Source organism: Miscanthus floridulus, chromosome 9, assembly GCF_019320115.1.
Source record: "Miscanthus floridulus cultivar M001 chromosome 9, ASM1932011v1, whole genome shotgun sequence".
Taxonomy (NCBI): Eukaryota; Viridiplantae; Streptophyta; class Magnoliopsida; order Poales; family Poaceae; genus Miscanthus; species Miscanthus floridulus.
Window position 1 is genome coordinate 65,897,004 of NC_089588.1, and position 72,089 is coordinate 65,969,092.

Consider the following 72,089-nt stretch of genomic DNA (forward strand, 5'->3'; position numbering starts at 1 on the left):
ACGTCTGCGCCATCTCCGCTTTGACTGTCGAGTCAATTGAGCTGTGGTCAGCCTCGCCAAGCTCTCCCAAACCCTATTTAGGCTAGTTGGTCGCTGGAGACGACGAGCTCGCCTTTGCTGTCTCCACCGTGCCGCCATGGCCGTGAGCGTGTTTGCTCCGCACTCTAACCCTGCTCAACCATCGCCCTAGATTGATGCGCTAGTTGACCACGAGCACGTAGGTGTCGGCCTCGTCGCCGACAACCTCGCCGCTGGCGAGCTAGGGCCGGTGTAATGAGCGAAGGACCGGAAAGTGTAAATAGAGAGAAGGGTGGGGTGCTAAGTCAGAAGGAGCGGAGGGAAACAAATAGTTGTCTTGGCCTAATTGTGATTTTGTATCTTTTTGCAAAACCACCAGGACGCGCCCGCTCACACTGCTGGGCCGCGCCTGCTCGCGCCGATGGGCCGAGCTGGGCCACTTCAAGCCCGAGTTCCTTTTTCCTTTTTCAATGTTTTATAAATTTCTATAAATGTGCTGATTCTTGTGAAATGCATAACTAAATGTAGAAAAATCATAAAATAGAAAATGAAGATGTTCTGTAATCCTCATGACTAGATCTATGCAGCGGATGTATAATCTTGCATGTGTTAGTAGGAGAATCTTGCTCTAGATTTTTGCCTATGCTTTTTAGGGAGAAATTCATATCTGCTGTTGTATTGCTCCAATTGATGTGAATTTTTATGGTAGGCTTCCCATGTTATGCTTAGTGTGTAGTAAAACTTTCAACTTTATTGGGGTATGTATGAGTGAGGTTTTGATTTAGCTAAGTCAATGCTTGTTTTATGTGCAGTTTGTATTGAGGAACTGTTTTCATAGTGAAAATTATCTTTTTTGTGTTTGTGGTCTATACAAAAGTTGTAGGTAACTTACTGATATTGCCTGTCCTAAAAGTTCATGATTTTAGACCAACAGATTTGGTAGTTATGAATTTTACAATTTCCCTGTCAGGTTTTACTTGTATGCTGGATAGATTTGAAATGTTGTGCTTTTTAGCTTAGTTAACTATTTAATCATCTCAAGATGATAATAAGAAAGTTGTAGGGAATTTCATAAGCTTTCCACAAAGTCTTGGAACACTTTTGTTAGATTCATACAACTCCAGTTATGATCAAAACAAGTAGGTGCTATGCTGCATTCCAGAAAAATGACTTTTGCTAAGTTTGATTGCTTTAACTTGATATGTGTAATATGTTTGTTAGTGTTAACTCATGACTTAGTTAAGGTTGTTTTCATCTACCTAAAACAGCTGGTCACTTTGTGGTTTAATGATGATCAACTAATTAAGCTAATAGATGGTCTTGTATGCAGGTTGTTAGAAATAATGTTTGTATCCGACTTGCTAGAACCTTCATCATATTTGTTTGTGAGTTATATGCATGTGAGTAGTCTAAACTAAAATAATAGTGTGCAACCACCTGAAACCTATTATTCATATCTTGAACTAGTGTAAGGGAAATGCATCCTATATCATTCTCTTGCTCATATAATGTTCATGCATGCTCTGTATATGGGTGATCATGTTTTGTGGCCTACTTTGTATTGTGTATCACCTTTATGAACCTTGGTTAGGTTAATGACTATGTCAAGTGTGAACCCAACAGCCCCTTTACCCTGGTAATGCATGCTAGCTAAATTTTGATAGATGAATGCCTTGTAGTAATTTAACAAAAGTAACTTATGATCGAATGATTTGGATTGTAACTTGCTATCTCACTATGGTAAACTGTGTGATGTTTAGTTAACCTTCATTCATGTAAGTGCTTGTACCCAGTCTAGTGTAATCTTGTGCTTGTCTTGTTGACTAATTGTAATGCATCACGTATCACTCTTTCTTCATATTCATGTATTGCATCTTTGCATAATATACCATTTAGGCACGTTAGATGAATGACGCAAAGAAGTGAAGGGTGATGTTGGAGCCGAGCCGGAAGACGGTGTACTGGTAGATGGGTCCGAAGATGGAAGGACTAACCAAAGTACCTCGAAATGAAGATGCTCACCAAGCAGGCATCATCTAACAAACACTGACATTGTGTTAAACCTAGGCAAGCCTTAGAGCATTCTAAGCCTCCTACCTCTCTTTTAAAATACACTTGAGTTTATATATTTGTATTGTGCATTAAGTATAGGAGTTGAATTGAAACCCGTTGCTGCATGTCTTACCTTGTCTACAATGTATATACATATATCCTTACTATGCTTAGCTATACTTAGACCGGTAGAAGTCGGGTGATTCCTATCGCCTGCGAGACATAGGTGGCTACTCTGACATGGTTGGTTATATTTGCTATCGTGGAAAAGAATCAGGTGATAATGGATAACTGGAGATTGGACAGGATCCGATGCTATTATGGTAGTTGTTGTTGCTGGCTAGGCATGTATTCTTTGATTTCGTTTGTGTCATTTAAGGACCACTTCGTTGTTGGACCTTAGTTGAAGGTACCAAACACATAACAGGGGCCTAAGTTATAGTCGACTGTGAAGCCGATTAGCTCATTCAGGCTAAGTATATTGGACCATTTGCATTGCTAGGATGACAGCCTAAAGGAAGGGGACTGGTCCAAGACCATGTTTGCTATGGGCTTTGGGTTTTGGGCAATTCATGTGAGAAAGCAGGATCATGAGTTTTGCAAAATGGTCTAGACTCACCACCGAATGGAATGAACGGTGACCCACGCGAGCTAAGGTGGGCTTGTATGGGTGTGTGTTTGGGATTACCCAGCTGGATGTAATTGATTTGAATCGCCATCTCTCCTGAATAGTGAGAAACTCGTACCTTGCTCCGGCAGTCGTAGTAACTGATGAAACATGATGGTTCTTTTGATCATGATAATTGAATATGGTTACTACTGTGATACTTATTAATCAAATGATTGTTACAGGATTGATGCAAACTTAGATATAATTGACTTCACTAAACTTGATGCTACAATATTGAAAGTAAGGACTTACATAGTAAGCTCCTTTGCAAAAGATTTGCTATCCAACTAGCTCCACCAAATAAACCATGCATACCCATGGAGTCTTTATTTTTCTCCTATCGGGTAAGTCTTGCTGAGTACAATTGAGTACTCAGGGTTTTATCCCACCCTGTTGTAGGTGAAATGCTATGTCTGGTGACGATGGTGACTAAGTGTCGGTGGGCTCAGCTATTCTGTATTTGCTTCTCATCTATGCTTTTGTTGGAGGGTGTCATTAGAGCTAGCAATATGATTCAAAATTATGATTTGGTAATCATTTCAAAGTTATGTTGTTTTAACCTAGTGGATTTGAAACTGAACTTGTATTAACTACTTGTGATCCTATTGTAATATTATTTCTGCTGTAAACTCTGTGTATGTTATATGTATTTGCTTAATCAAGTACGGTCTTTGTTGTGAAGTTGATTTATTGAGGCCTTCGTGGTACTCGACGGACTACCAGGTTTACATAAGTGATGGTATTCGCGTGTCAACATGTTTAACAGGGCAGTCATACTTAATCTTGTATAAATTAGGTGGTTCTGTCATAGCTGCCATCAGAGCAAGATTAAGTGTAATACTATCATGTACATAGTTTGAAAACAAAGTCTTGGTTTTGAAAAGCCTATTTTGACAAGAAACTTAGCTATATGCAACTTGTTTCATACCAGGTTTTCAAAACTATGCTAGCGACAACCTCCATTTAGCCCTACTTAAGGATTACCAGGTGGCTAAGTAAACTGATACTAACTATGGGGGGTTTACTTTATTGCAATTTTTATTTCATCGTACATACGACGTGCTATTGTATGGATGCCATTCACTTGAATGGTAATGTATGGATCAATATATACCCCTATGATTAGGTAAGCAGGTAAGAATGACCGCTTTTGCTACCCAATGGTCAAATGGTGGAGGAAAAATTTTATGTATTTACATTCTAGTGTAGCTAAGATTTTTAGTGTAATTAGTTTGAGAGCTAGCTAGTTTGTCAAGTAGTTTGGTTAGTAAGGCTCTTTAGTTTAGTCTCTGAGAGCTCACTAACTTAGTAATTAGTGACTTAGTCATTGCTTGATATAGAGATCATAGATAACTTTACTTTCAATATATTATATATGTATGTGGGGTTGGGCTGAAATGAAATCTTCTGTAGGTACACTGACCACGAATGCGTAGATTGAATGTAGCTGACGACGAGCTATATATATCGAGAGAGTACGTGTTATGCCACCGAAATAGAACGTGATTGCCCTTATTAGAATGACAACATTGTGAGGATGAATAGGACGAGCATGCATCATGATTGTTATCTTGTGCATTATACATGCCTTCATCTCCTCTGTTCTAGTAATAAGTTGCTACAATTAATAATCAGTGTAATGTTGCTATCTTCTTTATGTAAAGCTAAGCAAAATGCCTTGTTCCATGCTGCTTGAATAGCCGTGTTTGAAGATAGTGTGTGATTAGTTTTGTCTTGTATGTTTGCTATCAAAGAAAATAGATGACAAGTTAGTAGTTAACAAAAACTTCAATCTTTTGAAACTAAAGCTTGTAGTTGTATCTTGCTAGTGGCCTGCACATGCATTTTTTAATATAATGTCAGGTTCTTCCTTTCAAGTTAACTACACATGAGTTCTTTATGTATGTGATTGTCTTGTTATCTAGATGGTACCATAGTTTGTCCAACCTTTTGTACTCGGTAAGCATATGAGTTCTTATCAAGCCTTATCGTTGTGCTGATCTCGTGGTTGCCTTTAAGTAGACCTTCTTGCTTAAAGATCTGAGCCTATGCATGTGGTTGCTAACCTTAGATACTTTTTCTTAAAATTATGTACCTATGTATGCCTTGAGTTTTGTTTAATTAGTTAGTCAGAATTAAGTTTTCCCAAATGCTAACTTAACACCATTGAGTTTTTGCAAAAAATGCTAACTCTTGCCTATGGTATGTCCATGTGCTTGTTTGTGAAGCCATGCCCAAAATCCTTTTGGGACCTCTTTTGCTGCCTATCCTAACAACCATCTTTCTCCAAAAAACTTGATCATATCCACATGTTTGTTCAACTAAAATTTAATAGGATCATGTTAAAGGTAGCACATTCCACATTATGATCTTTAAACTAAGAACCAATGTGTTACACCTTCGTCGACATGTCATATCAAGAATCATGCATCACGACTGTAGTCACTCTTAAGCATTGCAACGTGTCACATTGGTATTACATCGCATCATGATTCCATCATCTTTTTAACCACTTGCACAAATCTACATGATTGAAAGGGATATGCTTATAGTTAGTGGGACGTAGCATGTTTGAACACGAAGTTTCTTGATTTAGTGTTTGTTGGTCATTCTTCTTCCTCACTTTTGGTATTGTTCCTTGGTTTTTGGTGTCTTGATTAGTGGTGGTATTACCATGTCCGACCAACTATGGTGCTGCGATGGGATTAGTGGCCCTATATGTGCATGCCATATAGTTGTGCCGTTGGTTTCGTAGTGGTACCTAGGAGGCTAGAAGTAACCTGCTACTGATGCGAGCACAAATTTGGATTTTTGTTAGGTTTTCTGATAAATCTTCCTTTTTGTGTTGACGTGACCGAACGAATCGGAAGGAAACACGAAATTATGGGACGCTTTTGTACATGGCAGTACAACATCATATCTTTTGCACTAATTCATGATCATGCTACATATGCATCATATCATAATCTAAGTTCTATGCATCACCAAGTTGCACTACGTATATCATCATGTCGGATGCACCATATCATAACCATTTCATTCATATATGGTGTCATCCCATATAGGCATTGCACCCTTCGTGATGGCATTGCACCAAGGGTTGCATCATCATTCCCTTAACCTAGTGTTATGCATGTGAGATGCATCATGATGATGTTCATATTGGCATCTTACATGTAGGAGTCATGTAATTAAATAATAAACCCCCCTTAGGATCTTGTTAGACCCATCTCAGTTTTTCATTTACATTAGCTCTAGAGACCTCAAGATAACACCAAGTGATTTGTAGTTGGCAGTGCTGATTTAGTTCCAATGTCTATAAAATAGTGGTTAGAAAAGATGCAGACACTACTTATCAGCAAGCTTTGGATACCCTGGAAGACATACCTAATTATTCCAATCTGTTTATATCTTTGGACCTTGTTCCTTGATTTTTCAATCCCATGAGATAAATTATTGTTGCCTTACTCCACCCACATATTCATTGTCCATATATGACCCAATTCATGCCATGTGGGATTTCTCGTTGGTTATGTGTTCAGTAACGACTAACGATGCTACAACAAAACCGAGGACATCCTATGGACTGTAGCCACATGGTTGTGCTGCTCAACAAATGCTGGTATCATAGTTTCTAATCATGATCCATTGTAGAGCTACACCGATGTGTTATCTCCTTGTGATCTTCTCTTGATCTATACCTCAATGTTCAGTAAGAAGATATATATATCAAACCAAATGCAATCGGACTTCCTCCTAAAGTTGCAAAGAGGATAACCTCTGAAGAACAGATCACCGACATAAACATTAACAGACTGCAAGAGATGGTAGACAAATGACTCTGCTTGACTATCTCTGTAAGTAATGATAACCATCAATCAAGCCACATATGCCATTACTGTTGGATCAAAAGGACACACAACACTTAAAGTTAGACAAGTTATCAGTCGTGCAAGAATTGATGGAGATGTTATGTTCCTTAATAGGTCACCTTATGTTCATGATCTTTCTATGCAAGATCTCAATCTTTATGAGCATGGTGATCATAAAGTCAAAATCAATTTTCTCTAATGCGACCCCCTTTTCTAATGACTTCGATGGCAATTGTCTGTATGCCTCAACTAGGATTATCGCTACCAAGAACAAAAGCTTGGAACTTTTAGTGTTGAGAGACAACTGATTAGTTGCCACAGTGGGAAGGTTAACCTCCAGCTAGGTAACTACTCTCTGGTAGCTACGAAGGCTATGTCTCATAGAACAATGTTAAGCAAAAGAACTAGCAGACTAGTCAGCAATGCTTGTACCAATTTCATTTCTAGACCCTGAGGAAATCAAGTCAATTCCACCTTGGACAATCACTTAGATAGTACAAGATGTATTATCAACTAAGTGGATGGCCAAGGAGAATACATCCTTCGTTAAGGCCAGCACTGCAACACATGTGGATACTGACAAAGAATTGGTTCAAGACTCATTCTTGGAATTGTTGTCCTCCAACCTTCATGAGAAGTGTCTAAGTGAAGCTCTGAAAATTTTGGATATACTAGATCCGCTATGGATGAAGCTATATATATTCTGTGATAATTAGAGAAATAACCTACAAGAATTACAAGGTTTCCCAAACTCTTATTGGATGAAGCGCAGAAGGACCTTCCGAAACAGTCCCTTATTCTTGAGCAGTCAAGGTGTTCTAAGTAATTAACTCATAGCAGTGCCAATTGAAGTTAAGTTGAAAAGTGTCACACAATAGATTCTAGATTGTGTTGTGAAATCCTCTGACTTTGAGCTGCTGATTGACCTTGAGAAGATTTGCTCAATGCCAAAGTAGTTCAACAAGTATGTTTTAATTGACTTGTAACTGTACTATAAGGGAAATTAGAACTCAAGCCGTTTGATAGAGGACTATTTTTCAAACTTGGTGAATAAACACTCAGCCATTGAAGATAAGTATTTTCCAGAAGCCTAAGCATGTATCAGCTTCTCATAATGAAAAGTTCATCTCCTCATGGTCTCAAACAATATGAAAAATTATATATGCTATATTCGCTATAAAAATAGATGATCTGAGTTACTAGCTTTTACTTGAGACTGAATTCTTGTCAATACACTAAAGGCAAAGTACTTTAGAGAATGCTATCTTTGATTCCTCCCAAAGTAACAATGTTGTCTTGGATCTTCCTAGAGTATACAATACCTCATGGGAGCCAACAAAGGAACTTCTCTAGATAAAGTCAGCCACAAAATGATGTGAAAGTTTAGAAAGTTGTCCTGATCTAATAATCTTGTGTGCTCCTGCCATTTACATTTTATTTGGAACCAAGTAACAACTTACATCTGGCATTCTTGTGGAGTTGTAAGAAGCTAAGTGTTATCTTGAATGTTGGAAAAGAGTTGACATGCCTTTCTCCAATTGAAAAGTCTTTCGCCCTGAATCTCAGGATGAGATTCTGTTAAGGGCGGAGGGTTGTGACACCCTAGGTGTCAGTTTTAAGTTAAGTAGTGGATTAAGTCTAATCCAGGCAAGTTAGAGGATGATTGTGAGCTTTAGTTTAACACTTTGCAAGTGATGACAATGGTGGAGTCAAACTCTTTCAAATGAAGACCTAACTTGATTTTTTCAAAAGGCAGAAGCAAACCTCTTTTGAACTTGAAATCCTTTTCAAAGTATGCAAGGTTGGTGTTAATCATGTCTTTTCTTTTGAGTTAATAAAACCTTGATCATGATCATCATCAAGTATAATCATCAAGCCTTGTGCCATAAATGCATTGCATATTTCAAATATAGCATGTATGTGTTGCCAATGCTATGTTTATATGTTACATGAAATGTTGCTTATAGCATTAGTTAAGGTTCTTTGAGATTTTATGGAATGAAAATTTCTTAAACAAATAAAACTTTGCTAAAATAAACTTTGAGGTACAAAGTTGTAGCACCCGGTTTTAAGAACAAAACCAGATACACACCATATGTGAGCCCAGGAAGTCAAATCTCACATATAGCTACAAATAAGGGTAATATCAAAAGACAATGCTTAAATACATAGCGTATTAGTATAAAGATTATAACCTCAAATAGCAAATAGCAGAAAGACAACTTCGATCTTCAGGCGAAGACTCTAATCCACAAGGACAACTGACTGGTTGATCACAAGCCTAATTCGTCCATACTATAGCAATCTGGTACAAATTTAGGATTTTTATCCAAATATTTGAAAATAAAGCAAGCGTAAGTACATGTCATACTCAATAAATATAACATGGGGTTCATGAGGATCAAAAGGCGAACACTGGTTTACTGCGATTAGCTTTTAATTGTCATGATTTTAGCAATTGAGTAGCAACCAGTTTATCCACAAGCCCATGTAAACATATGATCAGGTAAACATGAACAATGAATTGCATAAACAGTAATTATTAGTGAGCATCTTTATCATCAGTATCCTTTAGTGTTCATCTTCTATTCCGTAAGGGTTCTAAGGCCGCTCGTGATCGTGAGCACGATTGATATACCAGTTTTACACTCTGTAGAGGTTGTACACTTTCACTGTGAGTCGTGATTTACCCTTTCGCCCGAGGTGATCAGCCTCTTGACCCACTACCAAGGAAGGTCGGTAGGGTTCACTATAAAGCCTTTCAAAGGTTCGTCTAACAAGTTAGGGCCATTAGATTCACTCGGCAAATAGATGTAGAGCCCCCCTTCCCGATGGCACAATGACACGCAACCTATACACAAGGGGATAGTGGCCTAGCTCGGGCGCAAAAGATATATATATAACAAAATAGAATCATGATTGTGCTATGTTTTCAAGCTTAACATGTTAAAATTGGTGCTCAAAAATTGAATTCAGTATTAATTTCAGCACAACCATTTTTGGTTGGCCCTGAAAATAGAATTAAAGTTCAATGTTTGGTGAATTATAAAACGATTTTTCATAAATAAAAGTTGTTAAACTTGGGTACCATTTCATGATATGAAGTTCGTACTATGATAATGTGCCTTTGATTGTGATGTTTAAAACTTGAGCGAAGGACCGAAAAGTGTAAATAGAGAGAAGGGTGGGGTGTTAAGTGAGAAGGAGCATAGGGAAACAAATAGTTGTTTTGGCTTAATTTGATTTTGTAAAAAAACAAGGGACTTTTTGCAAAACCACCAGGCCACACCTGCTCGCGCTGTTGGGCTGAGCTAGGCCACTTCGAGCCCAAGTTCCTTTTTCCTTTTTTAGTGTTTTATAAATTTCTATAAATGTGCTGATTCTTGTGAAATGCATAACTAAATGTAGAAAAATTATAAAATAGAAAATGAAGATGTTCTGTAATCCTCATGACTAGATCTTTGCAGTGGATGTATAATCTTGCATGTGTTAGTAGGAAAATATTGCTCTAGATTTTTGCCTATGCTTTTTAGGGAGAAATTCATATCTGCTGTTGTATTGCTCCAACTGATGTGAAATTTTTATGGTAGGCTTCCCATGTTATTCTTAGTGTGTAGTAAAACTTTTAGCTTTATTGGAGTATGTATGAGTGAGGTTTTGATTTACCTAACTCAATGCTTGTTTTATGTGCAGTTTCTATTGAGGAACTGTTTTCATAGTGAAAATTATGTTTTCTGTGTTTGTGGTCTATACAAAAGTTGTATGTAACTAACTGATATTGCCTGTCCTAAAAGTTCATGATTTAAGACAAATAAATTTGGGAGTTATGAATTTTACAATTTCCCTATTAGGTTTTACTTGTATGCAGCATAGATTTGAAATGTTGTGCTTTCTAGCTTAGTTAACTATTTAATCATCTCAATATGATAATAAGAAAGTTGTGGGGAATTTCATAAGCTTTCCATAAAGTCTTGGAACACTTTTGTTAGATTTTTACAACTCCAGTTATGATCAAAACAATTAGCTGCTATGCTATAGTCCAGAAAAATGACTTTTGCTAAGTTTGATTGCTTTAACTTGATATGTGTAATATGTTTGTTAGTGTTAACTCATGACTTAGTTAAGGTTGTTTTCATCTACCTAAAACAGCTGGTCACTTTGTGGTTTAATGATGATCAACTAATTAAGCTAATGGATGGTCTTGTATGCAGGTTGTTAGAAATAATATTTGTATCCAACTTGCTAGAACCTTCATCATATTTGTTTGTGAGTTATATGCATGTGAGTAGTCTAAACTAAAATAATAGTGTGCAACCACCTGAAACCTATTATTCATATCTTGAACTAGTGTAAGGGAAATGCATCCTATATCATTCTCTTGCTCATTAATGTTCATGCATGCTCTATATATGGGTGTTCATGTTTTGTGGCCTACTTTGTATTGTGTATCACCTTTATGAACCTTGGTTAGGTTAATGACTATGTCAAGTGTGAACCCAACAGCCCCTTTACCCTGGTAATGCATGCTAGCTAAATTTTGATAGATGGATACCTTGTAGTAATTTAACAAAAGTAACTTATGATCGAATGATTTGGATTGTAACTTGCTATCTCACTATGGTAAACTATGTGATGTTTAGTTAACCTTCATTCATGTAAGGGCTTAATTGTGATTTTGTATCTTTTTGCAAAACCACCAGGATGCGCCCGCTCGCGCTGATGGGCCGTGCCTGCTCGCGCTGTTGGGCCGAGCTAGGCCACTTCACGCCCGAGTTCCTTTTCCATTTTCAGTGTTTTATAAATTTCTATAAATGTGCTGATTCTTGTCAAATGCATAACTAAATGTAGCAAAATCATAAAATAGAAAATAAAGATGTTCTATAATCCTCATGACTAGATCTATGTAGTGGATGTATAATCTTGCATGTGTTAGTCAAAAATCTTGCTCTAGATTTTTGCCTATGCTTTTTGGGTGAAATTCATATCTGCTTTTGTATTACTCTAATTGATGTGAAATTTTTATGGTAGGATTCTCATGTTATGCTTAATGTTTAGTAAAACTTTCAGATTTATTGGAGTATGTATGAGTGAGGTTTTGATTTACCTAATTCAATGCTTGATTGATGTGCAGTCTCTATTGAGGAACTGTTTTAATAGTGAAAATTCACTTTTCTGTATTTATGATCTATACAAAAGTTGTAGGTAACTTACTGATATTGTCCGTCCTAAAATTTCATGATTTTAGACCAACAGATTTGGGAGTTATGAATTTTAGAAATTCCCTGTCAGGTTTTACTTGTATTCTAGATAGATTTGAAATGTTGTGCTTTTTAGATTAGTTAACTATTTAATCATCTCAAGATGATAATAAGAAAGTTGTAGGAAATTTCATAAGCTTTCCAAAAAGTCTGGGAACATTTTTGTTAGATTTCTACAACTCCAGTTATGATCAAAACAAGTAGCTGCTATGCTGTAGTCTAGAAAAATGACTTTTGCTAAGTTTGATTGCTTTAACTTGATATGAGTAATATGTTTGTTAGTGTTAACTCATGACTTAGTTAAGGTTGTTTTCATCTACCTAAAATAGCTGGTCACTTTGGGGTTTAATGATGATCAACTAATTAAACTAATAGATGGTCTTGTATGCAGGTTGTTAGAAATAATGTTTGTATCCGACTTGCTAGAATCTTCATCATATTTGTTTGTGAGTTATATGCATGTGAGTAGTCTAAACTAAAATAATAGGGTGCATCCACCTTAAATCTATTATTCATATGTTGAACTGGTGTAAGGGAAATGCATCCTATATCATTCTCTTGCTCATATGATGTTCATGCGTGCTCTCTATTTGGGTGATCATGTTTTGTGGCCTACTTTGTATTGTGTATCACCTTTATGAACCTTGGTTAGGTTAATGACTAGGTCAAGTGTGAACCCAATAGCAAAGTTGGAGCCAAGCCGAAAGACGGTGTACTGGTAGACGGGTCTAGAAGATGGAAGTACTAACCAAAGTACCTGGGAATGGAGATGCTCACCAAGCAGGCATCATGCATCTAACAAACATTGACATTGTGTTAAGCCTAGGCAAGCCCCGGAGCGTTCTAAGCCTCCTACCTCTTTGAGTTTATATTTTGTTTTGTGCTTTAAGTGTAGGAGTTTAATTGAAACCCATTGTTGCATGTCTTACCTTGTCTACAATATATATACATGTATCCTTACTAGCGTGTATAGGTCGCTTTGTGCTTAACTATGTAATCGATTCGAATTGCCGTCTCTCCTGGATAGTGAGAAACTCATACCTTGCTCCGGCAGTTGTAGTAACTAATGAAACATGGTGGTTCTATTGATCATGATAATTGAATATGGTTACTACTGTGATACTTATTAATCAAATGATTCTTATAGGATAGATGCAAACTTAGCTATAATGGACTTTACTAAACTTTATGCTACAATATTGAAAGTAAGGACTTACATAGTATGCTCTTTTGGAAAAGATTTTGCTATCCAACTAGCTCCACCAAATAAACCATGCATACCCTTGGAGTCTTCATTTTTCTCCAGTTAGGTAAGCCTTGCTGAGTACAATTGAGTACTTAGGGTTTTATCCCACCCTATTGCAGGTGAAATGCTATGTCTGCTAATGGTGGTGACTATATGCCAGTGGGCTCGGCTATTCTATATTTGCTTATCATCTATGCTTTTGTTGGAGGGTGTCATCAAAGCTAGCAATATGATTCAAAATTATGATTTGGTAGTCATTTCAAAGTTATGTTGTTTTAACCTAATGGATTTGAAACTAAACTTGTATTAATTACTTCTGACCCTATTGTAATATTATTTCCACTGCAAACTCTGCGTATGTGATATGTATTTGTTTAATCAAGTATGATCTTGGTTGTGAAGTTGATTTATCGAGGCCTTTGTGGTACTTGATGGACTTCTGGGTTTATATAAGTGATGGTATGCTTTGTCAACGTGTTTAATGGGGATAGTCATACTTAATCTTGTATAAATGGGGTGGTTCTATCACATCATCCATCTTGCACAAGGCTATGATCCATTGCCAATATATGCTATTTCTTCTCCAATTTCTTTTTCTATTCTGATGTCTTCTTTTTGCTAATTTTGTTGCTTTTTTTCTCCGATTCCAAACCTGTTGAACTAAATATCTATACCTACCTTTATCCATATCTATATCTATATCTATACCGAATACTCAAGAAGCAAAATTTCTTGATGTTGGTATATTTAACGCACACAGATAAATCCACAAGCGCACGGATACCACTGTAGCTTTCACGTGGAGGTATTCCAAATATCGTATCCATAGGGAAACGTGTGAGACTAACTATGGTATAACTTAACTAAGGGTAGCAACAAGGTTAGGATAAATTGGAGCATAGAGAGGATAACCAAAGTTCTCTAGTTCTAACTTGGGTAAGCTTATGTCTTCTACTATTCAACTAGGGACATGACTAGGGAAAGACGCTAGCAGAGGATGCTTTCCTTTGCAACCACTTCCTACGTGCTCCTACAGACAGGAGGTGGACTACAAAGGATCAACGAAGCTATATAGTACAGGCTATATAGAACTTATGTCACTCACATGATCTATCACCTTCCAAAATGTAGGGTGCATCCACGATTAACCTAAGTCTAAGCACCACGCTTACACTTACGATTAATACTCTACTCCCTCTAGGAAGAGAATAAAGTACTTAAAAGGGAGATGTGAACCTGAAGAACAATATAAACAAGATGCTTACTTGAATCAGAAGTTGATTACCATAGAAATCTCAGACGCAAGCTTAGATAGAACTTGAATCCGCCAAGGTACAAGCCATAGAGAGAGCATCGATAGGCCGGCACCTCCTCCAAACTCTTCCCTCACTCTCTATATTACTATTATTTATAAGACTAGATCCTATGAAGGACTAATCTTCTCTTGATAGCTGGCTCTGATCCTCATGATATGAATTAGGGTTTTAGGATGGCTATAGGGAGGATGGCAGGGGTTGGTATATATAGGCTAAAGCATCCAACATGAGCCCTTGGATCAAACCGACTTAAAGGATGGCATAGATACAACCTAGGAGTCAGTGGAGAACTAACATAACAACGGGAAGCTGACATGGGGGGCCCATAGGTCGGGTGGCCTCTAGATGGGGCTGGCTGGCCCCACATGTTAGACACACAGGCTCCACTTCGGTGATTCACCTTCTGGAGTCTTCTAGAGTCTTCCCACATCGATTATGTGGCGAAATTCTATAATTTCCTTTTACAAATAGGTCCCCCTTGACGATTTTCTAGATAAACCCTGCTGAAAACATAGATTCACCAAAACTAATAGAATTTATTTGTTTAAACCCCTATGCCTATGTTTGGTGATGGAATTAAGTATAAATACATGTTATGTTGATGGTTTATAATTGATGTTAGTGACCGTCAACAATTTCCCCTAAGCTTAACCTTTGCCAGTCCCTAAGCAAAGCTTAACTCAGCAATGAATCAGGAGTTGCTACAATGTTATCACTCCTTAAAAATACACATGCGTTCAATAAAAAATTCTCCTCCGGATTAGAATAAACTGATCTGACTTTCAAACTAACCCATATTACCTTCAACCATGGGGCTTCTTAACCTTCACTTGGGTATTTAGCAATTGAAAGATAGAACGATCAAGTCAAGCACTATGTCTCAAGTTCTTTGTTCTACCATTGTTCCAGAGATTTTATAAGTTTTCAAAATAAAACTCAGAGATTCCATTGTATGACACTCTCAAGTCTCTCAATATATATGGTATTTATGGATCCTCACCAAAGGCAATAAAGATGTTATGCCTTTTTTCTCTTTGTACAACTAAAGCTTATGTGAAGTTCATAGGTAGGGAGAAAGCTAGAGCATACTTGCAATGCATATATTGTAAAGTCAAACAACAGATCCAAAGAGAGTTGAGTCATACAATCAAATTAAGATGTGCATGTGTGGATAAATGGTGGTTATATATGGTGCCTAACCTAATTCTACTTTACTCCTTGAAAACATATCTCTTCTTTGAAACTTAGAAACATTTGCTAGAGAGCAGGAGCTATCTTATTCATCTCACTTTCTCTTCTCTTCTTTTTTTAGACGGGCATCTAAGTACCCATTGTTTTAAATATCTCGGACACTTGTCCATTTTTCCCATCTCTTTTTTCCTTTTTATGAATAACTTTTGCATAGCCCCATATCTCTTTTCTGCAATATAACTTTTGAGAGATAGCAACAAGAACTTGGAGTATTTATTTGGTGGATGGGAAACCTAATAAGCATGTTTTTGGTGTTCACTCCTAGTGTAAGAGTAGAACATTTTTGGGTGGATCTAAATAGAAAGCATGTTCTTGCGCCTACCTCTAGTGTAGGAGTAGTGCATATTTAGGGTGGTGTGTACATGATCTTAATTTTAAGAGCATGATAAACCTCTCATAAGGGTCAACAAAGCTTGACAAAACTCAATGCAAAAGCAAGCAAGCATATATGTGGAAGTTTTCCTAGCCTAAATAACATGTATGGCTCTAGTATGAATTCAAGCATTGTCATACATGAACTCATCATGTAGTATTTTTATGTTTTTCAAAAGATAAATCTCCAGAACTTTAGTGTCACTTGGAACAAGATAAACAGCAGCTTAGACCTTCTCATATCATATCCATTAATTACCTAGACTTAGATCAAGCATTCGCTACCGATGAGTTTCAAGTTTAGAGTAAATCTTTATATCAAATCAGTCGTATCCAAAACTCAGAAGAATTCGAGGCTGAAAACTAGGTACTTGAAAGGAATTACAACAAAGCAACTATTCATCATTTCCATTTAAGAGATTATTCTAAGTCCTCTTTATTTATTCAACTCTTAAAAATAAACTAAAGCAAACTAGACACACCTTTTTATTTTGTTTTCAATTTTACCATTTTCTTAAATATTTAAAAGAAACTAAAACTAGAACAAAGGGAAAGCATACTTACCTGAATACACATGAGTGCTTCTCCCCCAAGCTAGCTTTTTCGGTGAGGGTTTCGTGTTTTAAGTCCTTCGAACCAGACTTCTCCTTGTGAAGTTTATTGACCAAATACCTTGGTTTGCTCTAAAGAGGAGGATTCTTGTGGTGGTGCCTCTAATGGTGATGTCACCTCCTTCCACCAAACCTGTCTTGGTTTTGAGTTTGGACTTTGGTTTGACATGTTTTGAACAATTGTAGAAATTGGGGAGTCGACTGTCTTCCCCCACACTTTGCTTGAAGTGTGTCCTGCTCATAAAGACAAGGTAGAGATCAAGTGAATGGGCTCTATTGGTGGGAAAACACCAACAGAACCAAAATTTTATTTATTTTTCTCTAACCTTAGGCATATTGAACAAGATGAAGTTGATGTTGTGTGTTTTGTTCAATATGTCATGGGTGATAAGACCAAAAGATTATTTAAGTTTATTTGGTAGAAAAGAGTTGAGTTTCTTAACCCTTGAAAGGATTGTCCATAAGGTATTAATCTTTACATGATTATGACTATCATGTTCTAGAGATAAGGTGTGCAACCTTTTAGCCTATTTGGTTAAAATTATGAGATTAAGAAAGTGGTGCTAGAAACAAGCTTAAAGAACAAGACATGTTGAGCTAATCAAGTTTGATCAGGTAAATTATAACTCAAACATATTTTGTTTCTTATTTATATGCATACTAGAATCAAGGAAAAGCTTTTTAAAATAATGACCATTTACCTTAGGATGTTACCTTTGTCATTGGAGCGTAATGTCACCATATGGAGAAGGGTAGATGACTTGTCATGGTCTTTCCCTTTTGCTTGAAGTTTTCCTTATTCAGCTAGTCTCGAAGTATGAGTTGTTTATGAGCTTCTTGTCTCTTAAATTGCACCCTTTCTTTCTCATCCCTTTGTCATGTCATCTTTGTGCTCTTCAATCTTTTGACACCTTGTTAGACTTTCTACCTCACTCATTGTTGTATGCCTGCAAAGGATTAGTGGACAACAAATACCTAAGGAATATACAATTTTGAAACATGGGTTGTTTGTCTAAAATTTTGTAATTTCCCTCTATGCTAATGAAAAGATGGTTTTGGGATTAATTTAGTATAGAGATCATGTTTTATACAAGCATGGCTCAAGGTAAAGGTAACTTGCAGCAACTAGACAAAGTGAATGAACTTTGGTACTTACTGTTCTTTTCATCCATGTTGAATGAGGTGTGGTTCTTACATCTATGATGAATGAGTTGTGTCTTGCTTTATCTCCGATTTGAATTCATCTCGTGACTTAACAATATTGAATTAAAAGTTTTTCTACATAGGGTTAGTCCAACAAAATGACCAGTATCTACTATAGCATATTCTTGGTTCAAAAATCAACCTAGACACCACGTCTAATTGGACTCAGGAAGGCATTTTAACCTAAGCACTATTTATTTCATTGATCCTTATACTTTAGGCCTATAAACTAAATGAAATTGTGGGGACACCCAACAAGATCATTGCAATCATTACAAAAATCCAAAACAATCATAAGCATAATGACAGTTCAACAAAGCAATAAAGGTGTACACTCAATCATTGACTCAACTTGCGATACTATCATCCTCATTATACTAAGGGTAACAATCCTAAGGCTCATCCTCAGATTTCGCAAGAAGGTGATGAGGAACAGTTCTAAAAGCATATCAAATCAAGGAGTGGAGATGAGAACAAAGACTTTAAAATAAGCACCAAGGTAGAGATGAATAGCAAGGGTAGATATATAGTAGAGAAGAAAATACCAAGATTTATAGAACAAGGATTTTATAGCAATTTCGAAACCTTAAGATGGCCAATTTCTAACTAGGCTTGCGTCCTACAGTCAGCATTACTTTGATACCACTTTGTAGCACCTGGTTTTAAGAACAAAACCAGATACACACCATATATGAGCCCAGGAAGTCAAATCTCACATATAGCTACAAATAAGGGTAATATCAAAAGACAATGCTTAAATACATAGCGTATTAGTGTTAAGATTATAACCTCAAATAGCAAACAGCGGAAAGACAACTTCAATCTTTCAGGCGAAGACTCCAATCCATAGGGACAACTGACTGGTTGATCACAAGCCTAATTCCTCCATACTCTAGCAATCTGGTACTCATCCGGGATTTTTATCCAAATATTTGAAAATAAAGCAAGCGTAAGTACATGTTGTACTCAACAAATATAATATGGAGTTCATGAGGCTCAAAAGGCGAACACTGGTTTACTGCGATTAGCTTTTAATTAGTCATGATTTTAGCAATTGAGTAGCTAACCAGTTTATCCACAAGCCCATGTAAACACATGATTAGGTAAACATGAATAATGAATAGCATAAACAGTAATTATTAGTGAGCATCTTTATCATCAGTATCCTTTAGTGTTCATCATCTATTCTATAAGGGTTCTAAGGCCGCTCGTGACCGTGAGCATGGCTGATATACCAGTTTTACACTCTGCAGAGGTTGTACACTTTCACTATGAGTCGTGATTTACCCTTTTGCCCGAGGTGATCAGCCTCTTGACCCACTACCAAGGAAGGTCGGCAGGATTCACTATGAAGCCTTTCAAAGGTTCATCTAACATGTTAGGGCCATTAGATTCACTCAGCAAATAGATGTAGAGCCCCCCTTCCTGATGGCACAATGACACACAGCCTATACACAAGGGGATAGTGGCCTAGCTCGGGCTGCAAAAGATATATTTATAACAAAATAGAATCATGACTATGTTATGTTTTCAAGATTAGCATGTTAAAATTGGAGCTCAAAAATTGAATTCAGTATTAATTTCAGCACAACCATATTTGGTTGGCCCTGAAAATAGAATTAAAGTTCAATGTTTGGTGAATTATAAAATGATTTTTCATAAATAAAGGTTCTTAAACTTGGGTACCATTTCATGATATGAAGTTCGTACTATGATAATGTGCCTTTGATTGTGATGTTTAAAACTTGAGCGAAGGACCGGAAAGTGTAAATAGAGAGAAGGGTGGGGTGTTAAGTGAGAAGGAGCAGAGGGAAACAAATAGTTGTTTTGGCTTAATTTGATTTTGTAAAAAAACAAGGGACTTTTTGCAAAACCACCAGGCCACACCTGCTCGCGCCATTGGGCCGAGCTAGGCCACTTCGAGCCCAAGTTCCTTTTTCCTTTTTCAGTGTTTTATAAATTTCTATAAATGTGCTGATTCTTGTGAAATGCATAAATAAATGTAGAAAAATCATAAAATAGAAAATAAAGATGTTCTGTAATCCTCATGACTAGATCTATGCAGTGGATGTATAATCTTGCATGTGTTAGTAGGAAAATCTTACTCTAGATTTTTGCCTATGCTTTTTAGGGAGAAATTCATATCTGCGGTTGTATTGCTCCAATTGATGTGAAATTTTTATGGTAGGCTTCCCATGTTATTCTTAGTGTGTAGTAAAACTTTTAGCTTTATTGGAGTATGTATGAGTAAGGTTTTGATTTACCTAAGTCAATGCTTGTTTTATGTGTACTTTCTATTGAGGAACTGTTTTCATAGTGAAAATTATCTTTTCTGTGTTTGTGGTCTATACAAAAGTTGTAGGTAACTTACTGATATTACCTGTCCTAAAAGTTCATGATTTTAGACAAACAAATTTGGGAGTTATGAATTTTACAATTTCCCTGTTAGGTTTTACTTGTATGCTGCATAGATTTGAAATGTTGTGCTTTTTAGCTTAGTTAACTATTTAATCATCTCAAGATGATAATAAGAAAGTTGTAGTGAATTTCATAAGCTTTTCATAAAGTCTTGGAACACTTTTGTTAGATTTGTACAACTCCAGTTATGATCAAAACAAGTAGCTGCTATGCTGTAGTCCAGAAAAATGACTTTTGCTAAGTTTGATTGCTTTAACTTGATATGTGTAATATGTTTGTTAGTGTTAACTCATGACTTAGTTAAGGTTGTTTTCATCTACCTAAAATAGCTGGTCACTTTGTGGTTTAATGATGATCAACTAATTAAGCTAATAGATGGTCTTGTATGTAGGTTGTTAGAAATAATGTTTGTATCCGACTTGCTAGAACCTTCATCATATTTGTTTGTGAGTTATATGCATGTGAGTAGTCTAAACTAAAATAATAGTGTGCAACCACCTGAAACCTATTATTCATATCTTGAACTAGTGTAAGGGAAATGCATCCTATATCATTCTCTTGCTCATTAATGCTCATGCATGCTCTGTATATGGGTGATCATGTTTTGTGGCCTACTTTGTATTGTGTATCGCCTTTATGAATCTTGGTTAGGTTAATGACTATGCCAAGTGTGAACCCAACAGCCCCTTTACCCTGGTAATGCATGCTAGCTAAATTTTGATAGATGAATGCCTTGTAGTAATTTAACAAAAGTAACTGATGATCGAATGATTTGGATTGTAGCTTGCTATCTCACTATGGTAAATTGTGTGATGTTTAGTTAACCTTCATTCATGTAAGTGCTTAATTGTGATTTTGTATCTTTTTGCAAAACCACCAGGACGCGCCCGCTCGCGCTGCTGGGCCACGCCTGCTCGCGCCGTTGGGCCGAGCTAGGCCACTTCATGCCCAAGTTCCTTTTTCCTTTTTCAGTGTTTTATAAATTTCTATAAATGTACTGATTCTTGTGAAATGCATAACTAAATGTAGAAAAATCATAAAATAGAAAATGAAGATGTTCTGTAATCCTCATGACTAGATCTATGCAGTGGATGTATAATCTTGCATGTGTTAGTCAAAAATCTTGCTCTAGATTTTTGCCTATGCTTTTTTGGGAGAAATTCATATCTGCTGTTGTGTTACTCCAATTGATGTGAAATTTTTATGGTAGGATTCTCATGTTATGCTTAATGTGTAGTAAAACTTTTAGATTTATTGGACTTTGTATGAGTGAGGTTTTGATTTACCTAATTCAATGCTTATTTTATGTGCAGTCACTATTGAGGAACTGTTTTAATAGTGAAAATTAACTTTTCTATATTTGTGATCTATACAAAAGTTGTAGGTAACTTACTGATATTGTCCATCCTAAAATTTCATGATTTTAGACCAATAGATTTGGGAGTTATGAATTTTAGAAATTCCCTGTCAGGTTTTACTTGTATTCTAGATAGATTTGAAATGTTGTGTTTTTTGGATTAGTTAACTATTTAATCATCTCAAGATGACAATAAGAAAGTTGTAGGAAATTTCGTAAGCTTTCCAAAAAGTCTGGGAACACTTTTGTTAGATTCCTACAACTCCAGTTATGATCAAAACAAGTAGCTGCTATGCTGTAGTCCAGAAAAATGACTTTTGCTAAGTTTGATTGCTTTAACTTGATATGTGTAATATGTTTGTTAGTGTTAACTCATGACTTAGTTAAGGTTGTTTTCATCTACCTAAAATAGCTGGTCACTTTGTGGTTTAATGATGATCAACTAATTAAGCTAATAGATGGTCTTGTATGTAGGTTGTTAGAAATAATGTTTGTATCCGACTTGCTAGAACCTTCATCATATTTGTTTGTGAGTTATATGCATGTGAGTAGTCTAAACTAAAATAATAGTGTGCAACCACCTGAAACCTATTATTCATATCTTGAACTAGTGTAAGGGAAATGCATCCTATATCATTCTCTTGCTCATTAATGCTCATGCATGCTCTGTATATGGGTGATCATGTTTTGTGGCCTACTTAGTATTGTGTATCGCCTTTATGAATCTTGGTTAGGTTAATGACTATGTCAAGTGTGAACCCAACAGCCCCTTTACCCTGGTAATGCATGCTAGCTAAATTTTGATAGATGAATGCCTTGTAGTAATTTAACAAAAGTAACGATGATCGAATGATTTGGATTGTAGCTTGCTATCTCACTATGGTAAATTGTGTGATGTTTAGTTAACCTTCATTCATGTAAGTGCTTAATTGTGATTTTGTATCTTTTTGCAAAACCACCAGGACGCGCCCGCTCGCGTTGCTGGGCCACGCCTGCTCACGCCGTTGGGCCGAGCTAGGCCACTTCATGCCCGGGTTCCTTTTTCCTTTTTCAGTGTTTTATAAATTTCTATAAATGTACTGATTCTTGTGAAATGCATAACTAAATGTAGAAAAATCATAAAATAGAAAATGAAGATGTTCTGTAATCCTCATGACTAGATCTATGCAGTGGATGTATAATCTTGCATGTGTTAGTCAAAAATCTTGCTCTAGATTTTTGCCTATGCTTTTTTGGGAGAAATTCATATCTGCTGTTGTGTTACTCCAATTGATGTGAAATTTTTATGGTAGGAATCTCATGTTATGCTTAATGTGTAGTAAAACTTTTAGATTTATTGGACTTTGTATGAGTGAGGTTTTGATTTACCTAATTCAATGCTTATTTTATGTGCAGTCACTATTGAGGAACTGTTTTAATAGTGAAAATTAACTTTTCTGTATTTGTGATCTATACAAAAGTTGTAGGTAACTTACTGATATTGTCCATCCTAAAATTTCATGATTTTAGACCAACAGATTTGGGAGTTATGAATTTTAGAAATTCCCTGTCAGGTTTTACTTGTATTCTAGATAGATTTGAAATGTTGTGTTTTTTGGATTAGTTAACTATTTAATCATCTCAAGATGACAATAAGAAAGTTGTAGGAAATTTCGTAAGCTTTCCAGAAAGTCTGGGAACACTTTTGTTAGATTCCTACAACTCCAGTTATGTTCAAAACAAGTAGCTACTATGCTGTAGTCCAGAAAAATGACTTTTGCTAAGTTTGATTGCTTTAACTTGATATGTGTAATATGTTTGTTAGTGTTAACTCATGACTTAGTTAAGGTTGTTTTCATCTACCTAAAATAGCTGGTCACTTTGTGGTTTAATGATGATCAACTAATTAAGCTAATAGATGGTCTTGTATGTAGGTTGTTAGAAATAATGTTTGTATCCGACTTGCTAGAACCTTCATCATATTTGTTTGTGAGTTATATGCATGTGAGTAGTCTAAACTAAAATAATAGTGTGCAACCACCTGAAACCTATTATTCATATCTTGAACTAGTGTAAGGGAAATGCATCCTATATCATTCTCTTGCTCATTAATGCTCATGCATGCTTTGTATATGGGTGATCATGTTTTGTGGCCTACTTTGTATTGTGTATCGCCTTTATGAATCTTGGTTTGGTTAATGACTAGGTCAAGTGTGAACCCAACAGCAAAGTTGGAGCCAAGCCGGAAGACGATGTACTAGTAGACGGGTCCAGAAGATGGAAGTACTAACCAAAGTACCTGGGAATGGAGATGCTCACCAAGCAGGCATCATCTAAGAAACATTGACATTGTGTTAAGCCTAGGCAAGCCCCGGAGCATTCTAAGCCTCCTACCTCTCTTTTTGAGTTTATATTTTGTTTTGTGCTTTAAGTATAGGAGTTGAATTGAAACCCATTGTTGCATGTCTTACCTTGTCTACAATATATATACATGTATCCTTACTAGCGTGTATAGGTCGCTCTGTGCTTAACTATGTAATCGATTCGAATCATCGTCTCTCATGGATAGTGAGAAACTCATACCTTGCTCCGGCTATCGTAGTAACTAATGAAACATGGTGGTTCTGTTGATCATGATAATTGAATATGGTTACTACTATGATACTTATTAATCAAATGATTGTTACAGGATAGATGCAAACTTAGCTATAATGGACTTCACTGAACTTAATGCTACAATATTGAAAGTAAGGACTTACATAGTATGCTCTTTTGCAAGATTTTGCTATCAACTAGCTCCACCAAATAAACCATGCATACCCTTGGAGTCTTCATTTTTCTCCAGTCGGGTAAGTCTTGCTGAGTACAATTGAGTACTCAGGGTTTTATCCCACCCTATTGCAGGTGAAATGCTATGTCTGCTAACGGTGGTGACTATGTACCAGTGGGCTCGGCTATTCTGTATTTGCTTATCATCTATGCTTTTGTTGGAGGGTGTCATCAAAGCTAGCAATATGATTCAAAATTATGATTTGGTAGTCATTTCAAAGTTATGTTGTTTTAACCTAATGGATTTGAAACTAAACTTGTATTAATTACTTCTGACCCTATTATAATATTATTTCCACTGCAAACTCTGTGTATGTGATATGTATTTGCTTAATCAAGTACGATCTTGGTTGTGAAGTTGATTTATCGAGGCCTTCATGGTACTCGACAGACTTCTGGGTTTATATAAGTGATGGTATGCTTTGTCAACGTGTTTAATGGGGATAGTCATACTTAATCTTGTATAAATAGGGTGGTTCTGTCACATCATCCATCTTGCACAAGGCTATGATCCATTGCCAATATATGCTATTTCTTCTCCAATTTCTTTTTCTATTCCGATGTCTTCTTTTTGCTAATTTTGTTGCTTTTTTTTCTCCGATTCCAAATCTATTGAACTAAATATCTATACCTACCTTTATCCATATCCATATCTATATCTGTATCTATACCGAATACTCAAGAAGCAAAATTTCTTGATGTTGGTATATTTAACACACACAAATAAATCCGCAAGCGCACGGATACCGCTGTAGCTTTCACGCGGAGGTATTCCAAGTATCGTATCCACAGGGAAATGTGTGAGACTAACTATGGTCTAACTTAACTAAGGATAGCAACAAGGTTAGGATAAATTAGAGCATAGAGAGGATAACCAAAGATTCTCTAGTTCTGACTTGGGTAAGCTTATGTCTTCTACTATTCAACTAGGGACATGACTAGGGAAAGACGCTAGCAGAGGATGCTTTCCTTTGCAACCGCTTCCTACGTGCTCCTACAGACAGGAGGTGGACTACAAAGGATCAACGAAGCTATATAGTACAGGCTATATAGAACTTATGTCACTCACACGATCTACCACCTTCCAAAATATAGGGTGCATCCACGATTGAACCTAGGTCTAAGCACCATGCTTACACTTACGATTAATACTCTACTCCCCCTAGGAAGAGAATAAAGCACTCAAAAAAGAGTCATGAACCTGAAGAAAAATATAAAAAAGATGCTTACTTAATAAGAAGTTGATTACTAGAGAAATCTCAGACGCAAGCTTAGATAGAACGTGAATCCGCTAATGTACAATCTGTAGAGAGAGCACTGACTAGGCTGGCACCTCTTTCAAACTCTTCCCTCACTCTCTATCTCACTATTATTTATAAGACTAGATCCTATAAAGGACTAATCTTCCCTTAATAGCCGGCTCTAATCCTCATGATATGAATTAGGGTTTTAGGACGGCTCTAGGGTGGGTGGCAAGGGCTGGTATATATAGGATAGAGCGTCCAACGTGAGCCCTTGGATCAAACCAACATAAAGGACGGCGTAGATACAACATAGGAGGCGGTGGAGAATCGACATATACAACGGGAGGCTGACATGGGGGCCCACAGGACGGGTGGCCTCTAGGTGGGGCCGGCCGGCCCCATATGTCAGAGACACGGGCTCCACTTCGATGATTCGCCTTCTGAAGTCTTCTAGAGTCTTCCCATGTCGATTACGCGGTGGAATTTCGTAATTTTCTTTGACGAAAAGGTCCCCCTTAACGGTTTTCTGGATAACCCTGTTGAAAACACAAATTCACCGAAACTCGTAAAATTTATTAGTTTAAACCCATATACATATGTTTGGTGATGGAATTAAATATAAATACATGTTATGTTGATGATTAATAATTGATGTTAGTGATCATCAACACTTGCCACACTAATTTTTCGTCCAACTTTACCCTATTAATAATTTCTGTTCACAGCTAATAGCCCAAGTCCAAATCCGATGTGAATCCATATTGGATCTATCACCTCCAAGGCAGAGGCACGACGCACATCCACCTCCAATAGCAAATCCACGAGACACTCAATCTTTTTCCATTTCCGTTTCTTTATTACCTTTTTGTTCAGCTTGCTGATTGGCTCGGCTTCAATTTGCGTTTCCTTTTTTGTTTACGTTTTTTCCTAGTCCTGTCAGTGATTCGCTCAGTTTCTATTTTCAGATCTTAGGTTTTCCTGTTTTCAAGCTTTTTTGTTGTTCTTGATTTTTGAGTCTGATTTTTTACTCATTCTTTCGCTACAATGTTTTTTCTCGTATAAACATAAAAAACAAATAATAGATATAATGTTATGGACTTTTGAAACCATTGATCTTTGACTATTCCTATCTCTAAGAAACAAAAAAAAATCATTATTAAGTCAATGATGTAGTTTTGATTTGACACGAAACTTATATTCTTATTAAAATCTAGATTAGTTAATGGTCCAACTAATTAAACTAGTGAATTGAAATCTTAAACCGTTTATTGTCTAATTCAGTTTAAATAAATATACCTCTGCAATGTCTGATAAGAGCTGACATATGAAAATTCGAGAGACGTCTCCCGTTATAGTCATGGGAGAACATACCGATGCTTGACATGTCCGTAACTATCTCCTTCCGACTTTAATCGAATATGATAACTTATATATTTCTATCGGTGCTCAAAGAAAGTCACAGACCTCAATATATAAGTCACAAAAAAGGCTCAATATATAAGTGTAACACCATATGAATAGTATGAAAATTAAAGTTATAATATATTTACGTTTAAATATTCTTGTGCTTGCAACGGTAGAAAAAATATCTATCAAGAATTTTTTGGTTGGATACCGGCTTAATAGAATATTGTCATATTATTACCAACATTAACTTATATTATGGATGTCATGATGATCATGAAATAAATTAGATTTAAAATTTTATAAGGATAAAATGTAGTCATATCGCATGAACGATCGATTGTTTTGCTTTTCTCTCAGTTGCAACGCACAGGCACATTTTGGTAGTCTATACCTAATACTAAAGAGGCAAAATTTCTGCCATCAAAATTTTTTGGTCCAGCCCTGTCCAACCGTATCTGTTTCTGCGTCGGTACGTCAGTTGCAAATGGAGATTATGAGGGATTAGGAGTAGAGAAGAGAATAGAAAGAAATATAGGGTTCTAGATGTAAAGATACTAGACTTCAAAGAGAAAGTGGGAGGCCTTAATAGTTTTTGAAATCGATTGGGGTTTCTAATGCAAAATGTCCAAATTCGAGTGGGCTTCTTTTTCCAACTTAGGCCGAATCCTCGCAGTTAGGCTGCCTTCGTTGTGGGCTGGACCAAGCCCATGCAAGCTTTTTTTTCTTTTCTTTCATTTTTTTCTATAAAAAACAGAGATCTTGCAAAATTCACAAAAATCATAGAAAAATCAGAAAAATTCCAAACCAGTTTTGTTAGCTTCATAAAAATATGATCTATCCCATAGATGTTATGAATCTTATTAGACTGTGCTTTGTCTATAGGTATATTAAATCATCCTTGCATATATTGCATGCATATAGGTTCAGGCGATGACCTAAGAACGTGCTAGAGGTAGACCCAGAATACGCGGAGGTGGCCGAGGAGTACGAGGAGGATGTCCTCATTGTCGGTGTTCCCAAAGCCTTCACTAACTTTCTGCTATCTAGTTGCTGCCTAAGGCAAGCCCAAGGTGCATAATCCCTACTTTTCAGCACTTAATATATTTGTTTGCGCATTGAGTTTTGAGGAGAAAGATTTACACCATCTAGTGTAGTTTTGATAAGAAACAAAACTTATTTTTATTAAAATATGGATTAGTTAATGGTACAACTAATTATTTCTTGAACCGAAATCTTGGCTAGATTATTGACTAATGAAATCTAAATAAATGTATTTATGTAATTCCTGACAACGACTGCCATGTGAAAAATCAAGAGATCTCCCATCATAATCATTGTTGGACCGACCAATCATGACACATTGACAAAAAAGTAATGGAGGTTGATATGATGCGTCAAAAAAGCAAAAGTCGATATTGAGTCATAGAAACACATGGGTAGTATGAAAAAGCTACAAAGTTATGATATATTTATATCTAAATAATTATGCTGCTTTGCAACGCAAGGAGAAATATATTAAGGTGTATTTTAATTCGATGCAGGTTTAATAGGATATTATTATTTATTGTCAGCATTAACTTATATTATGGATACCATGGTCATCATGAAATAAATTAAAAAAAGCAAAAAACATAAGTAGATATGTACCATTTACGTTATCGTTTTGCATGAATGTTTAGTAGTTTTTTTCTCCCGTTACAACGCACAAACATATTTGCTAGTAATGCAAATAGATAGAAATTCGATTATGTCTTGCATTAATTTTCATAAAAAAAGGAAAAACAAATTTCATTTATACTCATGACTTAAGTTGGCTAATTTTGACCGACAAACTTTAAAAGAAAAAACCTTCGAAATTTTTTATCGTCTCTATACTATTTTCTTTATCTCATCTCGAACAAAAGCTTCCTATAATGATGCATATCTATCCCTTCTACAAAATTTGAAATCTATAATTTATTTTATGGTGCAGCTAGCGCCCGGACGTCTAGCCCCAGGACGCGTCTGGAAATAGCTCCCAACCATCCGATTCCACCTACAGGAACCATCCGAGATCTCAGCTCGGCCGCGTAATAGAACGGAATGGAAGCGCTATCCCCGCCCACATAACAGAAGGGAGCGCACACTCGCATCTCCTTCCACGTCTCCTCCACCAAACAAATCAAAAGCAAAACCTTATGCCCTTAGATTTACAATTTTTGGGAGGTGGCCCGAGGCCCACCTTCCTTCCTCTTCGGATTGCAATATTTTTCTCGAGGAGGAAGAAGGGGAGCGGCTACTTATACCATGGAGTATTATACAGTCGCCTCAACAAATGTATCTTTAGAGGCGGTTGTTATTACTAGCCGTCTATAAAAGTGGTGCGATTTTCAAAGATAGACGAACATACTAGCCGCATATGAAGATTTATTTGCAGAGGTGGTTGGCTTTGAAGCCACCTCTATAAATGCATCTTCAGAGGCAGCTTGTTTTGCCATCCATTATAGAGGTTGCGGCTGATTGGGCCGGCTCTGCCTAAAAATGACTCCGTTGCTGAAAATCGTTTCTATAGTAGTGATTTCGTATCCGAATTCGAATTAAAATATGGTAAAAGGTGCTATTCGAATCTGATTTCATGCGTGTTCGATCTGATTCCATCTCTATTAGGCACAAACTAGGGGCCTGTTTGGAACACATGAATGGTAGCTATACAGAAATTTCATAGAAATCAGTTAAATTTCACATAAAAAACGCAGAAACACGAAAAATTTTCTCTGTTCCCAATGGGGCCTGGTTAGTGCATGAGATTCGGTCCAGCCTTTTGACACGAGAACGCAATGAAGTGTGATTAATAACTGATCCTGCTCAATGACCCGGAAACCACAGTGCATTTTTTTGGCACACCCTTTTCCACGGTGCTTGCGTATATAGCCTTAAGTGGCCGCCTCCATGTCCCTTCCTCCAGCGGTAGAGAAGGGATACACCAGCTTAAAGAAACGGAGCAATCAGGCGCTCCACTGACGCATTGTTCCTTTTGCTTTTCTGGTCGCCTCGAGGGAGTAGCATGTTAGCACCGCACTAGCAACTGACTGCACACTCAGAAACCATGAAGGCAAAGTGCTCAGCATTATCTCCACCTTACCTTTTGCTTTCTGTTATTATATGGGACAATTCGGGCGCACCAATAATCCTATGAATGGACAGTGGAGCACAGCTGAGCTATATAAATCTGGATATACACTGTTCTGATGCAGTGCTCAAGGACCCGAAGGATTCGAGAGGGAGAAGGAACAAGATGAGTTCCAAGAAAGCAAACAGGGTTTTGGTACTTGTTCTTCTGCTTATTGTTTTGCCTGCGATTTCGATCGGTATGCACCGCAGGTTGATTTCCCTGTTCAATCGATTGTTATCTTTATTTTCTATAATTTTCTTATTTTTCATTAAATTGTATGAGCTACGGAAAGAGAAAAAAAATAAACTGAAGAACTTGTCAAAATATAATCAACATGTACTATTGGAAGTATGTAATATGTTTTTCAGGCATGCAAAAGCGAATGATTTGATTCATTAGTCGTCTATAATTTGCTTTTGCAGGAGGAAGGGAGTTGGCGGATGAAAAGGATCACAAGGTATGTAGTAGACTGGAGAATAGCAAAGTTCTCTCATGGAATTTCCTGAGAGCTTATATCGATCTACGAATCCATATATTATTAATTAAGTTTGGGAACGATCTTCCAAACCCAAAGGGACTCTTCTTCGACTAGAGACTAATTATATCCATTTTGTCTAATTCAGGTGCATTCCACTGCTGCCTCTGAAAAGGGAGCAACGGCTTCAGGAGATATGGTCAAGACAAATGATTATGGGCGCTACGATCCGACTCCGGCGTTTTCCAAGCCTCGCTTCAAGCTTATACCCAACTGACTCACTGCTGCTTGGCTTCTTCGTACCACGAATTGAAGGTTAAACTTATTAATTAATAGTATATATATTATATATATAGATAGATGTCATATGAGGATTGAGGTGTGATACTACATGGTTAGTATATGGATGGCACATAGAAATAGTCGTGTACAGAATGTATATAACTTGTGTAGTATCTGGCGTTGGTGCCTCTACTGAATGTACTCGGCTTCAGTTCTTAAGTATGTGTTCTGGTGTTGGATCTTTGATCCGAATGCCATAAAGTTGGTTCTTCTTTATCTAACAACACCTGGTTATTTATAAGGAATCAAGGATCCTTATTTCCAATATATATGAATCTGACCTATTGTTCACAACAGGGAAGATATATTGCTAAAATGCTTTTAGCTGCAGCCCGACATACCAACATGTGAAACAAACACTTGCATGAGCTAGCCTCGAAACTCTTCGGCTTCACCATCAGCAGCAGCTTCCAGTGTCATGTTTTGCGTCGACTCATGGAAAACATTAGCGCAAATGACGAGGTAGACCAGGTCGACGGCACCAAGAACCACGAGCAGTTCATAGTAGCAGTCGTATCGGCCCTGGTTCAGGTCGTCAGAAATCCAAGGCGCACCTCCACCCTTGCTGGTGACCACGTTCACGAGCTTGACGATCGTGGTCGACATGATGCTCGCGACGCCGCCTCCGAAGAAAATAAGCAGCGCCAGCACGAAACTGCCCATGGACTTGGGGAGCACTGCATAGTAGAACTCGATCTGCGCGATGGCGCCGAACGCGCCCGACAGCCCCATGAGAACGTACTGGGGCGCCAGCCACAGGGCAGACAAGGGCGGGGTTCCATGCCTCGCCGCGGCCTCCCTCCTAGGAGTCTCCACCGCCGATGCCACCGCCATGGAGGCGACGGCCAGGAACACTCCGATGCCCATGCGTTGCTTGAGCGTGAGCACGCGCTGCCGCCCAGTGATCCTCCGGAGGACCGGGAGGATGTAGGAGTCGTAGCAGCCTGACCACACCGTGAAGGTCAGGATCTTGAAGATAGAAATTGAGCCCGCTGGTATCTGAAATCTCGTGGTACCGATACGACGGTCCATGGTGGCTGCTTGCAGAACCCGAACGAGGAGCTCTGCAGCAGGAACGACATCACCATGGCTGACCACATGGGCATGACGCTCATAGCAGACTTGAGGTTCTCTACTTGCTCCACTGTGCAGGTGCTTCTTGAGCTCGTGCTGTCGTGACCGTCGTTGTTTGTGCTGTTGCCTGGACGGGTCCTCACCATGCAAGCTTTATTCAAAAACCTGAATGATCGTATTTGTTTGGAATAAAATTAAGTTAAAACCCTAGTCATATTCCTTAACTGAACCTATGTGATGTTGCATAAACTCATTTGAAAAAAAATGCTAATCGAAACTATATGGGGGTACCAAGAAACTTCACGGAAAAAAAATGATATATAGAATTATAGGTACACAAGTTTTACGGTGGTTATAAAAAGTGTGGACCGTCCATGAGCTTAGATCGGACCGTGAAAAAATAAGAAGTACCACAAAAAAATTACTGGCAAGTACCAAAACACGGGGGACCAGTACCAAACATATGGGACCATACCTATAAATTTTTAGGTGATTTTTAGATATTATTTAAAAATAAAAGGTACTCTAGTAATTTTACTTCCTCCACAATCCGTACAGATACTGCACAAATACAATTTCTACCTCTCCTCATCCTGTACAGATACAGCTTGGCAGTACTCCTCTCGGCCGCGCTTCCGTGCGAGGTGAACGGGAAAGGGTATTCTCCATGAAACTGAAATGGCTGAATGTGGTGTGGACATGTGCGGTCAAAGCTCCTCTAATTACTACTCTACCCTTCTCTCCATTAATTTAATTTTACTAATTTTCTTTCTCGAATTAATTGTTTGTCAGAATAAGAATAGAAAGTACCCTAAAGTACAAGTAGTACTTTCCAACCACCGAAACAAGCCTCAATTAGTAATATTATGATTAAGATACTAGGAACAGAGATAAGTTGCCAATCACCTCATTTTATCTGATGGAACCAGCTGTGCTGAACCTGTTAAACAATGGAATTGAGCACCATGATTTGCCTCTGGCAGCACAAGGTCACGGTTCTAGATAGTAACAACAGCCACCTTCAGTAAGCCAGCCCACATGCTCTTCTGTGGCCTCACCTTCACGTAGAATGATGACGCCGCCAAGTTCAGGAGTGTGACAGACGCCATGATGGCAGCCGACACCATGAACCCAACCTTCCAGCCCATCTTGTCTTGGAAGTACACGAGCACAGTCACGGCCACGATCTGCGAGAACCCCACGGATGCGCAGTACCAGTTGAACAAACCCCGGAGAGCACGGTCCTTCTTTGTGGTGTCCCAGTGCGCAATCTGATCCTCGGCAAATGCCAGACAGCAGGGGCGGACGCCACTCGCTACGAGCGCCATGAAACCAAGGGAGGCGCACAACACAAGTAGCTGAATCGGAGTAGGTGATGCACAGGCTTGGTTTGGTTGGATGCATTCCGGCGGTGTCAAGCGTGTAATCACCGATGTCAAGTACAAAAGTGTAGTCCCCTGAGTGGAACATGAAAAGAAGAATCAAATACCTTTTTTCCTAATTTACATTAAATTGAAAATTGATGAATTTCAGTTGTTTAAGGGCCAAGGGATTGTTCAGTGCTCTTACAATTGTGCAGGAGAAAAGTGTCAGTGTAACCATGAGGCAGCGACCTAACAGTGTGTCAGACGCAATGGCTCCGCACACTGGCAAGAAATTTGCAGCCGCACACGAAGATGATGATGGCGCTGCTTGCAGCGCCAAGGTGATACTTTGTTGTGAGATAGATTATAAGAGGCAGAAATAATTAATTTTAACATGAAAATTACCTGCGTGGTGGATCAAGGTGGGCCCAGGGGCTAGCCTTGCCACGTCGGCCGACGTGTGGGGCCGCTGGGCGATGGGCCGGTGCCCCCACATGTTGGTCCTCGCGCGGTGTGATGCATGGCAGGTGTGTATCTCAGTGATGGCATTTTCGTGGTTGTGGGATGCCGCCAAGATTAGGAAGGAGGCTTCCCCCACACTATCTTCTTCGGTAATCTGTTTCTTTTATTCATAATAGCAAACAAGTAAAATAGCAAAGTCTTACGGGTGGGAAAACACTAGAGGACAAGAACAAATTTGACTAACTTTGACTTTTATTTATTTTAGGCCCTGTTTACAATGATTGTAATCTAAACTAAGGGAAAACAAATCTAACACAAACAATGCAAACCTAACATGACCTATCTTTAAAATGAACTAAGGAAAACAAATATAAACCTAAGAGTGCCTAATTCTAAAAACCTAAGTGGCCACATGATCTAGGGGAGAGGCACCTCATAGAGGTGCTTGTTTCCCATGGCCTTAGCTAGGTGCCTAATCTTCGAGGTGCACCCCTTGTGGAGTATCTCCATCTTGTCCTTGATATCAAAGCACAAGAGCTCCTGATCCACCATCCTCTCCCCTAGGGTCTGGTTCTCCTCCTTGAGGGCATTCAGCTGAGCCTGGAGCCATTCAAGGGTGAGCTCCACCTTCTCGTCGTCGCTATGCTCCATCTCTCCTAGTGCTTTGCAAATGGGTGGAGGGGTCGAATGGTAGCGCATGGAGGGGGTAGACAGCGACTAGTCCGTTGCCTTAGCATCACTTGAGTCTAGGCAGATGAGCACCTTATCATAGCACCTTGATGGGAGCTAGCGCCCGGTGACCTCGTACTTCACCCTCTTGGGATTAGGGGTGGTGCTCTGAGTGCTCCCACTAGTGGTGAGATAGAGGCTGTCCTTCGACTTGTTGGACACCACCATGGCGCGTTGCTCAATGTCTGGAGTGGGCGTAGGAAGATGCGGCGCTGGGAAGTGGCACACTGTCACAGGCTTCTTCGGGGTAATCTCCCCGATAGTAGGATAGGGCGGTTGGTCATTGCGTAGCTACTTGCCATAGAAGTCCAGCCATGGAGGACGATGCCTGGGTGGAGAAGAGTTGAGGGGATGCTTCCCCAGGGCCGGTCGATGGCCTAGGACGTCGGGCGACACCATGGGGGCTCCCTTTGGGCTCTTGGTAGGCGGAGACCCTATTGGGCTCTTCGGTGGTGTGGCATAGGCTAGGGATGCCACGTCTAGGACCTCCTCTTGGTCGATCTCGTCGATGAGGGCGCGGTTGGCTTTGAGAGCGGTGGTGCTCTTTCTTGGAGAGTTGCTACCCATGATGGAAAGGATAGAGAGACTATGCCTTGGAAGTAGAAGGATGGGAGAAATGCTTGTGGAGATGGAAGAGATGGATGGTGTTGATGGTCACTAACACCTGTTTTGACCATCAACATTCCACCAAAAAGTATGATAAAGTGAGGTAAATCATCATCACATGTGTTGAATTTTGTTTATAATTCACCTAGTTTGACTTGTGCTTGTAGAATTATTTGTATGCAAGAAATTTTAGCAAAAATGGGCCAAAATGGTGACAAATATGGACTTGGGAGGCAAGTGGACATGGCAGGGTGGCCAAGGGCCCACATGCCACACCGCCTAGCCCCCCAAGTGGCCCTACCACATTACCGATCCATGGACGCTACTCCAGAAGCAGTGCTAAGCATTGATCTAAGTTGGTTTGCACCGATGGAGGAGATGGAGTTGACGCAGATCCACCGGCCAACCCTGATAGGCTTGGAGGCCTCCAACCGGCCTCCATACTGACCTCCTGTCCAAATCTCCTCACATGCCACTCCTACAACCACCTTTGGGAGCCAACTAGCACCATAGGATGCAAAGGCGGTGCATCCTAGGGCCGCTCGGTGCCCCTATGTTGCCGCCCAGTGCCCTAGGGTGGCCACCGACCATCTGGCTGCCTACAAGTACCCCCTTACTCTACACTATAAATAGAGGGTGTGGAGCTCGGTGGAGAAGTGCCCATTCATATTCCAAGCTCTCCAAGCTTCTTCAAGCTCTCTAGCTTAGTAGCTTAGTAGTAGAAGTAGTCTAGTGGTGGAGTAGAGCAAGAGTGGAGCTTCTCTTGGAGTCCGGAAGAGTCTTCTAGGTCTGGTATAGCTCCTTTGTAATTATTTCATTTAGCATTTACTTTATTTAGTACTTTATTGTAGTATTATTGCTTTGCTTTACTTAAGTTTGTTCATTATTGTTCATCATTAGTGAGCTTAGGTGCTTATTGTTTGGCATTGGTAGCATAGGTTATCTCATTATTAGTAGTTTTTCGTTAGTACCAGGTTCCACCGTCTAGTTAGGGTCCTTTGATCTCATTTTGTTGGAGCTCGGATCGAAGTAGTAAGTTTATAGATTAAGCGTGGTGCTTAGGTTATAGATTACGTGTGGATACGGCTAGGCCTCCGGATAGATTGTGGTAGGTGGCAAGTGGTGATAGCCTTGTCCATGCTCTGTATTTCACCACGTTAGGTCTAGTTATTAAATTGTAGGGCTCGTGGCATACCTTGGCTATTTAACTCTCCTAGTTGGTAGGTGGGCTGTGCCCTGAAGTACTAGCACATTTCTCCTAGTCATTAGTTTACCCTTAGTTACTGAAAGATAAATCGCTCGCCCTCCCACCTAGCTATCTCTAGAGTAGGTTGTTATTTAGTAGTTAGTTTAGGTAGTTCACACTCAACCACTATTATCGTTTACCTACCTCAGATACACTTAGGCTTTCCCTTAGCAATCCTCACCTAAATATAAATTCTAGACTTCCGCCTTCCTGTGGGAAAAATATAAATTCGACACTCGGTACTCACCGAGCGAAGTGCTACGTGATAATTCTGTGCACTTACGGAATTGTTCCACTAGTCGTTAAGAAGTATCAACAGATGGTGGTATTTATAGGGCGGTAAGTAGATGGATTAAGCTTACCATGATTTTCTTGTTCTTTAGATCGCGAGAATCACTTGGAATCTTAGATAAACACGTGGGGATATAGGCGGATATGCCAAGGATAATCATCTCCTGGCACATGGGATAAGAGGGGATGCACCTGGACGTCGAGCGGCACTAGGAGGGTACTGGGCGATGGCCTAGGGCTCTGGGCAACGTGGCCCAAGTGGCCCTCGCCCGTCCCTTGCCTCGGTTGCGCCAGGATGGGTCTTATAGCCTTTTTATGAATATAGACTATTAAGCGCCCACTCCTAATCAAGAAAACATGCAAGGTTGACATAATTGTTAGAAAGCTATAAACTCTACTATGTCTACCTCTCTTAATTCTTGCGTGTCAGGCTCATAAGAAAGTTTTAAGCATTGACCATTCACCTTAAAAATGTTACCTTCATCGCTTTTCCAGCGTATGGCTCCATGGGGTGAAGTGGCAATTACTTTATATGGCCCGTTCCACTTACTCCATAGTTCCCCATGTCCAAAGAGTCATACCCTTGATTTAAAGAGCAATACCTTGTCTCCGGGGTTGAACTCCTTTTTCTTGATTGTCTTATCGTGCCACTACTTAATTCTTTCTTTATAAAGTTTGGCACTATGATAAGCCTTTTCTCTCCACTCTTGTAGTTCAGAGATTTGCATTTTCTAATTTTGCCCCGCTAATTCTAGGTCCATGTTCCATTTCTTAATGGTCTAGTGAGCCTTGAATTCTAGCTCTATGGGGAGATGGCAAGTCTTCCCGTACACTAGTTGGTATGGGGACATACCAATGGGTGTTTTATAGGCAAATCTATAAGCCCAAAGTGCTTCGAGCAACTTATTTTTCCACCCTGTCCCCATTTCCTCTATAGTTTTCTGTAGGATGTTCTTAATTTGCTTATTAGAGGTTTTTGCTTGCCCCCTAGTTTGAGGATGGTAAGGTGTGGCTATACTATGCTGGATTCCTTGGTGAGTCAAATAGCGTCTAAAGTTTTTTATCAATGAAATGAGGGCCTCCATCGCTAATGACCATCCTAGGAACACCAAAACGAGGAAAGATAGTTTCTTGAAACATCTTTTTGGCATGCTTAGCATCAGTTGCTCAGTAGGGTATAGCTTCTACCCATTTTGAGACATAGTCAATGACCACTAAAATATATTCGGAATCATATGACTTTGGGAAAGGTCCCATGAAGTCTATTCCCCAAACATCAAATAACTCTACTTGTAGGTTATTAGTAAGTGGCATAGCACCTCGGGTGTTTATGTTCCCATGTTTTTGGCATCAAGTACTCCATCTAATAAAGTCTTTTGTGTCTTCATACATGGAGGGCCAAAAGAAACTGCTTTGCTAGATTTTTGCATGTGTTCTAAAAGCTCCATAATGGCCTCGATATTCAGCGGAGTGACATCTTTCTATGTTTTTAGTGGCTTCTTCTAAAGGGACACACTTTCTAAGGAGTCCGTCCGAATAGACTCTATAGAGATAAGGGTCATCCCATAAGTGGGTTCTACTTTGGTAAAGCAACTTTTTCCTATTTTCACCTGGTGGGACATAGCCGGTGACTATGAAATTAACAATGTTTGCATACCAAGGATTTGTGTGTAACTTTAAGAAGAGTATCATCATGTAGAAAATAATTTATGGGAAGGTTTTCATTGTCATAGAATTGCAAACGTGAAAGATGATTTGCTACAAAATTTTCTACTCCCTTTTTATCTTTTATTTCAAAGTAAAATTCTTGGAGTAACAAAATCCTTCGGATGAAATGGGGTTTAGCATCTTTCTTAGCAAGGAAGTATTTCAAAGCAGCATGATCCATATAGATAATTACCTTAGCCCCTACTAAGTAAGACCTAAATTTGTCTATTGTAGAGACAACAACTAAAAGCTCCTTTTTAGTGGTTGTGTAATTAAGTTGTGGTTCTGTTAAGGTTTTACTAGCATAAGAGATTGCATAATGTTTCCTATCTTTAGTTTGACCAAGAACAACACCAACAACAAAATCACTAGCATCACACATTATTTCAAAAGGAAGGCTCCAGTCAGGGGGTTGTATGACTAGAGCTGAAACTAGAGCCTTTTTAAGATATGAAAGGAATTTAAGCATTCATCATCAAAGTTGAAAGGAATATCCTTTGCTAGCAAGCTAGTTAAAGGTCTAGCAATTTGAGAGAAATCTTTTATGAACCTTCTATAAAAGCCGACATGGCCTAAGAAGCTTCTAATCCCTTTAACATTAGTGGGAGGTGGAAGTTGCTTGATCACATTGATCTTTGCTTTACCCACTTCTATCCCACGCTCCGACATTCTATGGCCTAGTACTATCCCTTCTCTGACCATGAAGTGGCACTTTTCCTAGTTTAAGACTAAGTGCTTCTCTTCACATCTCTGCAGGACTTTATCTAAGTTTTCTAGGCAGTCATCGAATGTCTTGCCATAGACAAAGAAATCGTCCATAAAGACTTCCATGATCTTCTCGATCATGTCAAAAAAGATGGACATCATGCATCATTAAAAAGATGTAGGAGCATTACATATCCAAAAGACATACGTCTAAAGGCATAGGTTCCATATGGACAGGTAAAAGTGGTTTTGCTTTGATCATCGGGGTGGATGAGAATTTGGTGATAACCCGAATATCCATCCAAAAAGCAGAACAAAGAATGATTGGCTAATCTTTCTGACATTTCGTCTATGAAAGGTAGTGGGAAATGATCTTTCTTCGTAGCTTTATTTAGCTTCCAATAATCTATGCATGTCCTCTAGCCCATGACAGTATGTTGGGGTATGAGTTCATTCTTGTCATTTTGAATGATTGTCATTCCACCTTTCTTAGGGACTACTTGCATAGGACATACCCATTCACTAAAAGGAACTGGATAAATAATTCCTATGTGCAAGAGTTTTAAAACCTCTTTCTTTACTACTTCCGCATTGTGTTGTTAAGTCATCATTGAGGTTCCCTAGATGGGATTGTGTTAGGGTCAATGGGAATACGGTGTGTGCAAAGAGTTGGGCTAATGCCTTTTAGATCTTGAAGTGAATAGCCAAAAACAGATTGATGCTTTTCTAGCACTGTGAAAGTCTATAGGTCTCGGCCTTAGATAGTGTCGTGGGATCGGAACCACGGCAAGCATTGTTGTTCGAGTCGATGTTAGAGTACGTGTCTCCGGTGGCTTGGGTGGACTCAAGAACACAAGAATCATAGAGGGAACACAATGGTTTATCCTAGTTCGGGCCGATCGATGCCCTACATCCAGCAGCTGATGATCCTTATACACAAAAGTTCCCAAAATCGGGGGTTACAACAAAGTGCAATGGAGGTAGAGAGAGATTTGGTAGGGGGTTAGTTTGGTGCTAATCCTAAGGTCGCCTCACCACCGGTGGAGCCTTCCCCTCGTTGGAGAGGAAGAAGACGATGGGTGTGGTGGAGGAGCTCTCGGTGCCCCTCTCTGGGTTGCTCTACTCTCGGTGCTGAGTAGGAGCGGATCAATGAGGAGTGGAATGATCTGTCTTGGATTGTCTTCTCCGCCCTCTAGGATCCAACCTTATCCCTTATATATCGAGATAGGTCAGGTACATGGCGGTTTGGGGGGTTGAACCTATGGTCTACATGTGCCGGAATCCAAGAGGGTCTTGCAGCGGCATTCTATGGACTATGGCGGTGTCGTGGAGCCAAAGAAGCCCTAGGCGTCGTTAGGCTGCTCTGTTCTGACACTTTGCGTGTTAGGCTATTGTTGGTGTTTCTTAGCGTAAGCAGAAGGAATCCACAAGTGCACGGATACACCATTGTATCACTTCACCTAGAAGTATTCAGGGTATCATATTCTCCCAAAGGAACGGATGTGCAAGTCTCTTAGCTAGTTCACCTAACAAGAAAAGGAAGAAGGATAACTTGGGTAGTGAGGTTCATCTAAGGACTAATACTCGTCAAAGATATCCTTGCCACTAAAGACTTGCTTCGGGCACCGAGTTGCACCTGGTCTGCTAGGTGATGTCGGTCTACAGCTCTACGCCATATCCAAACATGGGGGATTATGAAGGATGAATAGGGCTATCACCACCGGCCGCCTATGCCTCAACCGGAGGATATGAGGCAAACGAAGGTAACTTCTAGCTTAGACACCATGTCTACGCTATCAGTCACTACTCTAGCGTTGGCCAGGAACTTCCATGTTTGTCAGGAGTTCTCTACTTGAGCACACACCATGAGGACGAACGACGAACCTTCAAGTAAGCAGTAACAAGATAACTTTGCTTAAGAAATCAATACCAAAGTTGAACACGATCGTCTTACTTCAAGTAGTAAGATGATCATAGAGGTACAAGTATAGAGGATCCGACAAGTTTGACTCTCTATCCACCCTATGTACAAGGCTTGCCGAGTACAAGAAGTAGAGGGAACTGCTACTCCGCTATTCCTCTAACTCTTTCCTCTCTCACTCCCTAACTAGTCTAGCTAAGAAGATAATGGAATGTGTGTAGCCATTCTTCTTCTCCAATGTGCATGATGATATGTGAATGTGAGAGGGGGCCTCTTTTTATAGCTTGAGTATGATGGTTTGGTGATATATTTTTGGTAAGCACCCGTGCAACCATCCTTGGGGCATTTAATGTATCGCCTCTCGAAGGGAGGGCCTGAGAGGTGGCAAGGGGGTGCGGCCACACCCAGGGTGTGCCCGCACCCTAGTTGGTGCCACCCCGCACTGCCTTCGCTAGGTGGGTTCTTGGGTGGACCTTGGCTCCTATCATGCTGGTGCTTGGTCTGGTTTTGGAGTGAGATGGGCTGCCTTGTGTTCTTTTGGCCCAAATGTGCTTTGCACCTTTCTTGATTGTGCATTTTGGCATGTATTCCATACTTATGTCCCACAAAACATGTATATACCAAAACTTGTGGAGAATGTTAGTTAAAAGCCCTAATTCTAAGTTTTGGTCTTTGACATTTGTTTTATTTTGTCTAAAAGTTGGCGGTAGAAATACGAGTTAAGTACCGCCAACAAGCTCCCCCACACTTAGTCCTTTGCTCATCCTCGAGTAAAGTTCTAAGGACTAAGCAGGTTCATCTCCTAGATTTGAAATCTACATACAGGTCATCCCAAGCTTCACCTGAAGTTGTGAACTTCCAAGTGTCTACCAGAATATCTTGGGTAATTGAAAAATAGAACAACTTGGATTCAAATCCTCTTACTCTATTCCTGCTTAGAAACTTCAGTTTTTGTATGGTTTTGAAAACATAAAGACAACATTTGTTCCTTAAAAGATTCTCTCGAGTCACTCACTTTTGTAAGTGGTTCCTTGCCAAGGCATATTTTGAATTTTTTGCCTTCTCTTTATCATCCTACTTCTAAAAGCTTATATGGAGCTTTTGGGTCAGGATGAAAAAAGTTGTGGCAACTTACCTTGCATGTGTTGTAAAGTCAAATCCCGGACCTCACCGGAGAAAGGCGTCATACCCTTAGATCAAAACTATGTAAGTGTGTGGAATTTTTTGTGGAAATATACTCCTCTTTTTGATATGATCTCTAGCTTTTCTTTTTGAGACATGGCTAGCTTTTTCTTATGAGCCTTCATGTGCTCATTTTTTTGAATGCTTTTGGGACCTTCAAGTGTCCCCTCTTTTTTTCAGAAAACTTTTTGCATAGCCTATTTGTCTCTTTATAAGAAATATGCTAGTGAGATCATATTCTAGAGCATGTAGTATTTATTATGCTGGTGATGGAAACATGTTTTAGCATATTCCCAGTGTAGGAATAGCTGTTTATTTGTGGCGTGTATGTGAGTTTTGATTTTGGGAGCATGAAACATCTCTCAACAGGGGTCCTAGAACTTGACCAAACTCAATACAAAGTAAGAGTCATATGTGAAAGGTTTTCTCATGTATGATCATATATGGCCTTGGTAGGTATTTGAACATCATTCAAGGAACATGCTATTTTGAATTTTGTTTTGTAAAATAAACCCCAAGTACTTTGCAAGAATGAGCAAGAGTCATGTCATCCTACTATATCTCATTCGTCAATTATTTAGATAAAGTGGGTTCCCTATGATAAGTGTTTATAAGTTGTTTGGAATATTAGCAAGGAATAAAAAGTATGCAAATTTTTAATCATAGGAAGACATGGAGATGGGGCATTTTCTTTTTAGTTTATTTTAAAATTTTATTTATTTTTAAAGCTTCTATTATATACGTAGTGAGAGAGTGACAGTTGCACAAACCGAGTTTGAATTTTAGCCATCATTTGTGCAACTGAGTCGGAGGTGAGTGTAGTGCCTCCCACACTTGTTTTCTTACCTATTTTATTTTGACAACAAAAAAACAAGAAAACAAGTGCAACAAAATATTTCTAATAACTTTATTCAATTATCAAAATGAGAGGCGCATTACATGATTGTAATTCAAAGTGATTGGAATGGAAAACTTAAAAAGATAAAGATGCGCCTGATTATTTAGCAGGAGTGGCCTAGAAAGGTTCATCTAAAGCATCTACCACTCCTATTGCCTTAGCCACCTTAGCTAACTTCTAGTCTAACTTGAAGTGTAAGCTAGTGATGTCATCGACTAGATCTCTAATCTTGGTGAGGTAGGAGGCTAAGCTGTCATTCAGGCCCAAAAGGAGTTCTCGTAGGCTAGCGTTCTCGGAGCTAAGAGAGGCGATGGAAGGACCCTTGGAAGGTGCATCCTACTCATCACTACTCTCATATTGCTCTGTGAGTCTTTTGATTGGTGAAAGCTTTCTAAACCTTTTGATCCTAAGGGACGCGCTTGAGGATTCTGTCGATTCTTTTCCTGACATAGCCGGCTTGCGCATCGGCTCTTTAGCGAGCTTACGCATGAGCGCTTTCCCATACCCTCCATCAGGTTTGTGCAGACCTACCATGGTGTAGGAGAGACTAGGCCTAGCAGTATGCATGGACGAGCTAGCACGAGAGACCGTATTGCCTGAAGGTGTTACAAGAGACCGTTTGCTAGGTCCGCTAACTTCGGATGCCTTTTGCTTGAGGCCGATGGTGCCGGTGGTTGGTCTTGTTTGTGTCGCCTTCTTCTCCTTGGCGACACCAAGGGGCGCCTTGGAATGTGCTATAGTCCTCAAGCTAGTGCTACCAGCTAGTAGTGTAGCTTGGTGGCGGCATGATAGCAAGGGGTGCCTCAGTGATGAACCTTGGTTCTTCCCTCACATAAGAGATTTCAGGAACAAGATCGGTGATCAACCTTGCTTCTTCCCTTACAATTGAGTTCACAAATAATAATATGTTGCTAAGTTTACAAGTATGATGCCTAAAACAACATAGCTTTAAAATGATTTCAATAGCATAAGTTTCAAATACACTGCTAGCATAAGTAACATCCTCCAACAATAGCATATAGACAAGAAATAAATATAGAGTCGTCGAGCCCACTAGCAGTTAGCCACCATCATCAGCAGGCCAAGAACTTCACCTGCAACATGGTGGGATAAACCTTGAGTACTCGAATGTACTCATCTAGACTTACCCGACAGGAGAGAAATAAAAAGACTCTCAAGGGTATGCAAGGCTTATTTAGTGGAGCTGGTTGGATAGCATAACTTTGCAAAAAAGAGCATTACTACCATAAGTCCTTACTTACAATATTTTAGTCAATATTTTAGCATCAAGTTTAGTGAAGCTTATTATGGCTAACTATGCACCAATTCTAGAGCAATTACTTGATTAAGCTAAAGCAAACATTAGTAACCATATCCGAGTTATCATATAATCATCATAACCATCATGTTCTATCTAGTGTTACGACGAATGAAGGAAGCTCAGTTAAGTTTCTCACTATCCGGGAGAGATGGCGATTCGAATTGATTGCACCAGCTGGGCAATATTCCTAACACAAACCTAGACATATCTGCGCCAAGGTAGTCTTAGGTCACCTTTGGTACAACTCAGGTACACATGTCATAGGTTCGATCAGCGCCGCACAATCAGGGACAACCAGCTGCCAGGACATTCAGGCCTAGCCTGCCCTTGGGCTCACTCAGCACCATATGGAGTACATTATGGGGCATTCCACACTTATTCAAAAATCTGGCAAAGTGGATTCTTTTGGCCAACCATGTATGATGACACCAAAGACTTCATATGGAGGTGTACTCCGTGTTAGAAACATGGGAGTATCAATGCAAGAGACGCCATGCCACTCACCACCAACCTCTAGTTACAACTCTTTGATGTCTGGGGAATTGACTAAATGGGGCCATTTCCAAAATCCTTGCAGTGCGAATACATCTTGGTGGCAGTCGACTATGTCTCAAAATGGGTTGAAGATTTACCATGTTGAGCTGTAGATTCGAATAACGCCAAGAGGATGTTTTTAGAGACCATCTTTCCATGTTTCAGAGTTCCTCGCATGGCAATTAGCGATGAAGGACCTCACTTCATTGATAGGAAGTTCCAACGCTTCTTATCCGATCATGGGGTCCATCATAACATCATGACACCATATCATCCTCAAACTAGCAGACAAGTAGAAACGTCAAACAAACAAATCAAGAACATTATGTAGAACACCGTTAATGAGATGGGGACAACATGGAAGGATAAGTTACATGGAGCACTATGGGCTTACAGAACAGCTTACAAAACACCTCTTGGAATGTCACCATACCAACTTGACTACGGGAAGACATGTCACCTACCTATCGAGTTGGAATTCAAAGATCACTGGGCCATAAAAAGGTGGAACATGGACTTTGAAGCAGCCGAAAAGAAAAGAAAAATGCAACTCTTTGAGCTAGAGGAATGGCGAGAGAAAGGCATATCATAATGCAAAACTGTACAAAGAGAGGATGAAAAGGTGGCATGACAAAAGATTGAAAAAGAAGGAATTCAAACCAGGTGACAAGGTGTTGCTTTTCAACTCTAGGGTGAAGTTGTTTGGACATGGGAAACTATGAAGCAAATGGAAAAGACCTTACAAGGTAATTAGCGCATCCTCTCATGGAGTAGTCACACTTCAAAATGATGAAGGTACGCTTTTCAAGGTAAATGGTCATCGTTTAAAAGTTTTCCATGACACACATTGCTAGAAGAAGAATTGGATATAATTAACTTTATAGAATTTAAATAACATTTTCAATTCACCTCTTCTTCTTTACTCTGTGAATAACCTTAAAACCCCATGTTTACCTGCTCAGCTATCTATACATTCGACTAAAATATTGCTAGGATCTCTCTAGTCGTTTGTTGGTGCTTGTCTCCACATATTGTTTATGCAAGATAACATAATTCAAGTGTGGGGGAGGCAAACCTCCCAAGAAAAGCACGGCATCGACAAACGACGAAAGAACCATGAGAAAGGTAGGTCAACCTATCTTGGGTCTTCTGGCCTTGCACTTCGACCTTGGCCAAGTTTACCATCAACCAGTTTGGGGAGAGGCACCCCCGTGTATCTAGCTAAGTATTTCTCTTCCTTTGTTTTATTATATTTAGTTTGCTTTATAAAAATTGTAAAACTAAAAACAAAATAAATAGTTATCCCTATAATAGTAAAAAATGAAAATAAAATAAAAACAGTGTGTCTAGTTTGTTTTAATTTCCTTTAAGAGCTAAATAAATAAAAATGGACTCTGAATATAATCTTTTAAAATGGAAATGATGAATAGTTGCGCTGTTATAATTCTTTTCATGTACCCAGTTTTCAGCCTTGAATTCTCCCGAGTTTTGGATAAGATTGTTTTGATATAAGGATTTACTCTAAACTTAAAACTCATGGGTAGCATATGCTTGATCTAAGTCTAGGTAATTAACGGATATGAGATGAGAAGGTCTGAGCTGCTGTTTATCTTGTTCCAAGTGACACTAAAATTATAGAGATTTATCTTTTGAAAAACACAAAAGTGCTACATGATGAGTTCCTGTATGACAAAGCTTAAATTTCTACCAGAGCCAGACATGTTATTTAGGCTAGGAAAACTTCCACATATATGCTGCTTGCTTTTGCATTGAGTTTTGTCAAGCTTTGTTGACCCTTATGAGAGATTTGTCATGCTCTTAAAATCAAGATCACGTGCACACCACCCACATATGCTCTACTCCTAAACTGAGGGTAGGTACAAAAACATGCCATTACATTTAGATCCACCCAAAAATGTTTTGCTCCTACACTAGGAGTGAATACAAAAAAAACATGCTTGTTAGGTTTTCCATCCGTCAAATCAACGCTCCAAGTTCTTGTTGCTATCTCTCAAAATCTTTATTGCAAAAAAGAGACATGGGGCTATGCAAAAGTTATTCATAAAAAAGATCTTAGAAAAAAATGGACAAGTGTCCGAGATATTGAAAACAATGGGTACTCAGATGCCCACCTGAAAAGAAAAAAGAGAGATAAATAAGATAGCCTTGTTCTCTCGCAAAGATATTTCCAAGTTTCAAGAGAGAGATATGTTTTCAAGGAGCAAAGTAGAATTAGGTTAGCCACAACATATATCCACCTCATATATCCACACACATGCACAACTTGATTTGATTGTATGACTCATTTCTTTTTGGATTCGAGGTTTGACTTTATAATATATGCATTGCAAGTATGCTCTAGCTTTCTCTCTACCTATGAACTCCACATAAGCTTTAGTTATAGGAAAGAAAAAGGCATAACATCATTATTGCCTTGGTGAGGATCCACAAATACCACATATATTGAGAGACTTGAGAGTGTCATACAATGGAATCTCTGAGTTTTATTTTGAAAACTTATAAAAACTCTGGAATAATGGTTGAGCAAAGAACTTGAGACTTACTGCTTCACTTGATTGTTCTGTCTTTCAATTGCTCAAGACCCAAGTGAAGGCTAAAAAGCCCCATGGTTGAATGTAATATGGGTAAGTTTGAAAGTCAGATCAGTTTATTCTAATCTGGATGAGAATTTTTGTTTGAACACATGTGTACTTTTGAGGTGTGAAAGCATTGATGCAACTCCTGATCCATTGCTGAGTTTAGCATTGCTCAGGGACGAGCAAAGGTTAAGTGTGGGGGAGTTTGTTGACAGTAGTTAACACTTATCATAAACCATTAATATAACTTGTATAAATGCATGAAACTAATCACCAAGATAGGTTTAGGCGTTTAAACTAACAAATTCCATGAGTTTTGGTGAATCTGCGTTTTCAGCATGGTTTAACTAGAAAACCATCAAGGAGGACCTATTCACAAAGCAAATCATGTTTATCCACGACAATACCGAGTTGGGAAGACTCTAGAACACTCCAGAAGACTCTCCACTGAAGATCGAGCTGAGAGGCTGCCAAGTGGGGCTGGCCAGCCTAGTGGGTCTACCTGTCGGTCTCTCCTTCGTACGTCGGTTTCCCACCGCCTTAAAGATCAAATCTACGTCATTGTTTTAAGTTGGTTTGATCTGAGGGCTCCGAATTGATGGTTCCCCCTATATATAGTAGCCCTACCCCCTCCCTAAGGCCATCCTAAAACCCTAATTCATATCCTCATCTCAGGATCAGGGCATCAAGAGAGATTAGTCCTCTAGTTAGGATATATTCTTTGTACACAATAGAGAGAGAGTAAGGGAAGAGTTTGGAGGAAGTATCGGCCTGTTAGTGCTACCTCTACAACTTGTACTTGGGCGGATCTAGGCTTCTCCAAGTCTACATCTAAGATACTTCTAGTAATTGAATTTTGTTTAAAGTAAGTATTGTGCTCTTTTATTCATGGGTTCACAGTTCTTTTGAGTACTCTAGTTCTTACTAGCTGGATTAGAGGAGTAATCGTTAGCATAAGCATGGTGCTTAGGCTATCGGCTACCTATGTTTGCTCCCGGCTCCCTGGTTGCATGGTAGTAGTGGGTGGTGACAGCCCTATCTATCCTCTGTAGTCCACTCTGAATTGAGTAGGTTCTTAAATTAGTAGGACCATAGTTGTGTCAGTAGAGTTATCTATTAGCGGTGCTTTACCATCTAAGTGGCATCCCGAAGTGAACACTAGAATCATAAGCCTTGCTTTGCATAGGGTCATAACCATAGGAATCCTCTCTACTCATACCTTAAACCTTGATTGCTATACCTGGACAAACTAATTATTAGACAACACACACGTTTCCCCATGGATACGATACTCGATAATACTCTAGGTGAAAACTACTTTGATACCCATGCGCTTGCAGATTTTGTCTTTGTGTGCCACTACAGGTGTTAACACCTCACTTGCCCTGGTTCGTGATGGCGATGAAGGGCTGAATTCAATCTTCTAGTGACCGAGCTAGCCATGGTAGGGATGGCTTCTGCTGATGAGAATGCGATGCCCTGTGTGGGGCCCTCTTCCCGGTGTAAAGGGGGTGCTTAGCTATCGGGGCCAAGCAGTAGTGGTACTGACCCCTCCTCTGGTCCTATGTCACGTAGGTCTATGGCCCGAGTGAGGGTTTGGAGAACTCATCCGGGAGTTTCTGACTTTGGGCCTAGGGGCACCATTCTTTTTTATCGGAGCCTGTCGTGGGTCGGGTGATCGAAAGCATCTGGGCTCTGGCTCGGGGCCACCTGATCACCTAGCATGCTACGCCCTTCTTGGGGCTTCGGTAGCAGGCCCTGATCCTCTTAGGCTGGCCTTCTTGGGCTGACCTTCTGTGGCACAGGTCAGGGCATGGGTAGCACACCGAGCTCAGACGAGGGACCCTCATTAGGCCCACCATTCAACAGCTCCCGACCCAACTCCGGGGAGTTGGTTGGTTTAGGGGTCTGCCGCCTAAGCGCCCGTCGATCGGGGCATCAAGTTGCTCCATCAAGCGAGCCGACGCAGCCCCAAGGCCATTGTTGTGGCCTCCTTGTTAGCAAGCGTGGTGGCTTCTAGGCATGTCCCTTCCATTGATGCTTTGCGTAGGCGGTTGATGGCGCCTGTGGCGCCATGCCAGGTAGAGGAGTTGTGGCATGCACTCCCATGCCGCCCCACTTCATTTGGGAGGTGGGACATTGGGCCACGTGGAGCAGATCTGTTGGAGGAGAAGCCATAGCACTTGGTGTGCATGAATCTAGGCCATTGATGGTGGCTGGTGGGACCGAGGGGAGTCGGATCTCCTCAAGTCCCTTGAGGAGGCATGCACGGAGTGGGCGGTGCACGTGGTGGAAAGTGGAGCGGGGACTTAACTCGTTGTCGGCATCCTCTTGGTTCTATCTTTACTACGCAGCCTTCATCATACAACCGCTCTGTAGCACATTACGAGGATTGAAGGGGCGCCTGGCCGGTTCCCCAAGGCCTCTTTAGCCATCGATGGTTGATTGGAGGGCCCAGAGCCGCTCATAGCCCATTGACTAGGGATATAAAAGGGGGCCATGGGGACATGACACCTTCTATCCCTCCTCTATCTCCTTCTCTTCTTCCTCTCAGATCCAACTCCTAGCGGCCATGGTGATGATGAAGTGTGACGCCTTCCTTCGAGTGAGCCTGGCTTCATCCGCCGGGTGATTGCTCCCACGAGAGTTGAAGGATCCTAGCAAAGGGAAGTCGATGGTGTGGCATGGAGGGGGATGCAGAACTACAGCACTAGGCGGGAGTTTGGCATCTCTAGCATGGCTGGTGGCCTAGGTGACCACTGGTCCCCCTTTGAGAGCCTCCAGTGCCGATGCTTTTCTTGCGCCAAGGGCCATCTAGTCTCTGTCCCACTGTCCTTCCCTAGAAAATAGAAGGATCCCATTGACTTGGGTTGCTAGGGTCCTTTCATTTTATCAGTTGAAGAGCCAGTGGTCTAGGGACTCATTAGCCTTTGTGCCAGTGAGCTCGGCTAGGAACTGATGGCTCTAAGGGGAAGGTCAGTGGGTGTGGAGGTGCCCCCAACCTCAGTGCGCTCCTGAGCACCGACGGGGCGGGTGGCCTGCCCAACCTTCATTATGGCTATCTGTGTGCCATGGAAGCTCGGTCAGGAGTCCTGATCAAGTGGCCATGGCTTTCACTGCCATGGTCGTGGTGTGTGTAGCGGTTTTTGCTACCGTATATTGTAATCGGGTCGTTCCCAATTAATAAAATGAAATTACTTTCATTTGTAATCTCATTGCTCATGAGTCGTGCTCAGAGACTTAGGTCCCTCATTAGGATGGGCTGTTATGATGATGGCCTTGGTGGCCAAGATCATCGCGCCCGTGCTGCTTGCGATTGAGTCCGTGAGAACCCTAGGTTTACGGTCGTTCCATGCCCTAGTCATGTGCCCTAGAGGGGAGATCCTCGGCATCCTGACCAAGCCACTTGTATAGTTCCTGAGCCTATATATTGGTGCTCGGGGGCTCGCTGCGTCCCTCATTGGGTCACCATTTTGCTTTTGAGTGCTTAGCTAAGGCCTCTATTGCCCAACCTTGAACGTCCCTCGCAACTTTGGATGCTTCGGGTGGCCTTAAAGCCTGGTGGGCCATCCTTGGAACCCTCGACGATACCCCTTATGGGGGGCCCTATACCATCGTGTGCCATGTGATCTGATGAATGGACACAATAGAAGGGAAAGGGGACATAGCTGGTAACGTGACGTTCAGGGTCATTCTATTATCGCTTTGCTGATCTCTCGCTCGATCCTCCCGTTCTGTCTGTCCCATCCTTGCCTTGCTCGGGGGCATTCTGCTGCGGTCCTCCTTCGAAGAGGGCAACACATGGTTAGCTTAGTCAATCATTTGGCATGGCCAAGCCATTGTGGGGGTCACTCAGGATAAAGGAGACATTAGCAAAAACAAGCAAAGCAAGAAGGTCGGGAGGACGGGACTTATCTTGGTTTTTGTTGTTGGAGAGGTAGGCCGACGAAGGAGGTCGACATGCAGGTACTGGCTCAGGAGGCGGCACTTCTGGGCAGATGGCTTAGCGGTGGCTTCCCTCATGGGGAAAGGTCAGAACTCACCTCGATTGGGTCAATCCATTCTTGTGGGTCGAGTGCCTGGATGGAGGGGCCAATCGAGCTATCGCTGCCACCAGGAACCTTGGCCACCTTGCTGATGCTCGTTTGGTTGAGTGCAACCACTGCCTTAGCTGTTTCCTTCACCGGTGCCCTTCCTATGTTGCGGCTGGGACCATCGGGAGCACAAGGGGCGATCAGTGTGGCAGCTTGGGCGACATAGTCTTGCTTGCAGTAATAGGCTTGTTTGAAGCTACCCTCGACGGTGATGACTCCCTTGGGGCCGGGCACCTTCAACTTCAAGTAGGTGCAGTTGGGGACAACCATGAACTTAGCAAAGCATGGCTGGCCTAGGAGAGCATGGTAGACGCTGGGGAAGTCAACCACCACGAAGGTTAGTGGCTCCTTGCGGAAGTTGTCTGGCTGGCCGAAGGTGATAGGATGTGCCCGAGGGACATGACTTCTTGCCTGAGATGATCCCATAGAACGGCGCCTTGCTAGGGCATAGGCTGCTCCGTGGGGTGCCCATCTTGTGCAGGGTGTGACGGAGAGTTGTCAACGCCAAAAAATTGAAGCCAGGAACACAATGATCAACGCCGGTGAGGGGCCACACGAAGTAGATCCTGAACTTCTCTTTGGGCTTTGGAAGGGCACCACCGGACTGGACGGTCATGACCTTGGGGGCATGCTAATAAATTTGACCTACAATTGATAAGGGAGCAAGATTGATTAGTAATTTAAGGTGGAACATGCCGGTCGTTTGTCCAGATAGTTCCAAATGTGTGCCCAAGTGGCCAGTGAGACAACGCTATCCACTAAAGAGTCGATATCCAGTATGTTCATGATGCATGATAAGTAAAACAAGCATATCGACAATCATTGGTTACTCAATTAAATAGATCTAACCTACCAATTATCATGAAAGCATGCAAAAAGGTTTACAAATGATAGGTATGAAATCATATGATTTGATTGAGAAACATACTAGCTTTTAACTATGACAAAAACATGTAAAAAGCACATAAAGAGCCAATATATATTCTCAAAAGACAGGTTATCGGCTAAATAGCCGATTCTAGTGAAAGAAGGGTCATAGCATGCAACCGCTCAGCCATTAGACGTGTATAAACCCGTACGCCTATCAGATCCAATCTACTACCTTTAACAATGGGGGTCATATCTAACCTATGCAGCCATGATAAAGATAATAAATTAAACCTTCAAAGCTTATAGATCTATAAATGCTTAACGAGATCACGGGAACATGCTATGATCATGGAAGCACAGGCGATCGGCTAAATTATTGATGTAGACATAGCATGCAGCCGAAGACTATGCTTGGCCATAAGCGAGGCTTACTACCTGATGATTTTCGGTCTATGATGCTCAGTGGGGGGCAAATCTAACCGATGTTGCCATAAAAGCACTTCTAGACCAGATCTCATTAGCTAGCAAGCCTTACCTAGGGCTAAACTTGCCTTGACCACATGCAATCTTCGATCAAGATCAGAATAGAATGGCTAGGGTAGCCAGAATCATCATCAAAGCAAGATGTAAACAATGTAATGCGATAAGATGACGATTCAAAAACATATAAAGCCGATCTATGTCAACCTTAATTGGGCAAGATCAGACTTAACCGAAGGCAGCATTACAATTAACTAACGATAACTAACTTATACCAAGCTTGTAAGAGATCAGACTTAACCGAGGGCAGCCTTACAAACATGATACAAGTCATGACGGATACTTACAAACAAACCAAAGATCAGACCTAACCGAGCATAACCCTGCTTGCTAAAGAACTCATCAAAATCTACTCTACTCCTACTCCTAAGGGGTGGCATAAGCCAAAAAGTAAAGGTACTGATTTGTGTTGATCGTTGGAGATGTCCATTACAATAGCCGGGGTTCAATATTTATACCTGATGCTTGACTACGAGTCCTGGTCGACCAAGACCAGTTATGAAAACTTGGAAAAGAAAACAAAACTTCCTAATTTAAGATAACTTGGACTCCAATCTTTCTTTTGTATGGAGCCCGACGTGCCTTCTTGAGTCATGTCTCGCTGCCTCTACCAGTAGGGCTTATTCCCTTGATGTTGTCATTTCGCTAGCTGATCTGGCAGTCTGTTTAGCTGATTTAATTGGAGGACTTGGCCTTCCTTGATAATCTCTTGTCTTTAGGGACTTCCTATCTCGAACCAAATTTCTGTGTCAACACATGCCCCCAATTTTGGGATAAAAATGATTTTATTCTAAAATTATCTTCTACGACCGTTGCACGTGCTGCATCTTTTAACTGCACATCTTGATTCCATGCTTCCTAATTCGTTGGGATTTTTCCACGGATTAATCTCAACGGCTTCTTCTTAACTGGAGACCATGATGCTTCCTTTGTCTTGATTTTCTAAGTAACCCCTTTCTTCCTCCAATTTGTGCTTTTACAGCCGATCTTTCGATATTCCTTGGGTCCATTCTATCGCTGTCGACTGCTGCATCAGTGACCGGCTCCCTAGGTTGATCACTTTTCTTGTTGAGATCCCGAGCTTGGTCGTGCTAGTCTTAGCTTTTAGTCGATCGAACTTTAACTGATCAATTCCAAGGCTTTCCTCTGGATGCGTCTAGAAATGCAAAACTACGGTTGATAACATTTTACGTCCATGTCCAGATTTGAATGAAACTGCAATCAATCTTGATGAATAGAGCCTTCAAGTTTGCCATTTCTGTAACCGCTACCCCCTCATTAGGTCACATGTGGTTTCCTCGATATCCGAGATAGCCTTCCATCTTCCATGAATTAAATTTATTTCTCCATGGCTCAAAATATCCATCAATGACCCACTTTGGCTATAAATACGTCCTCAAAGGGTAGCCGAGGGATCACATCTGCTCCTGCCTCTGCTCTTGTTACTGTGTAACTTCTCTTCCCTTTGCTCTTAGATCCAAAACCCGTTTTCAGAAGGGCATGAATCACGGCAAGCGCATCACCGGTGATCTTCCAGAAGAGAATCTTCCTCCCCATTAGCGCCTCTACCTTCAAGGGTAAGACCAAATCTGTTCTTGATCTTCTCATTTCCTTTTGCCGACCCATTTGATTTTGCAGCGGTGATCACCCCAGCGCCGTCCGTGACGCCCAATCGGCAGTGCAAGTGGCTTCCTCCTCCGACTCCACCGACTCCTATGATGGAGACGACACATGGTGCTTCCACTGCGAGTGGAATGTGATGGTCAACGGCTATTCTGAGGCCACTTGGTGTAATGGGCAACTAGAGTTTGCCCTGAACAACTCCCTAGCCTCCCTCTCCACTATAGTGCGAAAGAGAACATGGCCCGGGCACAACTGGCAAAATCAGACGCTAGGGTCACCAGTAAGATCTTCAATGTCCTAGTCCCCTTTGATGCTCCCATCTTGCCAATCTTCTAACAATTTCTTGTGTTCCTCTATTTTTAGTCCTGATGGCGCAACTGGAAGCCCTCTAGTTGGTGGTTGGCAACGCCTCTAGTGCCCTAAACTCCTAGGGTGACACTCTGGAGGCTCGCCTCTAAGACGTTCCCATGTGTGCCAAAAAGGTGGCCCTTCTTGGCATTCTGTGCAGTGCTGTCGTCGCCCTGGCAACAGCCTAGGTGTGTTCGGGCCATGATCTTCGCTTTTGCGGAGCCTGGCTTCCCGGAGGAGGGGAACCCCAATGACTACCAGGACCTAGTGGATGACTTCGAGAGGGCCAGCACCGCTATGGCGAACATAACCTCAATCGAGGAAGTCGTGAACAACGTCTTCCTTAGCCCTTAGTTTGTAACTAGGGGTTATGTTTATGAATAAATAAATTTTCTTTTGCACCTGTTCTTTGTGCTTTTGGCTCTAAGCGTCTCTTTCATTGTCATCAATTCCCCTAGCGACAGCCCCTGATAACTTGAAGTTTCCATCAAAGAACTTGAACTTAGGTCCCTTGGTTGATCCAAGAATAGCCAATCAGACCGAATCAACTAACCTCCTGGGGTTCGACCGTCCAGGGTTAAGTAGAAATAAAACCACATCAAACAACTTCCCTCCAAAATTTGAGGTCTAGATCTTGAGTCATAATGCGGTTGCAGATCTGGTGTCACCTGATTAGATGCAATCTGAGTGGTTTTGAACCCGTAAGCTTCAATCTTCATGTACTATAGCATTTGGTGTAAATGTTCTAGCCGATCTAATTCTTGTATAAATTTCTGTCATTTATCGATCAGCTCCCTAATGACCCCTTCCAAACTTTAGAAAGCAACCATCTTCAGTTGATCCATCCTTGGAGCTAGTTTTGGGGCTTGGATGGTAATAAAACTACAGCAACACATACCTTTTCAAATCTACAGTCCAAAACTAATTAGAAATGTAAAATTTTAGAAAAATGGCAATTCTTCTGTCCAACCACTGCTTTTCATTCAGCTACGCGTGGCCTCTTCGATTCCCGGACTAGCCTTCTGCCTTTCATTAACTGCTCTTTATTCTGGCGTGGCTCGATGAACCTACTGTGTGCCATTTTCACTTATAAAAAACACCTCCAGGGGACTACAGATTTGACACATTTGCACTTGCTTTTGCTTCTACCATTGCACAACTCCTTCCTCCTTAGATCATAAAAACTTGGTCCCTAACCGAGAACAATGGCGGACGACAAGCGTCCTGCTGGTGATATTCTAGTGAGGGATCTTCGCCCACACCAGCGCCTCTGTATCCTAGGGTATGTTCAAATTTCATCCCTACTCTTCTCATAATCACCTGAATTTGGTAACTTTGCTTCATAGAAACATCACCCGAGCCACTATCCAAAATTTTCTGGTGAGGTTTGAGGCCCAACTGATGGTGCCTATGGCTTCCTCCATCGACTCCACTGATTCATACAATGGAGACAATGCTCAGCGTTATCTTCATGAACGGGACAAGGCGCTGGTTCGTCATTGGGAGACAACCTAGGGAACTGAGCGCCTGGAGGCCACCTTAGTTGGCTCCCAAGCCACTCTCGCCGCTGTGGAGGGGGAGAGCAGCACTATCTAGGCATGACTGGTAGATTTCGATGATAGGGTCATAGGTAGGTTTCCCCAGAAGCAACTCTGTATTCATTATCTTGCCTCGTCATGCTTCTCTTGATGTTCTATTCTTTTGTCTTTACAGCTCTGATGGAGGAGTTGGAGGCCCTTCAACTGGCGGCGAACAATGCCACCAGGGCTCTGAATGCCCAGGGAGATATGGTGGTGAGTCACCTCCATGATATCCCTGTGCGTGCTAGGGAGATTGCTCTCCAAGGCGTTCGTCATGGGGCAGTTGTTGCCCTGGCGCTTACCTAGGTGAACTCTGGTCATGAACTCTAGGGGCTTCAGCCTGGCTTTGTCGATGGCGGCGATCAACATGAATTGGTCGAGGCTTTCACCAGATTTGTAGATGCCATGACAAATCTTTCTTTGGCTGGAGAGATTGTGAACAATGCCTTCTTCTTCCCATAGTTTGTACTTAGGGATTCAACCATAAATAAAATCTTTTGATTCCACTCGTATTCATTCCTTGCTTGAATCTCTGTGATCATTTTCTAGAGATCATCTTGTGATGATTATAGCACACTCCTAAGTTGATCTTATGCGACCCTTTTTTTGTACTATAGGCTATGCATGCCGCACCAGCTTTTTCCTTCTTAGGCTGAATTAGGATTTGCTATTTTTGTTCTAAAGGCGATACTTCGTTAGTATCGGCTATCAGACTTGGCGATGATCTAAACATCAAATGTTATCTTTAATCACCAGAGTCTAAACTTCATAATGAATAATTACTTCCCAACAATAGCGAACGATGAATCATTCATGAAACTTCAAAAATCATCGGTTTTCAAGCTCTTTTTTTTGGAATGTTATGCATTTGAATCCAATTCTGACTCCTTAAAATAGAACGGCCATACTCTAACAAATTGATTCACAAGAGCAATGTTTAGCCGATCTATAATAACCAACTAGAGGAGTCATTAAAACAAACTCTCAGAGCCGATTACTTGGATCAGCTATTGACGCCCATCGTTGATCTTGACGATGCCTCCTTTCTAGATTCTACTAGAGAAGCATTCGCAGTCTTCAAACTCCCAATATGCTGGATCGGCTATTGCCACACTCACAGATGTGTTAGCTAGAACCACTTCGACATTGTCTCCCAACCACTAAATAAGGCATTGGTGCATCGTTGAAGGGATACAACAATTGGTGTGGATCCAATCACAGCCCAAGAGCAGACTGTATGTTCCTTTATCATCAATGACAAAGAAAGTAGTAGGTAGGGTCTTACTTCCAATCATCAATTTGACATTAGCTGCCCCCGGGTCTTAGATGCATTGCCACCGAAGTCTTTAAACATTAATATGTTTCAAGCAGATCTTCTGGGCCCTTCCCAAGCTTGTGGAAGGTAGTAAAGGGCATGAGATTGACTGCTGCACCTCCATCGACTAACATCATGGTCATCGGCTTCCCATCGATAAACCCTTTCATGTATAAAGCTTTTAAGTGCGATGCTGAGATGGTTTGTCAAATGTAGCTTGTTGGGTTGGAGGGCTAATTGAGCTACTGCTTCTCCCAATTCTTCTTCATCATACTCCTCCCCATCAGATTCTTCTTGTTCATACTTGGGGGGAGCTCTAAACTCTACATGTAGGATGAAGACCATACTAGAGTCTCGCCCCATGTCCACTCAGTGGTTGCGACTTCTTCATCTTCATCAGAGTCTGCATCATAGGGGTCAGTCATAGCAGCAATGCCCTTCAAATAATTCTCTTTGTTCAAGGTCCGGTGCTGGCTTTCAAAAGCAGACACTCTCTGAACTAAATAGGCCAAGCTTTCAGAGTCCTGGCCTTTGAACTTCTCTCTGATCAATGGAGACATCCCTTGAAGGGCCAATCTAGCCAATGGGCCATTAGACAGATTCAATGAGTAGCAATAGCTCCTTATGTCTCTGAATGAACTCAGAGCCTAAATCATTGCTTCTTGCCTCATGCTTGTCAGATCTATAAGATTCTTCTCCCCTGTCCCACTATAGAAATATGCATGGAACTTGCTCTCTAGATTGGCCCATCCAGTGATAGAGTTTGGTTCGAGTGAAGAAAACCAACTGAAGGCCAGTCTAGAGAGGGATAAAGGGAAGAACCAAACTTTGTGTGCCTCTTCAACATATGCATCTCCAAGCTAAATGAGGTTGCGGCTGATATGTTCCATGGTTGTCATCTCATCTACCCTAGTAAATTTGGAGAAGTTTGGGACCCTATAGCATGGAGGAAACTGCACAAATATCATACCAAGTAGGGTATGGGAGCTGGTAGGAGCCAACTTGTCCTTTGGGCTTTAGACCAAACTAGCTCAGCATCATAGCAACTATCATGTTGGCGAATTCATCAGCATCCATACTAGTGGCTTCCTATCTCGACTGTCCTTGGGCCTAGGCTTGAGATCCTTATGCTTGAGCTTGTTGACCCTGAGCCTAAGACTATTGTCCTTGAACTTGTAGTTGCTATCCCTAGGCTTGAAGCTACTAAATGTTGTAGTTATAAGGATTCTAATACCCAAGGTGTGGCATCATCTCGTATATACTGGCGATAGAAACTAGAAGATAACCTTCTGGATAGTCGATCTAGGCCTTGTGAGTGGTATATCCTTGTAACCGACTATTGAAGAAGTTAGGACCGACATCCTTGGTGATCCATTGTACTGACGGAGCAATTTTATAGGCCGGCTGAGGTGTTTGATAGGAAGTAGTGAACTTTCACTAAGACAGCCGTTGCACAACCTATTGAATGATTGGTAAGGCTGGCTATTGAACTGAATAAGCTTGGTTTTGTCCAGTTGGAAGCTGACTTGTATGTGTGACAGGGGCACTTGGAGATTGCTGAGCTGGTGGTTGCCTCCCTGTCACTTGACCTTGACCTTGCCCCCCTGCTACTAGCGGGGTTGGTACTTGCCCCCCTACGGTTGGCTGAGCTTGAGAGTCTGGGGCTTGCCCTCCTAGAGGCTATTGCACTGGTGGCTACTGATACTACCCACCATTTGGCTGTTGACTAGAGCTAGTCACATTGCTTCCCACAGCCGAAGGGTTGAAGCCACTGAAGTATGCCGATCCTGTTTGATCAACTAGTGCCCCAAAGAAAACTGTCTTCATAATATTAACAACCATATTGACAAGTGTCTGATTGTGATTTGTAATGACTTCATTAACGGTCTTGTGGATCATCTGAGCGGCATGTCTAGCTTTAGCTTCTTTATTTGGATCACTCTATCCATGCAAGAGAACTCTTGGCAGTGGGGTCTTCTAAACAACGGATTCACACATCCTGCTATAAGACAGTAGGCACTTCTCTTTGAATTCTTCTGCTGCCTGCTCGATGAGCACCTTCTAGTTGTCAGGCAAGTCTTCAAGGTTGACCTTGAGGATGGCGTTGTTGTTTTCCATGTTGATGATTGTGGTTGAGTTCTGATCAAATGATTGTGGTCCCACCGAGCATGCCAAAACTGTGTTGACACCAAAAAATCAACATCGGGAACACAGTGATCAATGCCGGTGAGAGGCCATGCGTAGCAGATCCTGAGCTTCTCTCTAGGCTTTGGAAGGGCACCACTGAACCGAACAATCATGACCTTGTGGGGCATGCCAGTCAATTTGACCTGTAATTCATAAGGGAGCAAGATTGATCAGTAATTTGGGGCATGCTGGTCGTTTGTCTAGACAGTTCTAAATGTGCAGCCAAGTGGCCAGTGAGACAAGGCTATCAACTGGAGAGTCGATATCTAGCATGTTCATGATGCATGATAAGTAAAACAAGCATATCGGCAATCATTAGTTACTCAATTAAGTAGATCTAACCTGCCTTTTATCATGAAAGCATGCAAAAAGGTGTACAAAAGATAGGCATGAAAGCATATAATTTGATTAAGAAAAATACTAGTTTTAACCAGGACAAAAACAAGTAAAAAGCATATAGATCTATAAACACTTAACGAGATCACGGGAACATGCTATGATCATGGAAGCACAGGTGATCGGCTAAATAGCCGATGCAGACATAGCATGCAGCCAAAGACTATGCTTGTCCATAAGTGAGGCTTACTACCTGACAAATTTTGATCTATGATGCTATCAGTGGGGGTCAGACCTAACCGATGTAGCCATAAAAGCACTTCTAGACTGGATCTCATCAGCTAGAAAGCCTTACCTAGGGCTAAACATGCCTTAACCACTTGCTATCTTCGATTAAGATCATAATAGAATGGCTATGCTAGCAAGAACCATTGTCAAAGCAAGATGTAAACAATGTAATGCGATAAGGTGATGATTCAAAAAGATATAAAGCAAATCTATCTCAACCTTAACCGGGCAGGATCAGACTTAACCGAGGGTAGCCGTGCAAATTTTGATAAGGACCAAGGATAACTATCAGCATTTGCAAGAGATCAGACTTAACCAAGGGTAGCCTTACAATTAACTGATGATAACTAACTTACATCAAGCTTGTAAGAGATCAGACTTAATGGAGGATAGCCTTACAAACATGACACAAGTCATGATGGATACTCATAGACAAACCAGAGATTAAACCTAACCAAGGGCAGCCCTACTTGCCGAAGAACTCGTCGAAATCTACTCTACTCCTACTCCTAAGGGTTGTCGTAAGCCAAAAAGTAAAGGTACTAATTTGTGTTGATTGTTGGAGATGTCCATTACAATAGCCGAGGTTCAATATTTGTACCCGAGGCTTGACTACGAGTCCTGGTTGAACAAGACCGGTTTTTAAAACCTAGAAAAGAAAACAAAACTTCCTAATTAAAATAACTTGGACTCCAATCTTTCCTTTGTATGGAGCCCGATGTGCCTTTCTGCCCGTAGGGCTTATTCCCTTGACATCGTCATTTCACTAGCTGATCTGGCAGTCTGTTTACCTGATTTAATTGGAGGACTTCGCCTTCCTTGATAATCTCTTGTCTTCAGGGACTTCCTATCTTGAACCAAATTTCTATGTCAACATGAGTATGTTGAGGCCGCTGCTCACATCCATAAGCACCTTGGTGACGTGCGTGGTGCCCACAATCTGGCTAACCACGAGCAGGTAGCACCTAGGGTGAAGAACATGATTAGGGTGATCACCTTGGTCGAAGGTGATGGCCGTCTAGGACCATTGGTGCATGTCGAGGTGGCATGGGTGTGAGCGGCGTTCACCTCCTGCTTGGTGATGCGGCACTGCCAATGGGACCCATACGCCTAGGAGCCCTAGAAGATCATGAGGTAATGATTGGCCTTCTGGAACTCAACGCTGTCCTCTATGGTGGCATCCATTGGCTCACCGGACTTCAAGGCCGGCTTTTGGACCTTGCCCTGCTGGCTGAGGGTGCTATGGATCTAGCCTCTAATGGTGGCGCAGTCTTTGAGGTGGTGCTTTGCTTGCCCCCCATGGAATGGGTAGGGGGTCTCGAGCACCTTCTCAAGGTGCTCGGGTCACACACCACATTCGTGGGGTTGTGGCCTAGTGGCGCGGTTGGCCACGGCCACCATCTCCTCCCCGTGGCACTTCCAGTCCTTATTCCTCTTGTCGTGGCGACGCTAGGATGAAGCAGGGTCTTCGCTGCCATCCTCGCCGCTGAGGTGACCGGTGACTTTTGCCTGGCCACTGAAGTTTGCCTAGATGGCCTCCTTATCGGTGGCATACTAGGTGGTGATGTCCAAGAGCTCCCACATCGTGCGTGTGGTCTCGTGGCCAAGCACATGGAGAAGCACTTTGTAGGTCATGCCTCAAATGAAGTCATTGATCATGTTGGGGTCGGTGATGTTTGGGACCTCATTGTTCTTCTTGGAGAAGTGCTGAATGTACTCCTGGAGGGTCTCATCGGCCCTATGCCTATAGTTGCGGAGGTCTAATGAGTTACCGGGCTAAGTGTACATACCCTAGAAGTGGCTGACGAAGATGAAATGGAGGTCGCCCTAGCAGCGGATGCTGCCGGGCTCGAGCTACTCAAGCCAGGCTCTGGTCGAGCTTGATAGAAGCAGAGGAAGGTACTAGATGGCAAAGTTGTCATCTGACCCCCTAGCCCTCATGGCGAGGCGGTAGTCCTCGAGCCAATGGTCCGGGTTGGTCTTGCCATCGTACATGGAGATGTGTGTCGGTGGCCACAACCGCCTGGGGTATGGGGCCACCTAGATCGATGCCCTGAACGCTTGGGGGCCAAAGTGATCCAAAGCAGTGCCCTTGCCCCTCCACTCAGGAGTGTGGGACTATGCATGAGCGTGGCACCTGGCCTCAATGGTGTCATGGATGTCATGGTCATCGCTGATCTAGTGGCATGCGGGGGGACACCAGGGGAAGGCTCGTGCCTTCGCTCCTGCTAGGGCTTGGTGCCCCTAGTCTACGAGTGGTCAAAGCTACTACCAGAGGAGTCACCACCACTTCTGACTGCTGGAGGGGTGTGTGCATCAGAGTGATCCCTGTTGGCAGTGGTCATTGGCTAGGATAGCCTGGAGAGCACAGCATGACACCAAGAACCAGAGCTCTCGGCCCACTGCTCGTGGGCGATGCCTAGAAGCCGCCTTGCCTTGTGCAACCACTCGTTGGTCTTTAGGTCCAGTGTGTCAGAGATGTCCTCCAGACGGCAGGCAGTGGCCACCATGTTGTAGGCCACTCGAGGGAAGCGCAAGGTGTTGTGAGCCCCATGTGGGCATCATCATCGTTGCAGGGAGGCTGTACAGCTTGTTGCCACATAAGTTCCTTCCTTTGGCGCTCGAGCTCTACCTCGGCGGCCTCCAAGTCCACCAGCCGAGCCTACAGGAAAGCTACGTTCTCCCAAAGGTAGTTTGTGTGGATACAGGGACTCTGGTCTAGTGGCGTGAGCTCAGGCGCCTTATCGGTGAGAACCTCACCATCAATGTGTTAGCACATGCACATCAGGGCATAGTAGTCGATGTCGTCGGAGTCATACCCCAGGCCATTCCCCGAGAGGATCTCGAGGAAGGTGCGCAGCGAGGGGACATAGGCCCCATGGCACCAGAGAGGATGGTGCTCCATGGTGCCTCACGACTGATAAGGTGCTCCAGTTCTAGCTAGAAGGATGCCGCCTCATTCTAGATCCCGAAAGGCAGGTCTAGGAGGTAGTACCAGAAGCGGTCGAGCGGTGGAAGCACCTCACTGGTGGCAATCTAGTGGTGGACGTTAGCTAGCATGTAGGACATCTGGTGCTGGTCTAACATGATGGGGTACGGACCCAGACCATGTTGGATCTGCAGGGCCAAGACCTCGAGATATGCTCCTAGGAGGCCCGGTAGAGGGGGCGGCACTGGGAGCTCATTGCCCACCGACACAACCCCATTGAGTGGATGAAACTCACCATAGTAGTCGGCGACGTAGGCTAGGGTCCTAAAGTTGAGGACTTGGCCTAGAGCGAAGGCACCGGCTGTGATGAAGAACTCGCCAAGGAAGCGGACACCGCTGTTTGGGGCAGTGCCGCTTGCTCCGGCAATGAGAAGGGTGGCTCTGGCCACCGTTGTAAAACCTTTATGTTAAACATTGCATTTGGCACTTGCATTTCATGAGCACAAGCATCATCCAAGCATTCATGAGCATGAGCATATGGAATTTCATCTTATTTTTTACATATTATCACATATGATGTTGGTTATATGCATGCATATGCTTGTGATCACGTGTGAGCAATGCAAGAGATGGTTGTGAGAACACAAAAACACCTTAGGCACATCTAGGATGGTAAATGGAACAATGTTTGTATTCATGACATGCGCCAATTTTGCTTCTAAGTCCTAGTTTACTCAAAATATCATTTTTCATTATCCTACTTTTGACCAAAGTTGAACTATAGCATTGATTATTTGCATGGTAGTGCCCCCTTAATAAAAGTTGTAGATTATCTTATGTGGAACAAACTTTGTTTAAGGGTCATGAGCTAATTCAGTACCTAACATGGTCAAATAGGGCGCACAAGAATCAACAAAATGTTGTTTTGAGACTTAAAAAAATGATAAGTCTAGAAGTTGTTTACAGTTTCAAGTGACCAACTTTGGGGCATTGTAACTTGAAAACCATGGCAAATTAGAAGAAGCTTTCTAAAGCAAAGTTGGAGAGTACATGTAGCTTTACCACTTTCAATAATACCATTTTCACTGATTCTCCACGGATTAGGAGTTACATGTGCATGAAGTAGCTCTGTCAGTCATCTGCATCAGGCCCTGATGGCAAATTTGAATCGGCCCTGGCGGCCAACCGCATGTAGGGGTGAGCCACCGCGTGGCGCTCGTATGCCGGCGCCGGCCCCACGTCGATGTGCCAAAGTGGAGAGAATAGGGTGGCGACGTTGCTGCTCTCTCCCAGTCTCGCTTTCTCGCCCTGAATCTCTCTCGGTCTCGCCCCTGCCAGAGCTGAGCCGACCCGCCATCACCATCACCGCCGTGCCTTCGCCGAGTTGGCACACCACCACCGCTGCATCTCCATCCAATCCATCATGTGCGTAGCTTCACCATGAGCCACTCTACCTCCCCGACCCACCAGTGCCACCAGCCGAGCCGAGGTAAAGCCACATTGGGCATTGTCGTCGCCGCCATTGCCGCGGTGCGCCGCCGCGCTCAAGCTCACCATGGCCAGCCATATCCACTGCTCCACCTACCTTCTTCTCCCTTGGTCCATCATTGCCTTAGGTCATAGATGCTCATGTTGTCATTTATTTAACCGCTACAGCAGCCACCGCGCGGGAACGCGCCGCTGCACCGAGCACGCCCACTATGGCTGCGAGCTCAAGCTTGCCGTGGCCGGCACCAACTAGACCTCGTCTTCCACATCCTGTGTTCATTTCTAAGCCACCATGATGATGAGGACATCACTTCTTCAGAGGTACCCACTGATCCTCCAACCGTCATGCAAGGTCCAATGACCCGGGCTCGAAAGCGACAACTCAATTTAGAGGTGAGCTCGTTCTTAAGCGATACTTTTCATACTTTTGAGAATAGACTACTACCTAATGATGTTATCTTGCTTAGGAACATTGGAGAGGGTCATGAAGGACTTAGAGGAAGTGGGGGAGGTGATGATGACCAGCAAGGACGTCCAACACAAGCCGGAGGCCCAGTCCAACAAGAATTCGAGTCTGCCTCGGCCTTTAGGACCAGTCTGCCTTAAACTGGTCACCCAGGACGCATCTAGACTCCGTTTTCAATGATCCATATATGGATGGAAAGCTAATTTGATAAGTAAGCCAATCCAAGCAGTTTGACATCAAAACCACTTCGGAATCAACGGGAATCGTCGAAACAAGTCAGTGTCCAGAATCTGCCAGGGTGCCGCGACACCTTCTTTTGGTCCGTTGGACCGTGTATCGTGTTTGGGCCCATTAGGGGGCGCGTCCAGGGTAGGCGATGACCCTAAGACCGTTATAATCATACGCCGCCACTGTCATTAGGTTTTAGGTTTTGCTTAGATTAATCTGTCAAGAACAGTTTCGCCGTTCATCGGTTTGTGAGACCCCAACTTCGTGAGTTTAATCATTCATCTGCAATTTGGTTGTGTTCTTTCTTGTTCTTGCTTGTGTTCTTCGTTGCGCAGGCAGGGATTAGCCTTCTTGGTGAGGTCAACCTGGTCCGTGACTCGGTTGATAACCAGAGGAGCTGTGGTGCTAAGATTGTAGGGTTTGATCTTTCGATCTGAAGCCGGATTGGTGTGTCATTCTCCGCCACAACGATAGTTACCATCACGTGATGGAAGATCGGGATCCCCGTCTCCATTACATGAACCCTAGTGCCTACCTCAAAGAAGGAGACCCATCACTAACCGCCGGCTCACTAGAATGGCATGCACTGCACCGCCGTGCTCTCGCCACCGTGCCACCATGCATGCGACCGAGCTCACTGGCGCTTTGCCAAACCCTAACCCAAGCCCTAGGTCATTAAGTAGGTCACCCTATCGGGTTCATAAACCTTGGGTCCCTCATGGACCGGCTTCCCAACAAAGGCACAACCTAGTAGACAACATTGCAAATGACGCGCAACTCCTGGGCCGGCCCAAATACCTAAATGACAGGCCAGAGGGGCGATCCAATCTCTGATCGGAAGGCCTGGCCGAGGAGGAACAACGCCTGATTCTGACTCCAGCCCGCCTCTCTGACCGGAAGGCCTCACTAAGGAGGAACAATGCTCGCTTCTGACTCCGGCTTGCCTCTAGATGGCCTCTCCGATCAGAAGGCCTGGCCAAACACCACTTCCGAATCTAACCCACATCTCCGACTGAGGATGCACCGATCCCCTGCTTACGGCTCTTCTTCGACTGGCACAATCAGAGCCAACTAGGACCAACCAACCGGGGATGCTTGCTTGGTGAGGACTAGGAAACAGACGGAGCAAGTAAGGCAGGACACTCAAGTCAACCGCAATATCGAGGACCGTACCCTATACACCTACAAGACAGTACCCTGCAACCTTCCTGGCATGTTAGAACCCAAGCAGTATTGTGGGCGCCGACATTTTCCTACAGTGTTGTGGGCACCAACAACTCCCATACCTGACAAACACGGTAAGGCTCCCCCCACATGCCTCTAGGCATCAACAGTGTTGTGGACGCCAGGATTTACCATACTAGGCGAACATGGTAAAATCCCCTCTGGGCATCAACAGTATGGCAGGCACCGACGTCTGCCATACCAGAAGGAGACGACGCAACATCCCACATGCATCTGACATTATCAGTGTTATGGGTGCCTACAATCATCTTGTACCCTACAGCATGGGCAACAAGACTTAGCATACGTACACTCTCCCTCACTCACTTGTAAGGCCATCCCCTTCATCTATAAAAGGGGATGCGCTCTCTCCCAAAAAGGGGGATCCCATTAGTTCACTTACATTGATTCAACACACAACAATAGAACCACCAGGTTCAAACCTCGAGCACATGCTCGAACACCTAGCACATAGTAGAGCTCCCGTCACTCTTGGCCCTTCAGACCGGAGTCCGACCGGACTTCTTGCACCCCCCATCTTTCTCCCTTCCGCTTGTAACCCCACAGCAAACTTTGAGCACCTAGGCTCAGGAATAAAGTCCCCGACCGATTCAAACTGGACATAGGGCATGTTGCCTAAACCAGTATAAACCCTGTGTCATTGAGTGCTAGGCCACATCCGATCACAACGTACGACAAAACTACAAATATTTACGTGTTGGTCACTTTCTGCACCGACACACCCTAAAGCCTTAACCGAGCTCGGGAGAGCTCAGCATTGCCAAGAACGGCAATGGGGCCACCGCGCACCTCCGTCGCATCGCCATGCTCGCTATCGCCGTGTCTAACCACAGTAATCGGCTCAACCACCTACACCACTAGACGCGGGTTGACGAGGGGAGCACGATGGTGGTGGTGGTTTCACCGGAGACATCACCGTCGGTGAGTTCTTGCTGGTAAAGGCCGCGCTCTGCGCTAACGTGTGGGACCCATTGACTGCAGGGCCCAACTGTCAGTTAGAGTTGAAATGATTTTCTTAATTTATTTTCACAGATTTGAATGCAAACTGCAAAAATTGATATCTTGAGTTAGGAGTGTTCAATTTGAGTGAAACAAATTTTGTTGGATTCATCATGAAGTGTCCTATTTGATAAAAATATAAAACCTACTGTTTGGGGTATTTTTGTTGGGAATTAAATTGAGCTAGATAAGTGCTTTTAAATTCATTTCTGTCTTGTAAAATGCATATCTTTAGCTAGGGAAGTGCAAAAATTGTGATTCCAATTTTACTGGTCTTATGCTGACATGGTCTAGCTAGAAAAAATGCTAAACCTATAGTAGGCATATTTAGAATATGGTCTTTCAATTTAATCTTAATTAATTGCTAGTTTCTAGTAAAAATAAATGGGGTAAAAATACATAACATATTATCATGCAAATTTTTACACAGTGTTCTTATGCTAGGATGAAAGTAACAAAAATAGGAAATTTGTTGTTTGACAGTTTTAACTAGGCTAAACTATTTTTGCTAAAATAAGCCTATGCAACTTGTCATTTTTGTAGAGGTTGATATACTTATCCAAATGGCAAGAAATTTGTACAGAGGACTGTTGGGATCATATTTAACCTACTGTAATTTCTCAGAATTTATTGAGCACTAGAAATATTTATCCTTTAAATCATCTTATTATATAAGGAAATTAATAAATGCATGTAAATAAGTTATTGGGGTTTTACCATGATGTTTTCTAGGGTGCTTCTGATGCATATGGTCTGTTGGTACTGGTAGTTAAGCTCAAAGTTAATTGGTTATAGGCAGCTAGTTAATTATTGCTCTATAATTCAACTAGATGGCTACATGTGTAGTTTCTGTTGTGGTGACAATTTCGTGATGATAATGATCTTTTTCTGTGAAACTTGTTAGTAATAAAGTTGTTGGGAACTTACCTATATGTATTTTCCTAAAATTTCATAATTATAGGCTAAATGGTTTAAGATTTATAGCTTCTAGAACTTTGCTTTTAGATTTGCTTAGTCTCTGGACAGATCTGAAAGATTGAATTGTTTGACCTACATAGCTACTGAATCACCTTAAGATGATAAAAAGAAAGTTGTAGAAAATTGTATAAGCTTTCCATAAAGTCTAAGATTATGTTGTTTGGATGTGTATAACTCTAGTTATGGTCAAAACAAATGGCTGTTGTCTTGCAGTCCAAAAAATGTTTAAAATAGGTGTTTGTTTAATTACTAAAGAAGAGATATGCACCTACTCAGTAAAAGAAAGTTAATCTTGTTATCACCCTAATACATTACTGTTAAGGACACTTATGAGTATGAATTTTATCATATCATATCATCCATATCATTATCTATGCATCCATGATATCTTATTTCATGCTCATACATATAGGATCGCCTGAAGGAGTAACCCTACTGGAATTCGAAGAAGAGGCGGAGGACAATCAAGATGCACCCCAACCTGCAGCTCCTGAAGGTGAGGAGCTAGATACTGAGGAACTTTTGGAGTGCCCTGACCACCGACCCACTTCTTTCCTGAAAGGCAAGCCCCAGAGCATTTTAAGCCTCCTATGTTTTACAAAATATCACTTGAGTCCTTTATGTTTGATGCATTAGGTTATAAGAGTTGATTGGAAACACTTGATGCATAGAACTACCTTGTCTAGATATATATACCTTTAACCCTGTATATGTCTAGGATCGAATATATGCTTAGCAATGCTTAGACCGGTAGAAGTCGGGTGATTTCCTATCACCTGCGAGATATAGGTGGATACCGGAGCATGATTGGCTATATTTGCTATCGTGTAAGAACCATGGGATGTTGTAAATTGAGGCTGGACAGAGTCTATGTTGTAGGTTGACTCATGTGATTCCATCTACGCCGATTAAGGACCGCATCATTGTTGGTCCTCAGTCATTTTAAATGCATGCCTCTCACTTAGCAGGCCAGATAACTCATTCCGACCACAAAGCCAAGTAGCTCAACTTAGGCTGGGCCTCGTTCTGTTAGAGTGCGCATAGTGGAGGTAGTAAGGATGTGTGGGGAGCCAGTGTGAGGCCAAGGGCAGGTTAGAGTCCTGATCGACCTGGCATCCGGTAATCTCCCTGATTGTGCGGCGCTGATCAAACCCGCCAATTAGACCCAAGTTGTACCAAAGGTGTCCTAAGGTGACCGTTGAACTGGTCTACCTGGGTTTGTGTTAGGAATACTACCCAGCTGGTTGCAATCGATTCAAATCGCCGTCTCTCTCAGATAGTGAGAAACTTGACTGAGCTTCCTTCTATCATAGTGATAATGGCAAGTGGAATGGTTCTAAGAATGATATAATAAATTGCTATGGTTACTATTGTTCTATCACTACTAATATACCACATGTTTGGCATATGTTAGTTGCTAATCTAGAGATGAATATCTATAATTAATTTGATGACCGAATTATAAAATGTATTGCTGAATTAGTAGCTTTTTATGCAAAATATTGTCAAGCTAGCTCCACTTATAAAGCCTTGCATGATCCTTAGAGTCATTTTATTTTTTGTTTATGATGGGTAAGTCTAGTTGAGTACCTCCTTGTACTCAGGGTTTATTTCCCACTGTTACAGATAACACTGTTTATCATGGCTACTGTAAGAATTGCTTCTATCCCGCTGTGGACAAGGAGTAGGCCCTAGGCAAGGCGCTTCTACTTATATATCTTATCTGTGATGCTTTTGTGGGTGGTGATCACAAACTAGCTTGTATTAAACAATGGTTTTAAAACTACTTTGCTTCCGCTACTGCTACCTTATTTGGAACTTGAGTTGTAATAACTTTAATCGTACTCTGATGTATGGCAATGTATTTGTGAACTCTATGTAACATGTGGCATGTATGTTGAATCATGTATGATTTTGGTTGTATGTTGGCGATGAATCGAGACCCTTTGTGGTACTCGACGGACTACCGGATTTATATGGGCTCAATTATGATAGTGCGACCGCTTGCGGGCTGCCATTGTACTTGTGCTCTTATAAATTGGACGGTTCTGTTACAACCGTAGAGCCTGAATCGCACTTGACGCTGCCCCCTATCTGGCGTGCCAACTGTTGCGGGGTTGAAATATCGATAAAAGATGCTCGGTAGTCCACCGAGGGGTATCCCACGATGGTAGATTTGTCGTAGACGGTGAGCGAGATCAAGAGCGAGATGGTGACAAGACATAGGATTTAGACACAAGATACAAACCGATGGGACATAGGATTAGGGTATTACGTCATGCTGATGGCCTGAACCTATCTAAATCTTGTGTCTTGTCACCATCTTGCTCCTAATCTCGCTCACCTCTATGACAAATCTACCATCACATGATACCCCTCGATGGATTGCCAAGCATCTTTTGTCGACACAGAACCATGGCAAGCATTATTGTTTGAGTCGGTGTTAGAGTACGTGTCTCTGGTGGCTCGGATGGACTCAAGAACACAAGAATCACAGAGGGGACACAGTGGTTTATCCTAGTTCGGGCTGATTGATGCCCTACGTCTAGCAGCTGATGATCCCAATACTCAAGACAACCCAAAATTGGGGGGTTACAACAGAGTGCAATGGAGGTAGAGAGAGATTTGGTAGGGGGTTAGCTCGGTGCTAATCCTAAGGGCGCCTCGCCGCCGATGGAGCCTTCCCCTCGTCAGAGAGGAGGAAGACGATGGGTGTGCTGGAGGAGCTCTAGGTGCCCCTCTATGGGTTGCTCTGCTCTCGGTGCCGAGCCAGAGTGGATCGATGAGGAGTGGAATGATCTATCTTGGATTGTGCTCTCCAACCTCTAGGATCCAACCTTATCCTTTATATATCGATATAGGTCAGG

At 41.6% G+C, this 72,089-nt stretch overlaps 1 protein-coding gene and 1 pseudogene across 1 annotated transcript; one reads left to right on the plus strand and one right to left on the minus strand.

The window, feature by feature from the left end:
• Nucleotides 1-30,208: 30,208 nt before the first annotated feature.
• On the plus strand, nt 30,209-31,233 carry LOC136482089 (uncharacterized). The gene is made up of 3 exons (XM_066479339.1): nt 30,209-30,450; nt 30,677-30,711; nt 30,878-31,233. The coding sequence occupies exons 1-3, from the start codon at nt 30,279-30,281 to the stop codon at nt 31,004-31,006; spliced, it is 336 nt and encodes a 111-aa protein (XP_066335436.1). The 5' UTR covers nt 30,209-30,278; the 3' UTR covers nt 31,007-31,233.
• A 207-nt stretch (nt 31,234-31,440) lies between these two features.
• On the minus strand, nt 31,441-52,228 carry LOC136480042 (protein NRT1/ PTR FAMILY 1.1-like; annotated as a pseudogene).
• Nucleotides 52,229-72,089: the final 19,861 nt, after the last annotated feature.

What these genes read in the sequence shown, in the direction of transcription:
- LOC136482089 (XM_066479339.1), top strand. Translation starts at nt 30,279, where the DNA reads ATGGACAGTGGAGCACAGCTGAGCTATATAAATCTGGATATACACTGT. An exon ending in TTTGCCTGCGATTTCGATCG is followed by an intron (nt 30,451 to 30,676) that starts GTATGCACCGCA and finishes TTGCTTTTGCAG; the next exon opens with GAGGAAGGGAGTTGGCGGAT. An exon ending in CGGATGAAAAGGATCACAAG is followed by an intron (nt 30,712 to 30,877) that starts GTATGTAGTAGA and finishes TGTCTAATTCAG; the next exon opens with GTGCATTCCACTGCTGCCTC.